Source organism: Triticum urartu, chromosome 2 (assembly GCF_003073215.2).
Source record: "Triticum urartu cultivar G1812 chromosome 2, Tu2.1, whole genome shotgun sequence".
NCBI lineage: Eukaryota > Viridiplantae > Streptophyta > Magnoliopsida > Poales > Poaceae > Triticum > Triticum urartu.
This window is the reverse complement of record NC_053023.1, coordinates 403780759-403852553: the sequence shown is the minus strand read 5'-3', so window position 1 is coordinate 403852553 and position 71795 is coordinate 403780759. Positions and strand designations below refer to the sequence as shown.

General features: G+C 46.8%; 3 protein-coding genes across 4 annotated transcripts; 1 reads left to right on the top strand and 2 right to left on the bottom strand.

The window, feature by feature from the left end:
- Positions 1-32146: 32146 nt before the first annotated feature.
- LOC125537546 (protein kish) lies at positions 32147-34949 on the top strand. The gene is made up of 4 exons (XM_048700862.1): positions 32147-32309; positions 32411-32517; positions 33542-33576; positions 34562-34949. Exons 1-4 carry the CDS (start codon positions 32307-32309, stop codon positions 34627-34629), a joined length of 213 nt encoding a protein of 70 aa, XP_048556819.1. The 5' UTR covers positions 32147-32306; the 3' UTR covers positions 34630-34949.
- A 3344-nt stretch (positions 34950-38293) lies between these two features.
- LOC125537544 (CSC1-like protein At4g02900) lies at positions 38294-43627 on the bottom strand. Of its 2 annotated transcripts, XM_048700859.1 has the most exons (13): positions 43276-43627; positions 43053-43076; positions 42482-42864; positions 42144-42296; positions 41839-41974; positions 41489-41590; positions 40895-41014; positions 40698-40778; positions 40237-40577; positions 39743-39988; positions 39324-39648; positions 38926-39159; positions 38294-38822 (listed from the first exon to the last, which is right to left on the bottom strand). In XM_048700859.1, the coding sequence occupies exons 3-13, from the start codon at positions 42793-42795 to the stop codon at positions 38568-38570; spliced, it is 2307 nt and encodes a 768-aa protein (XP_048556816.1). In that variant the 5' UTR covers positions 42796-42864; positions 43053-43076; positions 43276-43627; the 3' UTR covers positions 38294-38567. The 2 variants fall into 2 exon arrangements, with proteins under 2 accessions (XP_048556816.1, XP_048556815.1); XM_048700858.1 differs by lacking the exon at positions 43053-43076.
- A 2250-nt stretch (positions 43628-45877) lies between these two features.
- Positions 45878-49466, bottom strand: LOC125537545 (probable inactive purple acid phosphatase 2). The gene is made up of 2 exons (XM_048700860.1): positions 48716-49466; positions 45878-47472 (listed from the first exon to the last, which is right to left on the bottom strand). The coding sequence occupies exons 1-2, from the start codon at positions 49409-49411 to the stop codon at positions 46210-46212; spliced, it is 1959 nt and encodes a 652-aa protein (XP_048556817.1). The 5' UTR covers positions 49412-49466; the 3' UTR covers positions 45878-46209.
- Between the last annotated feature and the right edge of the window lie 22329 nt (positions 49467-71795).

The following is a 71795-nucleotide window of genomic DNA, read 5'->3' as shown; positions in this document are numbered from 1 at the left end:
TGTGTAGATTAATAATATGCCACTTTCATGCATGTTAAATATGTCTAAAAAGTTGTTTGTTTAATTTTGCATAAATGCCATGCTAAAATGTTTAATTTCATAACCAAACAACCGTAGCTCGGTTTTAAGTAATCTTTATATGTAAATTGGGTAGAAAATGCCTAGTTTGACATGGTGGCATCACTTTGCATGTTTAACAACTATAAAATATGGTTTAGGGAAGGACAGTACCAAACCTAATATATGCATATGAGGATTTTCCGGAATTGTTGTTCGTTGTCTCCGGCCTCATTTAAACTTGCCTAGATAGGTAGTTTTCATTTGCTTCACCCTCTTGCCATGTTTAACAACATTTAATATTGTTGGGTACATAAACAAGATCAAACTAAATAAGTCATGTGGGTGTTTCGTCAATATGCAACGGAGTTGCATGTTGAGCTCCACTTAATTTGTAGGATTGTTTGTGCATTTTGCCATGCCATGCCTCATTAAACCGGACATGCATCATACTTGTTTGCGCATCGTGCCATGCTTATGTGATGGTTGTTTACTATGTTGTGTGCTTCTTTCCGGTGTTGCTTCTTCGGGTTGGTTCCGATAACGTCGTGTTGTGAGGACCCGTTCGACTACGTCCGTTTGTCTTCTTCATGGACTCGTTCTTCTTCCTTGCGGGAATTCTCAGGCAAGATGACCATACCCTCGAAATCACTTCTATCCTTGCTTGCTAGATGCTCGCTCTTTTGCTATGCCTATGTACGATACCTACCACTTGCTTATCATGCCTCCCATATTGTTGAAGCCAAGCCTCTAACCCACCTTGTCCTAGCAAACCGTTGTTTGGCTATGTTACCGCTTTGCTCAGCCCCTCTTATAGCGTTGTTAGTTGCAGGTGAAGATGAAGTTTGTTCCATTGTTGGAACATGGATATTGTTGGGATATCACAATATCTCTTATTTTAATTAATGCATCTATATACTTGGTAAAGGGTGGAAGGCTCGGCCTTATGCCTGGTGTTTTGTTCCACTCTTGCCCCCTAGTTTCCGTCATATCGGTGTTATGTTCCCGGATTTTGCGTTCCTTACGCGGTTGGGTTATAATGGGAACCCCTTGACAGTTCGCCTTGAATAAAACTCCTCCAGCAATGCCCAACATTGGTTTTACCATTCGCCACCTACCCTTTTCCTTGGGAGTGGCACTCGAAGGGTCATCTTTATTTTAACCCCCCGGGCCAGTGCTTTCTAAGTGTTGGTCCAACTGAGCGATGTCCGGGCTACCAGGGGCAACTCTGGGCTGGCCTACCCGACGTCTTGGCTCATCCGGTGTGCCCTGAGAACGAGATATGTGCAGCTCCTATCGGGATTTGTCGGCACATTCGGTGGCTTTGCTGGTCTTGTTTTACCATTGTCGAGATGTCTTGTAACCGGGATTCCGAGTCTGATCGGTTGTCTTGGGAGAAGGAATATCCTTCGTTGACCGTGAGAGCTTGTGATGGGCTAAGTTGGGACACCCCTGCAGGTTTTGAACTTTCGAAAGTCGTGCCCGCGGTTATGGGCAGATGGGAATTTGTTAATGTCCGGTTGTAGAAAACCTGAACTTAACTTAATTAAAACATCAACCGCGTGTGTACCGTGATGGTCTCTTCTCGGCGGGGTCCGGGAAGTGAACACGTGTTGGAGTTATGCTTGACGTAGGTTGTTCTAGGATCACTTCTTGATCATAGTTCTCGACGTGCTTTGCCTTCTCTTCTCGCTCTCATTTGCGTATGTTAGCCACCATATATGCTAGTCGCTTGCTGCAGCTCCACCTCATACCTTTTACCTTACCCATAAGCTTAAATAGTCTTGATCGCGAGGGTGTGAGATTGCTGAGTCCCCGTGACTCACAGATACTTCCAAAACCAGCTTGCAGGTGCCTGATGAACCGTGCAGGTGACGCACCAAGCTCAAGGAGGAGCTCGATGAAGATCTGTTGTCTTATGTTGTTCGTTTTTTAGTTGATCAGTAGTGGAGCCCAGTTGGGACGATCGGGGATCTGTGTAGCATTTGGGGTAGTCTTCTTTTATTTTGGTTCCGTAGTCGGACCTTGATTGTATCTGGATGATGTAATGCTTTATTCATGTATTGTGTGAAGTGGCGATTGTAAGCCAACTATGTATCTCTTTCCCTTATGTATTACATGGGTTGTGTGAAGATTACCTCACTTGCGACATTGCTTACAATGCGGTTATGCCTCTAAGTCGTGCTTCGACACGTGGGAGATATAGCCGCATCGTGGCGTTACAAATGGATCCTTTCTAGAGAAGGAGTTTCTCTCGAAAGAAGTGAGTGGGAGGAAAGTAGAACTTGATGAGGTAATACCTGCTCCCTTATTGGAAAGTAGTTCATCACAGAAACCGGTTCCTGTGACACCTACACCAATTAGTGAGGAAGTTAATGATGAAGATCATGAAACTTCAGATCAAGTTGTTACTGAACCTCGTAGATCAACCAGAGTAAGATCTGCACCAGAGTGGTACGGTAATCCTGTTCTGGAGGTTATTGTTACTAGACCATGACGAACCTACGAACTATGAAGAAGCGATGGTGAGCCCAGATTCCGCAAAATGGCTTGAGGCCATGAAATCTGAGATGGGATCCATGTATGAGAACAAAGTGTGGACTTTGGTTGACTTGCCCGATGATCGGCAAGCCATTGAGAATAAATGGATCTTCAAGAAGAAGACTGACGCTGACGGTAATGTTACTGTCTATAAAGCTCGACTTGTTGCAAAAGGTTTTCGACAAGTTCAAGGGATTGACTACGATGAGACTTTCTCACCCGTAGCGATGCTTAAGTCTGTCCGAATCATGTTAGCAATTGCCGCATTTTATGATTATGAAATTTGGCAAATGGATGTCAAAACTGCATTCCTGAATGGATTTCTGGAAGAAGAGTTGTATATGATGCAACCGGAAGGTTTTGTCGATCCAAAGGGAGCTAACAAAGTGTGCAAGCTCCAGCGATCCATTTATGGACTGGTGCAAGCTCTCGGAGTTGGAATATACGCTTTGATAGTGTGATCAAAGCATTATGGTTTTATACAGACTTTTGGAGAAGCCTGTATTTACAAGAAAGTGAGTGGGAGCTCTGTAGCATTTCTATATTATATGTGGATGACATATTGTTGATTGGAAATGATATAGAATTTCTGGATAGCATAAAAGGATATTTGAATAAGAGTTTTTCAATGAAAGACCTCGGTGAAGCTGCTTATATATTGGGCATCAAGATCTATAGAGATAGATCGAGACGCTTAATTGGACTTTCACAAAGCACATACCTTGACAAAGTTTTGAAGAAGTTCAAAATGGATCAAGCAAAGAAAGGGTTCTTGCCTGTGTTACAAGGTGTGAAGTTGAGTCAGACTCAATGCCTCGACCACTGCAGAAGATAGAGAGAAAATGAAAGGTGTTCCCTATGCTTCAGCCATAGGCTCTATCATGTATGCAATGTTGTGTACCAGACCCTGATGTGTGCCTGTATTAGTTTTAGCAGGGAGGTACCAAAGTAATCCAGGAGTGGATCACTGGACAGACGGTCAAGAACCATCCGACCACTACCTCGAACCACACGCGATCCGCCAAGGCAGCATGCTGCTTCTGTTCGTACCTGGAGGTGACAAGAGAGCTCGTCGTAAACTGGTTAACGTTGATGCAAGCTTTGACACTGATCCGGACGATTCTAAATCGCAAACCGGATACGTGTTTATTTAAACGAGGTGTGAGCTGTCAGTTGGTGCAGTTCTAAACAAAGCGTCGTATGCGGGATCTACATGTGAAGCGGAGTACATAGCTGCTTCGGAAGCAGCAAATGAAGGAGTCTGGATGAAGGAGTTCATATCCGATCTAGGTGTCATACCTAGTGCATCGGGTCCAATGAAAATCTTTTGTGACAATACTGGTGCAATTGCCTTGGCAAAGGAATCCAGATTTCACAAGAGAACCAAGCACATCAAGAGACGCTTCAACTCCATCCGGGATCAAGTCCAGGTGGGAGACATAGAGATTTGCAAGATACATACGGATCTGAATGTTGCAGACCCGTTGACTAAGCCTCTTCCACGAGCAAAACATGATCAGCACCAAGGCTCCATGGGTGTTAGAATCATTACAGTGTAATCTAGATTATTGACTCTAGTGCAAGTGGGAGACTGAAGGAAATATGCCCTAGAGGCAATAATAAAGTTATTATTTATTTCCTTATATCATGATAAATGTTTATTATTCATGCTAGAATTGTATTAACCGAAAACATGATACATGTGTGAATACATAGACAAACAGAGCGTCACTAGTATGCCTCTACTTGACTAGCTCGTTAATCAAAGATGGTTATGTTTCCTAGCCATAGACAAAGAGTTGTCATTTGATTAACGGGATCACATCATTAGGAGAATGATGTGATTGACTTGACACATTCCGTTAGCTTAGCACTTGATCGTTAGTTTGTTGCTATTGCTTTCTTCATGACTTATACATGTTCCTATGACTATGAGATTATGCAACTCCCGTTTACCGGAGGAACACTTTGTGTGCTACTGAGGGAGTCCGGATTAGGGTGTTCGGATAGCCGGACTATACCTTCAGCCGGACTCCTGGACTATGAAGATACAAGATTGAAGAATGCGTCCCGTGTCCGGATGGGACTTTCCTTGGCGTGGAAGGCAAGCTTGGCGATGCGGATATTCAAGATCTCCTACCATTGTAACCGACTCTATGTAACCCTAACCCTATCCGGTGTCTATTGAAAGCACAAGTGCTCCCTAGGTGGTTTTGTAATTGATGACAACATATCTCTTGTTGGACTAATGTTTCTATCTAGCATGTTTCAGATAAGTTCAACAATGGAGTGGCATGAACTAAAGGTTGTGGGAACTCCTTCAAGATGCTAAGGACAAAGGATTGGCTAAAGCTTCAAGCTCAAGACTCTTCATTTTACATTTTAGTGATCCAAGATCACATTGAGTCCATAGGAAAAGCCAATACTATAGGAGGGAGGTGTTGCTTAATGAGCCTCTTGCTTCATGTGCTTAATGATATGCTCCAAAATCCTCAGCTACTTTCCCACTTCCACATATGACCTAAACCCTAAGCCAAACTCGGTCCTACCGATTCTTCCTATCCGGCGCCACCGAGTTTCACTTGTCATAAGCCACTGCCAAACCCTAGCAATTCGGTTCTACCGATAGGGATCTCGGTCTCACCGAGATGGGATTGCAAACTCTCTGTTTCCCTTTCGTAACTTTTCGGTCTCACCGAAAGAGCGAATCGGTCCCACCGAGATTGCAATGTAAATTCAGTGTTTCTCTTTGTAACTTTTCGGTCTCACCGAAAGAGCAAATCGGTCCCACCGAGTTTGCCTGACCAACTCTCTGGTTAGCTAATTACCAAATTCGGTCTCACTGAGTTTGTGTAATCGGTCTCACCGAGATTACGTTATGCCCAAACCCTAACCATATCGGTCCTACCGAGTTGCATGTCAGTCCCACCGAAAATCTCTAACGGTCACTAGGTTTACTTTTCGGTCCGACCGAGTTTGTTGATTCGGTCCCACCGAGATTGGAAAACTGTGTGTAACGGTTGGATTTTGTGTGGAGGCTATATATACCCCTCCACCTCCTCTTCATTCAGAGAGCCATCAGAACACATACACATTCCAACTCATATGTTCTGAGAGAGAACCACCTACTCATGTGTTGAGACCAAGATATCCATTCCTACCATATGAATCTTGATCTCTAGCCTTCCCCAAGTTGCTTTCCACTCAAATCTTCTTTCCACAAAATCCAAATCCTATGAGAGAGAGTTGAGTGTTGGGGAGACTATCATTTGAAGCACAAGAGCAAGGAGTTCATTACCTACACACCATTTGTTACTTCTTGGAGAGTGGTGTCTCCTAGATTGGCTAGGTGTTACTTGGGAGCCTCCGACAAGATTGTGGAGTTGAACCAAGGAGTTTGTAAGGGCAAGGAGATCGCCTACTTCGTGAAGATCTACCGCTAGTGAGGCAAAGTCCTTCGTGGGCGATGGCCATGGTGGGATAGACAAGGTTGCTTCTTCGTGGACCCTTCGTGGGTGGTTGCTTCTTCGTGGACCGTTCGTGGGTGGAGCCCTCCGTGGACTCGCGCAACCATTACCCTTTGTGGGTGGAGCCCTCCGTGGACTCGCGCAACCGTTACCCTTCGTGGGTTGAAGTCTCCATCAATGTGGATGTAGGATAGCACCACCTATCCGAACCACGGGAAAAACATCCGTGTCTCCAATTGCGTTTGAATTCTCCAAACCCTTCCCCTTACATTCTTGCAAGTTGCATGCTTTACATTCCGCTGCTCATATACTCTTTGCATGCTTGCTTGATATGTATTGTGTATGTTGAAATTGTGCCTAAAACTCCACTCAAACCAAAAAGGCCTAAAAATTGCAACTTTAGCAATAAGTGTCTAATCACCCCCCTGTAGACACATCTACTTCAAGGTCCTACAAGTGGTACTAGAGCTTTGGTCTCCATTGACTTGGTTTAATCACCATTGGAGGAAGATGGATATGTCTACCTTAGGGAGTCTTAGACATAGAGTGCCTATTCTTGATGGAGAGTATTTTCATGAGTGGAAAAATGAGATGCTTGTAATCTTCAATCAATATCATTTGAACAAGTATATTGCTAGTCCTTGTGCACCTCATATTGATCCTTTGCATCCTACCCTAGATGAAGATATTGACATGATTCGCAATCTTAGAACTATTGAGCTCATCATTAGAGGATTGCCCAAAAATTTGATTGCTAGTTTGCCTACTCTTAATTGTGCCTATACTATATGGAAATTTCTTGAGGAACGATTTCCCGATCATTCCTTGAAAAATTTGGATGAAATTCTCCATAAATCTATTGCCTTGAGTAAGATGAAATCTAGTGATCCTAGTTTTGGTGATTGTCTATTTGAGCTTACCAATCTCAAGCATGCTAAAGGAGATGTTGGAATCATTAGTGATATTATATTCGAAGCTATAAGAATTCATAAAAGTGACCACTTGGATGATCATTTATCTAATGAATTACCCTCTCTAGGAAATGATGAGTCACAAGATCATGATGAACATGGATACTATGATGATGATGATGATAGTGACTTCGATCTTGACGATGCAATGAGACATTTTGGTCTTACGGCAAATCTTCAGGGATATGAGTCAGGAGGAAAGGAATGGGTTCTTGATAGTGGATGTACCGATCATATGACCGGAGATGAAGAGATGTTCCGTGAACTTGCTGAAAATGATGGCCCTCGGAAATATGTCACCTTTGGTGATAATTCAAGGGGTAAAGTGGTTGGCCTTGGTAAGGTGGCCATCTCACATGATAGTTCCATTCAAAATGTCATGCTCGTTGAATCTCTTGGCTACAACTTACTTTCAGTATCTAGACTTGCTGATTTCGGTTTGAATGTCCTATTTACTGAGGTAGATTGCCAAGTATTTCGTCGAGACAATCATAAAATGGTCTTTACCGGTATGCGTAGAGGTGATCTTTACATCGTCGATTTCTCTAAAAAGGCACAACCTAAAACTTGCTTTGTTGCTAAATCCTCAAAAGGTTGGTTGTGGCATAGACGACTAGGTCACGTTGGCATGAGAAACCTTGACAAGCTTATTAAAGGAAATCATATCCTTGAAGTTAACGATGTCATATTTGATAAGGATAGACTTTGCAGTGCTTGTCAAGCAGGTAAACAGGTTGGAGGAAGGCATCCCATGAAGAACATCATGACCACAAGGAGGCCACTCGAGCTACTTCACATGGATCTTTTTGGTCCCAACGCCTACAAGAGTCTCGGTGGAAATGCTTTTGGTCTAGTTATAGTTGATGATTTTTCAAGATTTACGTGGGTGTTCTTTCTTAATGACAAGTCGCAGGTCCAGAAGATCTTCAGAAACTTCGCTAGGAAGGCCCAAAATCAGTTTGACGTGAAGATCAAGAAGGTTCGGAGTGACAACGGAACGGAGTTCAAGAACGCAAATGTGGACACCTTTCTTGACGAAGAAGGGATTTCACACGAGTTCTCGGCTACGTACACACCTCAACAAAATGGAGTTGTTGAGAGGAAGAACCGGACGCTCATCGAAATGGCAAGAACGATGCTTGATGAATACAAGACGCCGAAGCACTTTTGGGCAGAAGCGGTTGAGACAGCTTGTCACGCAACAAATCGCTTATATCTTCACAAGCTACTCGGCAAGACGGCATACGAGCTTCTCACCGGTAACAAACCCCAAGTTGGATACTTTCGAGTATTCGGCTCAAAGTGCTACATTCTTGATAAGCATCGTCGTTCAAAGTTTGCTCCTAAATCTCATGAAGGTTTTCTACTTGGTTATGGCTCAAACTCTCACACTTACCGTGTCTACAACAATTTCACCCGGAAGGTTGAAGAGACGGTAGATGTGAAGTTTGATGAATCTAATGGCTCGCAAGTAGAGCAATTGCCAATTGATGTAGGAGACAAAGACCCTTCAGAAGCAATCCAAGACTTGTCCGTTGGCAAAGTTCGTCCAACGGAGGTGAAGGAGAGTACTTCATCCGTCCAAGTGGAAGCTTCTACTTCACGACAAGGTGAACCAAGAATCAACACGGAAGCATCCACAAGTGGGACACACCAAGATGAAGAAGACAAGGAAATGCATCAAGACGAACATCAACAACCTCCTTCTCCACCACGACAAGAGAACGACGACATCAACAATGAAGAAGGCCAAGAAGAAGAACAAGATTAAGAAGATGTTCAATGAAGACCCAAGCAAAATCTCTCACGAGTTCGAGCAAGAATTGCCAAAGATCATCCCGTCGAGCAAATCCTCAATGATATACAAACCGGGAGAATCACTCGCTCAAAAACTCGTTTAGCTAACTTTTGTGAAAACTATTCATTCATATCTAGCATTGAACCTATGAAGGTTGAAGAAGCATTGGAAGATCCGGATTGGATAAACGCTATGCATGAAGAGCTACACAATTTTGAGAGAAACCAAGTTTGGACATTGGTTGAGAAGCCCGACAACAACCACAACATCATTGGTACCAAATGGGTGTTTCTCAACAAGCAAGATGAAGATGGACAAGTGGTTCGCAACAAAGCACGTCTCGTCGCCCAAGGGTACACACAAGTCGAAGGTATGGACTATGGTGAGACATATGCTCCCGTTGCTAGACTTGAGTCCATTCGCATCTTACTTGCCTATGCTAATCACCATAATATCACCTTGTACCAAATGGACATTAAAAGTGCTTTTCTAAATGGTGAAATAGAGGAGGAAGTTTATGTCAAACAACCTCCCGGCTTTGTCAATCCTAAGAAACCTAATCATGTTTACAAACTTCACAAAGCTCTTTATGGTCTTAAACAAGCTCCTAGAGCATGGTATAAATGCTTGACCAAGTTCCTTATTGCAAGTGGTTTTGAAATTGGTAAAATTGATTCTACTCTTTTTACTAAAAGGGTTAATGGAGAACTATTTGTATGCCAAATTTATGTTGATGATATCATATTTGGTTCAACTAACCCTCTCTTTAGTGAAAAGTTTGGAAAGCTAATGTCAGAGAAGTTTGAGATGTCTATGATGAGTGAACTCAAATTCTTTCTCGGTTTGCAAATCAAGCAAACTAAGGAAGGTACATTTGTCTCTCAAACGAAGTACACCAAGGACTTATTCAAGAAGTTCAATATGCAAGAATGCAAAGGTATGACTACACCCATGCCTACTAGTGGACATAATGATTTGACCAAAGATGGTGAACCGGTTGATCAAAAGGTTTATCGCTCTATGATTGGTTCATTGTTATACCTATGTGCTTCACGTCCCGATATTATGCTAAGTGTGTGCATGTGTGCATGATATCAAGCTGCTCCTAAAGAATGTCATCTTAAGGCTGTGAAAAGGATGGTGAGATATTTAATCCATACACCAAATTTTGGCATTTGGTATCCTAAGAGGTCTTCTTTTGATCTTGTTGGCTATTCCGACTCGGATTATGCCGGAGACAAGATTGATAGAAAGTCCACTTCGGGTACTTGTCAATTTCTTGGTAGATCTCTTGTGTCTTGGTCTTCCAAGAAACAAAACTCGGTATCCTTATCCACCGCCGAAGCGGAATACATTGCCGCTGGTTCATGTTGTGCTCAATTACTTTGGATGACCCAAACTCTTAAAGATTATGGGATTTATGTGAAACATGTTCCACTACTTTGTGACAATAAAAGTGCTATCAAAATTGGTCATAATCCTGTACAACATTCTCGAACTAAGCATATTGAAGTTCGTCATCATTTCATTCGAGATCATGTTGCTAAGGGTGACATTGATCTTAAGCATGTTCGCACCGATAAGCAATTAGCGAATATATTTACTAAACCTCTTGATGAGAAAGTGTTTTGCAGGTTGAGAGGAGAATTGAACATCATTGATGCTTCGAACTTGGAGTAGAAACTCCATTGGATGCATGCAAGACATGAGCTTATGACTAATCCATGATATATCTCTTATGATGACTATCTTATGTCTTGGATATATTTGTACCTTGCATGTTGTCTAACCCATGTAGGTGCTTGGTTGAATCTAATTCCATGAGATTGCGACTCACTCACATCTTGAGCAATCTCTACATCACCAAGTATCTACACAATGGTGGTTGAAGACAAGGAAGCACAAAACCATTCAAACATATCCTTTGACAAATTCTATGTTGAGCTTCATGATTGTCATTTTTGGATACACAAGTACTCTTCCTTGCAAGAACTAACCCATGTAGGTAGATGAACTCAAACTCCAAGTGCTGCTCCCAACTCTTGATGAGCTACATCAACCTTGAGCACCCACACAAGTTCAACTACATGAGCAAGAACCACATCACCACCCAAGGTATGTTATTCCATCTTAGAGAAGCTTTACTCCAAGACATGAGTCAAAGCAACTCAACAAGATGTGAATACATCAAGATGCTTAAACGAAAAATGGTAACCCCATTTTGAGCTTAAACGATGAGTATGACCTATGATCAAGTGTTCTCACTTGACTCCTAAGTCAATATACTCTAACATAGGTGACTATGTCACCGCCCAACTCTAGATGAAGTTCTCTTGTGTTCTTTTCTGTGTTATTGCATTTGTCCCATGCATGTTTATTTTATTTCTCTTTTTCAAAAAAAAACTTCATCTAGATCTTTTAGTTTCTTCTCTTTTCTTTTTTTTTTGTTCTGCATTTTCTGCATTTAATTCATTGCAAATCTTCGTGAGATCCTACATGTCTAGTGAGCTGAGGTGACAAGTGTTTTTCTCTGTGTAAACTCGGTTTCACCGACTTGCAATTTTCGGTCCAACCGAATCTTTTCGGTACCACCGAAATATGCCACTCGGTGCCACCGACTTTGCAATCAGAAAAACAGTTTGCCACTTGTTCTACATTTCTTCTGATCCAGCTCCACTCAGTGAATCTTGTCCTCTACAAGCATCACAATTTTATCCTTTGCTTTGTGCGGAGTCTCAAGGACCAAACCTATACGACGGATTCCAGAAAGCCCTTCTTGGAAATTGATGTCAAAGGGGGAGAAAGAGATCACATCAAAGCTCAAGGGGGAGAGAAAGTCTCAAGGATCCCAGATGTTGTTAAGGGAAGCTCAAGGGGGAGAGAAAGTCTCAAGGATCCCAGATGTTGTTAAGGGGGAGAGAGAGATTTCCAGGGAGAGAAAATACTCAAGGATCCCAGATGCTTGATGTTCAAGAGGAGAGATGTCACATGTCTTTTTGAGGGAAAGACATGTTCATATACGCTTATTTGCATTAAGTTCTATCCAGTTGTATCCTTCAGCTCTGATTTTCTGTTTCCTATCTTCTCCCAATATCCCATGTAAGATTCAGGGGGAGCAAGACACCTAAGGGAAAGAAATCAGTCAAATTCATTGCATATCTTTATTCTTGGGGACATGTTGAATCCAATGTGGTACCTTGTACTCACTCTCTACATGTCATCCCAGTCTTGGTATTCTTGTGGTTTCTTTTGTTTGCTCTGGCTAGTGGATGTACCTGTGTTATCTAACTTTGTTTGTGCAGGTTCATTCCATCCTAAGCCAACTCAAGACCACAAGGTAAGTATATGCATCAAAATCATGAGTACGAGGAGTTCTTGCTTATGTACATACTGTTTGCAAGAAGGACTCATGAGCATGAAGGTATTTTCCTTGATAATCTTTTGCTCTGATGCATATGGCCAAGATACATGTAACACATTGCCTACTCTGTCATGGTTATGCTCTCACATGCCTCTATATTTCATATTTACATGAGTGCATACATGTAGGGGGAGCCTATGCTTGTTACATGTCCTTCCAAAGCTTTACTTTCTGTTCTTTATATCTTTATCTAAAGCTTTGATGTATGTTGCCATCAATTACCAAAAAGGGGGAGATTGAAAGCACAAGTGCTCCCTAGGTGGTTCTGATAATTGATGACAACATATCTCTTGTTGGACTAACATTTCTATCCAGCATGTTTCAGGTAAGTTCAACAATGGAGTGGCATGGACTAAAGGTTGTGGGAACTCCTTCAAGATGCTAAGGACAAAGGATTGCTAAAGCTTCAAGCTCAAGACTCTTCATTTTACATTTTAGTGATCCAAGATCACATTGAGTCCATAGGAAAAGCCAATACTATCAAGGAGGGATGAGGTGTTGCTTAATGAGCCTCTTGCTTCATGTGCTTAATGATATGCTCCAAAATCCTCAGCTACTTTCCCACTTCCACATATGACCTAAACCCTAAGCCAAACTCGGTCCTACCGATATTCTTTCTATCCGGCGCCACCGAGTTTCACTTGTCATAAGCCACTGCCAAACCCTAGCAATTCGGTTCTACCGATAGGGATCTCGGTCTCACCGAGATGGGATTGCAAACTCTCTGTTTCCCTTTCGTAACTTTTCGGTCTCACCGAAAGAGCGAATCGGTCCCACCGAGATTGCAATGTAAATTCAGTGTTTCCTTTTTGTAACTTTTCGGTCTCACCGAAAGAGCAAATCGGTCCCACCGAGTTTGCCTGACCAACTCTCTGGTTAGCTAATTACCAAAATCGGTCTCACCGAGTTTGTGTAATCGGTCTCACCGAGATTACGTTATGCCCAAACCCTAACCATATCGGTCCTACCGAGTTGCATGTCAGTCCCACCGAAAATCTCTAACGGTCACTAGGTTTACTTTTCTGTCCGACCGAGTTTGTTGATTCGGTCCCACCGAGATTGGAAAACTGTGTGTAACGGTTGGATTTTGTGTGGAGGCTATATATACCCCTCCACCTCCTCTTCATTCATGGAGAGAGCCATCAGAACACATACACAATTCCAACTCATATGTTCTGAGAGAGAACCACCTACTCATGTGTTGAGACCAAGATATTCCATTCCTACCATATGAATCTTGATCTCTAGCCTTCCCCAAGTTGCTTTCCACTCAAATCTTCTTTCCACAAAATCCAAATCCTATGAGAGAGAGTTGAGTGTTGGGGAGACTATCATTTGAAGCACAAGAGCAAGGAGTTCATTACCTACACACCATTTGTTACTTCTTGGAGAGTGGTGTCTCCTAGATTGGCTAGGTGTTACTTGGGAGCCTCCGACAAGATTATGGAGTTGAACCAAGGAGTTTGTAAGGGCAAGGAGATCGCCTACTTCGTGAAGATCTACCGCTAGTGAGGCAAGTCCTTCGTGGGCGATGGCCATGGTGGGATAGACAAGGTTGCTTCTTCGTGGACCCTTCGTGGGTGGTTGCTTCTTCGTGGACCCTTCGTGGGTGGATCCCTCCGTGGACTCGCGCAACCATTACCCTTTGTGGGTGGAGCCCTCCGTGGACTCGCGCAACCGTTACCCTTCGTGGGTTGAAGCCTCCATCAACGTGGATGTAGGATAGCACCACCTATCCGAACCACGGGAAAAACATCCGTGTCTCCAATTGCGTTTGAATTCTCCAAACCCTTCCCCTTACATTCTTGCAAGTTGCATGCTTTACATTCCGCTGCTCATATACTCTTTGCATGCTTGCTTGATATGTATGGTGTATGTTGAAATTGTGCCTAAAACTCCACTCAAACCAAAAAGGCCTAAAAATTGCAACTTTAGCACTAAGTGTCTAATCACCCCCCCCCTCTAGACACATCTACTTCAAGGTCCTACATCTATATAAACCGGAGGGTTGTAGTCCGTAGGCAATAAACTCCATATACAACAATCATACCATAGGCTAGCTTCTAGGGTTTAGCCTCCTTGATCTCGTGGTAGATCTACTCTTGTACTACCCATATCATCAATATTAATCAAGCAGGACGTAGGGTTTTACCTCCATCAAGAGGGCCCGAACCTGGGTAAAACATCGTGTTCCCTGCCTCCTGTTACCATCCGGCCTAGACGCACAGTTCGGGACCCACTACCCGAGATCCGCCGGTTTTGACACCGACATTGGTGCTTTCATTGAGAGATCCTCTGTGTCGTCGCCTTTAGGCCCGATGGCTCCTTTGATCATCAACAACGATATGGTCCAGGGTGAGACTTTTCTCCCTGGACAGATCTTCGTCTTCGGCGGCTTCGCTTTGCGGGCCAATTCGCTTGGCCACCTGGAGCAGATCGAAAGCTACGCCCCTGGCCATCAAGTCAGGTTTGGAAGCTTAAACTACACGGCTGACATCCACGGAGACTTGATCTTCGACGGGTTCGAGCCACGGCCAAGCGTGCCGCACTATCTCGAGGGGCATGATCTAGCTCTGCCTCCGGACGGTGTCCTGGAGGCCGCACACGCATCGGTTCCGACCCCTAACTCGGAGCCTATTGCGCCGATCGAGGATGAGCGGTTGGACGTCACCTCAGGGGCTTCGATCTCAAAGGCGATCGAGCCGAACGCTAGCCCCGCACTCTGCATGATCCGTGACTCCAAGGATCCGGACTCCTTTCCGAACTCCGAACCCCCCGCGCCCCTGCCGATCGAATCCGATTGGGCGCCGATAATGGAGTTCACCGCCGCAGACATCTTTCAGCACTCACCTTTTGGCGATATCCTAAACTCTCTCAAGTCTCTCTCTTTATCAGGAGAGCCCTGGCCGAACTACGGTCAGCGAGGATGGGATACGGACGAGGAAGAAATTCAAAGCCCACCCACCACCCACTTGGTAGCCACTGTCGACAATTTAAACGACGTGCTCAACTTCGACTCCGGAGACATTGACAGCATGGATGACGATGCAGGAGATACCGACGAACCAACGCCCATAGGGCATTGGACAGCCACCTCATCTCACGATGTGTACATGGTGGATACCCCTAAAGGAAGCGACAACGAGGAAAAAGGGGATGGGATGGGAGATCGACCCCCCGAAAAGCAATCAAAACGTCGGGGTAAATGCCGACCCAAGCCCCGCCTCAACAAAAACCCAGCCATAGAGCAGGACAAGCCGGTAGATGACGAGCAGGCCTTAGAGCAACCGTCCAAACAGGGCAACACGGACAGAGAAACCGAACATCCCTCCTCCGGCGAAAACGGCGTTCCGGACGACCTCACGCCGGATAAACCTATGGAGCGGAAGAATCTCCACGAGAGGCTCGTTGCAACTGCACGTAGCCTAAAAAAGCAGAAGCGGAAGCTAAAAATAGCGGAAGATGCACTCCGGATTAGATGGAGCAAAGTAATCAATACCGCAGATAAATACGGCGACAGTCGCCGCACTAAAAGCTATCCGAAAAGAAAGCTACTGCCTGAATTCGACGAAGAGGCCCTAGAGCCCTCGCATTCAAAAAATGAGAAACCGACACGGTCGGATAGACGACCCCATAAAGCGGCAAGCGGCGCCGCACCTAAATCGGCATGCGACCCACTTAAGGATTTGCATCATGGCCCAGTCAGGTCCATTTATGGGCCAAGAAAGCAAGCTCTCGTAAGCAACGCTATGAAGCCATCATCAGAATCCGGCACACCCAAATACAGGGGCGCCGCACACCCCCTATGTTTCACCGATGAGGTCCTGGACTATGAATTTCCAGAGGGATTCAAACCCATAAACATAGAGGCATATGATGGAACAACAGACCCTGGAGTTTGGATCGAGGATTATATCCTCCACATACACATGGCTAGAGGAGATGATCTCCACGCCATAAAATATTTACCCCTTAAGCTTAAAGGGCCAGCCCGGCATTGGCTTAAAAGCCTTCCCAAAAACACAATTGGAAGCTGGGAAGAGCTCGAGGATGCTTTCCGAGCAAACTTTCAAGGGACCTATGTCCGCCCTCCCGATGCAGACGATCTTAGTCACATAACTCAACAACCCAGAGAATCAGCTCGGCAGTTCTGGAATAGATTCCTCACTAAAAAGAATCAGATAGTCGACTGTCCGGACACCGAAGCCTTAGCAGCTTTCAGGCACAACGTCCGAGACGAATGGCTCGCCAGACACCTCGGCCAAGAAAACCCAAGAACAATGGCCGCACTAACAAGCCTCATGACCCGCTTTTGTGCAGGGGAGGACAACTGGTTGGCAAGGTGCAGCCCCAGCGACCCAAGTACATCCGAAACTAGGGATGGAAATGGAAAACCGCGATGCAACAAGGACCGTCGCTGGACTAAGGACAAAAGTCCGAAGAGCACGGCAGTCAATGCTGGATTCAAAGGCTCACGACAAAATCAGGCAAAATCGCCCCCCCCAGGACAACAGGGACGATCCATCCAACCTAAATAAAATCCTGGACAGGATATGTCAGATAAACAGTACTCCCGGGAAGCCTGCTAACCACACCCACAGAGACTGTTGGGTTTTCAAACAATCCGGCAGACTCAATGCCGAACACAAGGGGCTCGACACACCAAGCGAAGATGAGGACGAACCCCAAAAGCAGAGCACCAGGAAACAAAAGAACTTCCCACAAGAAGTAAAAACAGTGAACTCACTTCACATAACAAAACGTGCGGCGCCCGTAAAGGTACGCACCACACGGCCCATCCCCAGAGGGTCCTGCCACTGGTTGTCAAAACCGATCATCTTCGATCAGCTAGATTATTCTAGAAATATCAAGAATGTAGGCTGGACTGCCTTGATACTCGATCCAATAATTGGTGGACTCCAGTTTTCAAATGTCCTTATGGACGGCGGCAGTGGACTAAACCTGATATATCAGGATACAATCCAGCACATGGGGATAAACCCAGCAAGAATCCGCCGCAGCAAAACCTCCTTTCAAGGGGTAATACCTGGTCCGGACACCCATTGTATGGGTTTCCTTCGGCTCGAAGTCATATTCGGCTCTGCCGATAACCTCCGCCGTGAAAAGCTGACCTTCCATATCGTCCCGTTCTCAAGTCGCTATCAAGCACTACTGGGACGCGAAGCTTTCGCTCGCTTTAACGCAATACCACATTATGCATCTCTTACGCTTAAGATGCCCGGTCCACGAGGCATCATCTCTTTGAATGGGAAGCACTAAAGTGTGCCTCCCCAAGCGGAGGACTGTGCGGCCGCTTTGACAGCCCCACAGCAAAATGGCCTCACCAGCCAAAAAACTTCGAAATAGGTCATTCAAGACCACGAACGCGGATAGACGAGTTCGGTGTACAATCATCATTGATGCAGGCCTAGTGGCCACATACCCCCACACTAGGGGCTCCACGCATATACAATAAGAGACAATAAAGCTCAATCTTATATATTTTACTTTTTACTTTGTTTATTTTCAACTTTTTCGGCACGACCCGTTTTCAACTCAGTTCCTCTCTTTTACAGATGAACGTTGTGCGGCGCCCGTCCAGGATACGGCACAACGGAGACACAGGCGCAGACGTGCAGTAGGGACCCGTCCTAAAGGATTCTTTTCAGATTAAGACCCTGCGTAAACCTTTTTTACTGTCTCTTGTTGCTATACATCCCCTGGTTTTTTCTGATATAACCAAGGAGGAGGCTGGCGTCTTGGCATGTGGCCACATCAGAATTTTTGCACGTACCTGGACACTAGGGGCTTTTTTAATAAAGAGTGTTGTTTCGCCCGCACTCATAAAGACCGAACACCTTAGGGAGTGTTCGGCGTCGCGAGTTTTGGCATTATATGCATCGGCTCCGAATCATGTCTTTGGTCAAATGTTGGGTTGCCCGGCTCCTGAGTTCGGATACCTTACGTTCCGCTCTATCGGCTAAGGTAGCACCAGGAGAACTACTGCGATTGTGCCCCGGTTCGGCCGGGCGAGCACCTCAGTAGAGAAATCCGAAAACTGACTGTCATGATGTAGCGTGAGACTGGTCAGCCACTCGATGACCTATCAGAATCTATCGGATTCCTCCGCTTTAACGAAGGGCCGCTTCCCGGTCAGGCACATACGCGCCCCGAACTCAGGCGAGTGCAGTCGCCACCAAGGGGCTACCTAAATAGTCTCACTGTTAAGCTCCTATGGCTAAGTGAAAGTGTTAAAGCATTATAGTCCGGTTGCCTGGCCCGCTGCGCTATCACCTCCTTTGTAGGACCAAGACGTTGGGTTAAGTGTGAAAATGCGTCTTCTGCGAGCACCCCCGCACTATGTGCGTGGGGGCTGAAGCCAACGACTGCCATCTTTCAGATTTTGTATATATATCTTAAAACGGCCGCACAGGAGGTGTTCCCAATACTTGAAGGCACAAGTATAAAAAGGCCACTACAGTTTATCAAAATATTACTTTATAATTACATATGCTATCATAACATAGCATCTTTCGAGCACTGCGTCTCTATTACACGAGCGCCTTCAAGGACTTCCTGAAAATAGTGCTCGGAGGGTACTCAGCTTTTGTCCGAATCTCGGGACGCAACAACGGTGGTCTCCATCTCTGCCCAGTATGTCTTGACACGGGCAAGAGCCATCCTTGCGCCCTCTATGCACGCTGACCTCTTCATTGCATTAATACACGGCACCGCGTCAAGGAATTGCTGCACCAAGATGAAATAACTCTTCGGCTCCGATCTCCCTGGCCACAGATGACCCATGACGTACTTCATGGCGAGTCCGGACAACCTATTCAGTTCGGCCCATTGAGCCAAACGATCATCCACTGCCAGTGGACGCTCTGGATTGTGAAACTGCGACCAGAAAAGCTTTTCCACTTCGCGATCTTTCTGATCTCGAAAGTGTTCGGTCGCATCAGCAACACTCACTGCCAAATCCAGATAGGTATCCTCCACACTCCACATCCGGTCCAACGGAGAAAACTTCGGATCGCAAAATTTCCTTCGCAGCATAAAGGGCTTTCCAGCCGCAATCTATTCGGCCTGACGCAGCTCCTCCTTCGCAGCTCTCATAGCAGAGCGCGCGTCCTTGGCATTGGCAAGGGCCTTCTCTGAGTCCGTCTGTTTTGCCTGGTCTTCTTTTTCAAGAAGTCTGCAACGGTCTGTAGCGCTTTTTAACTTTTCAGCCATCTCGGCCATCTCTTCCTTGCTTCGGCAATGAGCAGCCTGTTCGGCTCTCAGCTCTTCAAGGGCTTTCCTGGTGGCCGCATCACTTTCGCTGGCTTATTCTTTAGCTCGGGCAAGTTCTTCCCTAAGACTCTCCACGGCGGCCGCACCATCTGCGTCAAAGCACATACATCGTAACACACAGGCATAAAACTGTTCTTACCTGATGCCGCCCAAGGAATTACATACCTTGAGCCTCATCAAGCCGCTTATTAACAAGCGTGATGTCGGCATCTGCCACGTCCAGTTGCCGCTTTAGTTCGGCAAAATCTTTAGTTCGGCCCGATTCCGGACACCCTGCCGCCTACATTCAAAGGCGACATCTTAGACCTGGGATTATGATCCTCCGCGTGCCATCATTTCTTGACGACGCGCAGAGTCTCAGGGGCTACTATCTACACAGGGCGCATCTTATTCATGCGCGACTGACAAAAGTGTACATTATCTAATGTACCTCAAAACCCGTCAGTAAACTTTTGACGGCCTCATGCAATCCGCTCTCTGCGGATGAGATCCTTTCAATCACCATGCCCATCAATGCACGGTGCTCCTCCGAGATAGAAGCTCGCCCCAGCAGAATCTTTAGCTCCTCCGGCCGAGCACCAGACGGTGCCGGACTTGTCCCACGACCTCTTTCGAAGGCCGGACGCGGAGAACCTCGGGGGGCCACATAGCTATCTTCCGCCCCTGCCGGATTCGGAGAAACCCTCCGCGACGACACCTCAGGGTCGCCCGCCTCGCTAGGCGGCACGGCAGGGGGAGGCGTCCCGCTCTCCATCATCTCCGGAAGGAGATCCCCCGAAGACGAGCTCTGCTGAGAAGGGCTGAGGTCCGAGCTACAAGGTAAAAATTCGGTTAATCTTCTCAGATCTAAATCAAGGATATTCCTCATCCCTCAAAAGGAAAATCTTTCTCTACTTACGGCTCGCCGGAGGGCTGATCCCCTTGAGGGCATAGTCCGGCCGAGGAACTCCCCGGCGCCGGACCCTCTGACGAGGATTTTTTCCCCCGCTTCGAGGCCATGGTTTCTGGGTGATGAAGACCGAACCTCATGGTGAGATCTGATCTGTTGTTGCGGCCTGATCTTTCACGACACTCCACCACCAGCAGTAGCAACCTCTCGCCCGCGCACGCGATGTACACAAAGTAGAGGGTTTGAACCTTGCGGCCCAGCACGAGAAAACCAATCTCGACGAAGGTACTCACGCGCAAAACAATTTCCACGAAGAGAAATCGCAACACAGAGGTTTTCTAAAGATCCCTCCAAAACTTGATACGGGTATCTACCCTGAAAAACACATCGTGTCTATTTCATTTAAAAATAACCTCCGTACAATGCCTCGTATCATGGCTTTATATAGTAGCCGACTAAACCTTGACCTCGTACACGCACAAAAGAAAAATAAAGTAACTCCTAAACAAATCTGGACTCTCATTAAAGATACTTGGCCTAGTAATTTTGGTACAAGCGCTCCCGACTTGTGCAATTAGGAGGGCCCCACCCGACATCTCTTAGGCTTAAAAACTCCCAAATACATGTAGTCCTTTTGTTGATCTTTTCCTTGCGTGGCAGAAATAAAAACAGAAAGGATCTACTCCTAGTAGTTTTAATCCTTACGTAGCATGCAAGATTGGATAGGTGAGCTTGACCTGTAGCTTTATTGGACTCCTTCCCATACACGAACTGGTCCTGTTCCGGTGTCCATGACAATATAGATAAATATTCAAAGTGAACACCATCTGGACTCCAACCGAAAATTGGTGGCAGCTGAACTTGTTTTATATCTACTCGCACATCAACGACTGCTTGGTCATCAGTACGAATGCATGCATTGTTAGACATGTTTTGCATACCTAGTGCATGGTTCATGGTCTTTCTCACGCCTAAACATTGCAAAACAGTAACATGGTCTGTAGTACTTGGTAGTAAATCTTCTGCATCATTGTAAGTAATGGACAAATACGTTGGTGTATAAACTGCATATTTTGGCACAACCTCGACAACAATAGGATCGACAACTACACTGGTATTTGGTATAGTCATGGACCTATCACCGGGTCGTCAGAGGCGCTCTCTTCTTCCCCTTAGGAGAGGAATTGTCGGTTCCTCCCTTCGGAGCAGCCTCCTTCGAGGAGGCCATAGTTTCCTTGTCCTCCCCCTTGCTTCCCTCCAAAGGCATTATCTCCAGCATCCTGACCAGCACGGGATCCGGCCTGGTTTCGGGAAGGGGAGCCGGACACCTGATCAGCTTTGCCTTCGCTATCCACTCCTGTTTAAAAGGATGGCTCTTTTAGGGGCAAGTTTATGACAATTATACGGATAGAAGGTCCGGGCACAAGGTTGCTTACTTGAGTATCCGGGCGATTGCAGCTTAGGCCTGCGTCCTCGGTTAAATCCGGACACATCTCTCGTGATCCGAAGAACAGTTTATACATCTCCGCGTGCATTGCGCCCATGAAATTCTGTAGAGCTCGCGGTCCCTCTGGATTAAACTCCCACAGGCGAAGGGAGCGACGTTTGCCGGGAAATATTCGGCGAATCAGCATGACCTGCGTCACCTTGAACAGGCTGAGGTCTCCTTCCAAGAGATCCTTAATGCGGCCCTGTAACAAGGGTACGTCTTTGGGCAAACCCCAATCTAACCCTCTGTTAACCCATGACGCTAACCGTGGTGGGGGACCCGAGCGAAAGGCAGGAAGCGCAACCCACTTGGTGCTCCGGGGAGTGGTGATATAGAACCACTCTCGTTGCCACAAGCCTAGCTCCTCTTTAAAAGAGCCCTCGGGCCATGGAGCATCAACATTTTTGCTTATAACAGCGCCTCCGCACTCTGCGTGCCGTCCCTTGATCATCTTCGGCTCCACTTTGAAAGTCTTGAGCCATAATCCGAAGTGAGGGGTAACACGGAGGAACGCTTCGCATACAACGATAAACGAGGAGATATGGAGGATGGACTCCGGAGCTAAGTCGTGAAATTCCAGCCCGTAATAAAACAGTAGTCCCCTCACAAAGGGATCCATCGGGAAGCCTAACCCCCGAAGGAATTGAGACACGAACACTACGCTCTCACCGGGCTGGGGACTGGGGATAGCCTGCCCTTGAGCAGGCAGCCTGTGCAAAATTTCAGCGGTCAAGAACTTAGCCTCTCTCAACTTTAGCATGTCCTCCTCCGTGACGGAGGAGGGCATCCATCGGCCTTGAAGGTCGGAACCGGACATTGTCGAAGGTCTGAGGCGCCCGGAATCTGGAGCCTAGGGTGTTGGAACTCGAGGCGACGGGCGAACTCGTTTTGGGATTGGAGAAAAGGAGTAAGGCCCTGGTCTCTTTATAAGAGGTTGAATACCAGGAGCCCTCCCCGTAACCGTTTGGGACTCGCCTTTAATCGAGAAAACATGCTAATGGGCACGATTGGGTTACCCACGTCCGTATTGATGAGAATCCCGTGAAAGGGGGGGACACGATCTCTGCTTTGACAAGACGTGCCAAGGAAACTGCCTCGCAAAACACGCTGAGGTGGAAAAGTGAAATCGATTCAAGTAAAGGACTTGGCTGTAGTGTGTTGACGCACTGCGGAATACGTCAGCAGATTTGATTTGTGTTAATATTATTCTCTCTATGGCAATATGTGGAAGCTTATATTGCAGAGCCGGACACTACTCTTGGTGTTTACAATCTTCTATGAAGGACTTGGAGGAGGAACCCGCCTTGCAATGCCGAAGACAATTTGCGCGCCGGACTCGTCATCATTGAAGCCAGGTTCAGGGGCTACTGAGGGAGTCCCGGATTAGGGGGTGTTCGGATAGCCGGACTATACCTTCAGCCGGACTCCTGGACTATGAAGATACAAGATTGAAGACTTCGTCCCGTGTCCGGATGGGACTTTCCTTGGCGTGGAAGGCAAGCTTGGCGATGTGGATATTCAAGATCTCCTACCATTGTAACCGACTCTATGTAACCCTAACCCTATCCGGTGTCTATATAAACCAGAGGGTTGTAGTCCGTAGGCAATAAACTCCATATACAACAATCATACCATAGGCTAGCTTCTAGGGTTTAGCCTCCTTGATCTCGTGGTAGATCTACTCTTGTACTACCCATATCATCAATATTAATCAAGCAGGACGTAGGGTTTTACCTCCATCAAGAGGGCCCGAACCTGGGTAAAACATCGTGTTCCCTGCCTCCTGTTACCATCCGGCCTAGACGCACAGTTCGGGACCCACTACCCGAGATCCGCCGGTTTTGACACCGATAGCTACCAAACGTCACAACGTAACTGGGTGATTATAAAGGTGCTCTACAGGTGTCTTCAAAGGTACTTGTTGGGTTGGCGTATTTCGAGATTAGGATTTGTCACTCCGATTGTCGGAGAGGTATCTCTGGGCCCACTCGGTAATACACATCACTTAAGCCTTGTAAGCATTGCAACTAATGAGTTAGTTGCGGGATGATGTGTTACGGAACGAGTAAAGAGACTTGCCAGTAACAATATTGAACTAGGTATTGAGATACCGACGATCGAATCTCGGGCAAGTAACATACCGATGACAAAAGGAACAACGTATGTTGTTATGCGGTTTGACCGACAAAGATCTTCATAGAATATGTAGGAGCCAATATGAGCATCCAGGTTCCACTATTGGTTATTGACCGGAGACGTGTCTCGGTCATGTCTACATAGTTCTCGAACCCGTAGGGTCTGCACGCTTAAAGTTTGATGACAGTTATATTATGAGTTTATGGTTTTTGATGTACCAAAGGTAGTTCGGAGTCCCGGATATGATCACGGACATGACGAGGAGTCTCGAAATGTTCGAGATGTAAAGATCGATATGTTGGACGACTATATTTGGATACCGGAATGGTTCCGGATGAGATCGGGATAATACCGGAGCACCGGGAGGTTATCGGAACCCCCCCGGGAGGTATATGGGCCTTAATGGGCTTTAGTGGAAAGGAGGGGAAAGGAGCAAGGGAGGGGGCGCCCCCCCCCCCAAGCCCAATCCGAATTGGGAGGCCCCCCCTTTCCTTCCTCTTCCTTCCCTCTCCCTCTCCAAATAGGAAAAGGAGGAGTCCTACTCCCGGTGGGAGTAGGACTCCCCCCTGGGCGCGCCTCCTTCCCTTGGCCGGCCCTCTCCTCCCCTCCTTTATATACGGAGGAGAGGGGCACCCCATAGACACAACAATTGATCTCTTGGATTTTTTAGCCGTGTGCGGTGCCCCTCTTCACCATAGTCCACCTCGATAATATTGTAGCAGTGCTTAGGCGAAGCCCTGCGACAGTAGAACATCAACATCGTCACCATGCCGTCGTGCTGACGGAACTCTCCCTCAAAGCTCGGCTGGATCGGAGTTCGAGGGACGTCATCGAGTCGAACGTGTGCAGAACTCGGAGGTGTCGTGCGTTCGGTACTTGATCGGTCGGATCGTGAAGACGTACGACTACATCAACCGTGTTGTGCTAACGCTTCCGCTTTCGATCTACGAGGGTACGTGGACACACTCTCTCCTCTCGTTGCTATGCATCACCATAATCTTGCGTGTGCGTAGATTTTTTTTTTTGAAATTACTACATTCCCCAACAGCAAAATGGATGTATCAATGGACAACTTTCAAGAGATCACGCTTATGTCGGCTAGAAGAGGCAACAACATACTTGCCCATGAGTTTGCGGCGCATGCGAGGAAATATGGGAATCTGACGATGCTTGCTGACGTTTCTTTTGAAATTTGGTAATCGGTAATCGAAAAAGAATGTAGAATCCACTCCGCTAGAAATACTACAAAATCCTATTTTTCTCCATGAGAAAAGAAAACTCAAATCTCATTGTAGTTTTGTATGCCAGTGCATTGTACTTTTCTCCTACAGAAACTTTTTTTTTTTGCGGAAACTCCTACAGAAACATTGATGATAATAGATGTCACTTTTTTTTCTGTCAAACAAAAGGCTTCCATCGAAGCATCAGATGCATGATCTCAGGGTAAGTCCTTTTTTTTAGATTGATCTCAGGGTAGGTCGGTGGTACAAGGCGGGGTGGTGGTGCCAACTGGCTGATCCATCCGATAAACTGCGAAGCATTCCTCTTGCCTTTGCCTACCCGACTCAAATTTCCCCACTTCCAAACCCTCGCGTCGTCCCCGGCCCATCTAAAACCCCAGCGAGCGACGCAGGAGGAAACCCCACCCCCACGTCACCGCCATGGACGCCACCCCCGTCGCCACACGCCTGCGCCGCTCCACCCCCGAGCACGACGCCTACACCGTCCGCGTCGCCGACCGCCGCCTCGTCGCCCTCGCCACCGGCCATCCGGCCGACGGGCGCCGCTGGATCTACACCACCCGCTGGCTCCACCAGGCCCTCCTCCGCTCCGGCCGCCTCGTCGTCGGCCTCGGCGTCCAGTGGACCCCCGTCCGCGGCCGCGGGGAAGGGCCGCTGACGCCGCCACCGGCCACCCTGCAGCTCTGCGCGGGCCACCGCTGCCTCGTCTTCCACCTCGCCCAGGTCGACGCCGAAGCCGTCCCCGCCGTGCTCTACCGCTTCCTCGCCGACCCGCGCGTCGTCTTCGTGGGCTACGGCTCCTCGTACGACCGCCGGATGCTGTGGGATCACTACGGCCTGGACGTCGCGTCCGCGTGCGACCTGCGCGCGCTCACCGGCATGGGGAACGCCTCCGTCGAGCTCATGGCGCAGCGCTTCCTCGGCTACCGCGGGATCAGCAAGCCCAGGGACGTGGCCATGAGCGCGTGGCACGCTCCCAGGCTCTCCGTCGAGCAGGTGGAGTACGCCTGCGTTGACGCCTACCTCGCCTTCCGCCTCGGCCTCCTCCTCTGCCCCGGCGGCTACCAGCCCGTACAGCGCGCCCCTGCGTTTCCCCGCGCGCCTCCACCCGCCCCACGCGCTCTGGTGATCGCCCACGCACCTCCTCCCGCCCCCGCGTTCCTCGAGCTCCACCGCGCGCCGGGTCCTGCTCTGGTGCGCTCCCGCGCACCGCCTCCCGCCCCACGCGCTCCGGTGCGCCCCCGCGCACCTCCTCCCGCACCGCGCGCCCTCATGATCCCGCGCGTTCAGCCTCCCGCCCCACGCGCTCCGGTGCGCCCCCGCGCGCCCCCTCCCGCACCTCGCGCCATCATGATCCCGCGCGCTCCGCCTGCCGCTCCACGCGCTCCGGTGACCCCGTGCTTGCTGTCTCCCACCCCACGCGCAGCCGTGAACCCCCACACTCCCGAGCCGCACCTGGCGTTGGCGCCGACGGCGGTGGCTGTGGGCACGGCCGAGAGCAGCAGCAAGGTCGCGGCCCTCCCCGGATTAACTGGATCGGACACGGACACAGACACGGAGGCAGAGCTCGGCGGCCTCAGTTTGGTCCGTTCGAACTACGCTTCTGATGATGATGACGACGACGATCTCTCTTTCTCTTCAGATGGATACGAGGTCGTGGGACGTGGAGCTGTCACCGACGAGGATGAGGAAGAGGAGGATGTCTACGACTACGTCGCCAGGACCGGACTTCTCAGTGACGGTGACTACGTCGTCGGGCCAGGAATTCAGAGCGACGACGACGAGGAGGATGGCTACGAAGGCTACGTCCTCGGCACCGGAACTCTCAATGCTGAAGACGTCGGAGAGCAGGGCTACGCCTACAAGGAGTACGCCGGGATTGGAATTCTCACCGTCGAGGAGGGCCACAACGAGTACACCGGCATCCTCACCGTTGGCAACGAGGCGGCGGCTTACGAGGATGAAGTGTTCGTCAGCAACCTACATGCCACGGTTGTGGAGGTGGAGGAAAGTGGCCTGCAGCTGGATGTTTACCAAGAACCACCGGAGTGCTACGACAACAGCATCGAGGCGTTCCAGGGCGGCGATGATGGGTATGGCCAGGACGACGGCGGCGACTGGTATGATCAGGGGGACGACGGGTATGAGCAGGATGATGATAGCTATGATGCGTTCTACTAGTTGCTAGCTTTGGTTTCATGTCGATTGAACGATCATTCCGCTGTTTTTGGAAGGAACTAGTCGTAGCCCTTGTGCCTGACCGAGTTTGCTTAATTTACAATCCCGCACCGAAGCCTGATTAAGTTCCAGGCGATCTTGGTTATCGTTGTGGTTATCCATGCCTTCTGTTTAGCTCGTAGCACCGGTTGATTACCAGGCTAGCTGTTCTTGGATGAAATTCTGCTGTGAAGTTTGGATAATTATGAGCTTGGGTTAATTTTCGTTCAGCTCAGCGATGCCATTTCAGTTTGGTGGTGTCTCTTCATTTCTCATGTATACTTGATTTGCACGTTGACGTTGGCTCAGGTGTATGAGCACTTAATTTGCATGCAAGGTTCATTGATCCCTACATCTTTTGTTTTTGAGGATCATCGATCCCTACATCTTTGGGGGTTGATTGATACAGTTTGCATTTTGCCGTTCCTTTGACGCAACAGACAAGATGTTGAAGATAATCTACTACAGGGTAGTGTTTAATGACTCTTTGATTTGATTTTCTCAGTAGTTACTAGTACTAAATAACTTCATTTGCTGCCGTATGATTCAAGTTTAGTAGCAGAATTAATGAGGGTACTTGATTAGTATAGTGCTTATGCAACATTAACATAGCATTCCAAGTATATTTGAATATGCACGCCGATAACTGTGCGGCACAATGGACTCCCAAGCCAGCCTACACGATTCTGTGTGGGCGAATATTAAAACTCCCCACACGTTCTGGCGCAGCTACAACGGCCCACACAAACTTGTGTGGCAACAGCTCACCTCCATTCCGTGAGCGCGAACGAGTGTGTAATTAACTTTAGTTGCTATGTGTAGTTAACTATAGTTACCATGTCTAATTACTATAGTTGTCATGTGTGATTAACTTTACTTGACATGTATCATTAAATATAGTTGTCATGTGTAACTAATTGGAGTTGCCACGCGTGGTCAAACCATAATTGTCATGTATAGTCAACCATAGTTGTCGTGCGTGATTAACTAGTTGCCATATATGCACAACTGTAGTTGCCATCTATCATCGTGCGAGTGCCGTGTGGGCGAAGAGCAGTTTCATCCACACGTTCGGGTGAGCGTCGTGTGTCCGTTCTGGGGAGGAGCGTCCACACGTGTGGCACTAAATGATAACACCCACACGACGCTGGGTGCTTGTGTGGCTCTCAACCCAGTTGGCAATTACTGCAATATTCGTGCAAATGAATCGAACGACATCGACTGCGTTTGGGTCATGTTGATAAGTGCCACACGTGTGGACGTTATCATTTTAGATTGAATATATGCACACATCAAGGGGAAGATCCTTGTATTAGTAGAGTTGCATGGCATAATTCACTAATTATTTCTATTGTCATGCGCTAACCATATTGTCATCAATTCATCAAAAAAGGAGGAGGGGATTGAAAGTGCTTTAGTCCCTAATGGTATTTTGGTGTCATGACAATGTGATTAGTGAGACAAATGGCGGTTACTAAGTTTATCTCGGGTCATTGGTCTCTCTGTGATGATTATATGAAGATGGTTGACCCCACTTCAAGAAGAAAAAAGATGTGGTTTTCTGATGACTCAAGAGTTTTGTTTTGATTTCTTTTGAGTCATATGACAGCCACACTATTAAGAGGGAATCGGGGTGCTTGGATGAAATCATGAAAGTGTGGGTTCATGCAAATCATATACACCGACTATTCTACAATCATAAAAGAAAATAGCCTCAAAACCCTTTCTTTTTTGTGCCATGGTCTACTCCCGGGGGGTCAAGAAAATTTGTTTGGACATCCCATGCACACGGGCCTCCTGACCCGTGCACACAGGATCGAGTGGAAAATTCTCAGGACACCCTATGTGCACGGGGTCAATGACCCCATGCCCACGTGGTCTAGGGTTTGGGTGACCCCATGCGCAGGGGCCATCAGGTGGGCAATGATCACTTTGGAGGTGAGGTATATAAAGCCCCTTCTCCCTTCTCCCACCTCCCACCCCTAACCTTAATGCCTTAGCTTCTCCATCATTCTCAATCTTCCAAAAGCCCAATTACTCTCACCTTCATCCACTAAAAAATTGTCATATTTTGAGGATTGAAAGAGGAAGACCTGATCTATATTCCCACTAAATCAATTCGTGATCCCCGCTTGATTTCATAACTATTTCACCAATACCAAATAAGCATAAACATTAGCTCTCCCTCAAAAGGAGGTGATCCAGCCGTACCTTCCAGTACGGCTACCTTCTTACGACTTCACTCTAGTCGCAAGCCTAGCCTTAGACATCACCTCCTTACGGTTAAGGGTACTGACTTCATACATGGCCATCTCCTATAGTGTGACGGGCGGTGTGTACAAGGCACGGGAACAGATTCATCGCCGTATGGCTGACCGGCGGTTACTAGCGATTCCTGCTTCATGCAGGCGAGTTGTAGTCTGCAATCCGAACTAAGGACGGGTTTTTGGAGTTAGCTCACCCTCGCGAGATCGCGACCTTTTGTCCCGCCCATTGTAGCACATTTGTCGCCCAGGGCATAAGGCGCATGATGACTTGGCCTCATCCTCTTCTTCCTCCGGCGGTCTGTTCAAGGTTCCAAACTCATAGTGGCAACTAAACAAGTACAACGATAAACAAACATCACATCACCATCAAAATATTAGCAGCCATCAAGTGTATTGCAAAAATGATTCCTCATTCACACTACATACACAAAATTTGAAGAAAAATACACAAACATCACATCACATCACAAGTGCATACGGAATGTAAAATCAATGAAAACCGGATTTATTTACCTCTCGATGACTTCATCGAACATGTTGGGGACGCTAACGGTTCTGGCGACGAGTGATGTCTACTGGTCCTCATGCAGCGGTGGGAGGGGAAGAGGCCCTAAGCATTGTTGGAGGAGCAACTACTGTCGTGGAAGGGATCGACAACGATGGGGAAGTAACCGTTGTCACCGCCTTCTTCTTCGCGTGGGAAACAACCCTTTGCCGATGAATCCCGCAATAGCCTCTTCCCGACGACCTTCTTCACCCGCACTAAAACTTGTCAACGACGACTGGGTCCTTAGGTGCATCCCTGCCGTCAGCGTTGTCTATTTGGGGCAGCGCAAACCCTTGGCGGCGGACGGCCTTCAGCTTGTTGCCACCGCTGGCGGGAACCACGGGAGGGACGACTATGGGTGTGACCAATGGCGGAGCTAGCATTTGACATCAGGGTGGTCCGACCCCCCCCCTCCCCCCAAATTTTTTTACAAGAAATTTGCCATGTGGACGTTCTAACTAGTTACCAGTATCACATAGAAATAGATCAATATGGTCTTACAAACACACTAAAATTCTCAATTAAGTCTAAGTTTTGCATAAAGAAGCATACATAGTACATACTACATGGACCATAATACATACCCTGAGAAGCTCAAAAGGACTATATTTCTAGCCTACGCTTTTGCATTGCCATGAAAGTATCAATTATATCATCTTCATTCACCTCGGCAAAAGCATCACTCTCAATGAATGTGACTAGGCAATCATCCAAAAGACTATCACCCATCTTATTTCTCAACTTGCTCTTGACTATACTCTAGAAAAGAGAAACAATGTCTCCGGCCCTCTTCATTCTTCAACCTGCAATAAAAATTAGTTTCTATCAATAAAGCTAATTAAGGAAGAAATGATGTGCAAAATTATGTATGTGTTCATCAATTCATGATAGCATAGTGCGAAAAAACAAACCCTAAATCAAAAATTAGGAGTTTTCGGTACCTTAAATCGATTTTGCACACTTGATGCGGTGCTGCTGTTGAACGACTAGAGATTGGCTACTGAGCGGCACCGACGGCTGTAGGCTTTGCATGGAGGGCGGAGGGCCGGACTCCACCGGAGGGCGGAGGCAGGGGCGAGCGGGCGGCAAGGCCAGGCGGCCCGGGTCAAGGGAGCAGCCGGGCAGAGCATGGGCACGGGGGAGTGGTGGAGCCGAGGGCCAGGCGAGCGTCGGGCGGGAAGGGGAGGCAGTCTGGGCTCCGGCCGGCGACCGGCGAGGAACAACGGCGGTGAGGCGAGGGCGTCAGACGAGGGACGAAACGAGGAACGGAGGAAGCGGACGAGACGAGGGTTGTGGCCATCGGTATGGTTATTGCCTTATTGGGCCAATTTTCTTTTTATGGCCCAGTTAAAAATCCATAAGTATATAAGCGGACCCAAAATCCCAGGGTGGGTCGCGGCCCACCCTGGCCACCCTGTAGCTCCGCCACTGGGTGTGACGGGAGCAGCGGGGAGGCCATCAGCATCGGCGAGCGCGTTGAAGATGCCTTCCATGGCATATCGATGGCTGACAGGGTTATAGTAAAAGGTGATTCGGTTGGTTCTCAAAGGAGCAATTTTGATTTTGAGTCGGCTGCTAGTGATGATGCAAATTTGTATTAGTTGTAGCAATTTTTTGGGCATGACCTAAAATGTTTTGGTCACCATACATCAATAGGCTGTGGTTGGCGACAAGCATTTTTGTTGGCCCAAGTGACCGAACTGATTTTTAGGGTTTAGTGTTGGAGTTTATTTTTTGTTTTAGACATTGGAGATGTTCTAAACAAATAACTCGTGTTTTTTTTGACGCGCAAACAGCGCGTGTTGATAGAGCATTGTTGGGCTATGGCCACCCCAACCCCAACTGACTCGTTTGCAGCGCTAGCTCTACACGCACTAGGCTGCGGCCAACCCAAACCCCAACCCCAACGCCAAGCCAGTAGATCCAGACTCCTGTCTTGCAGTCGCAGCTCGGTAAGGAGGAGGCCAGCGCCATGGTAACCTCCGCCCCTTCGCCGCGTCGAACTCATCCCCTCCTCCCCCCTCCCCAATTCGACGGATCTGGCCACCTAATCGTTGTTTTTTGGCGTGATTGTAGTCGGCGCTGTTCAACTTCAACTCCTTCCTCATAGTGGTGCTGCTGGTGATCTGCACCTGCACCTACATCAAGATGCAGTTCCCTGCCATCCTCAACGATCGCACCGGGTATTTTTCTACGCTGACTTCCCATATTGAAAACTCATTAGGGATTTCTTCCTGAGCGATCTGATCTACGCGATTTGTCTTTCCTTTTTTTTCTTCCCTAAAGGCAGATAGTCGTACTGTCAAAATCAGCATGAAGCTGTACGGTACCTATACGGTGCAGTAGTATCCTTTCAACATGGATTGGATTCTCGCTGGGGCTGCGTTAATGCAACATGTAGCTGTTGGGTCTAGGGCATTTTGGTTTTGATCCGTAAACACTTTCGGATGTCCAACAGTATGCTGGTTCAGAGCTGATTGCAACCTCTGAATCCTATAATCGGATTAAGCACGATTTGGAAGAATTGTGAAACTGCCCTTTTTGTATTACTATATAAGATGAGGCTCATTTACAGACTCGATAAGGAGCAACGATTCCCTAAAAAAGTAGTAGAAAGATAAGGAACAAGATATGTAGGGCCTCTTTGATCTGTGTGGTTTGATTTCAAACAACACATAATTAGGAGAAAAAAAGACCATGATTACAGTGCTGTGTCTTCTCTAAGCATAGATAATTGAGTACTAAATGAATCTGAATCAAAGCATATTTCGTATACACCATAGGAAATACAGTGGTATCTTTGCAAGAAGTTTAGTCAACGAATGGAACCCTTAGAAATAACTCTTATGGATTACAATCCTGCGTAACCAAAAACCCTGATGGGTGAAATTCCTAAGGATAACTATCCTAAAAAAAGATCAAAAAGGGTCCTCAATGCTATTTGTCAATGATCTCTCTGCTGCCAACTACTCCCTCATCCCAAAATTCTTGTCTTAGATTTGTCTAGATATGGATGTATCTAATACTAAAACGTGACTTGATACATCCGTATTTAGAAAAATCTAAGACAAGAATTTTGGGACGGAGGGAGTATTATTTTATTCAATTAGCTCAATTTGTTAGATTTCAAGAGCACAGGGTTCTGACCCAAATTCAGGCAAACCTTTTTCATTATTCTTCATTTTCTTACATGAATTTCTTTGACAGGTTCCGTGGTTTCTTTTGGAAAGCAGCCAGAATAGGTATGCTTCTGTCTGTCTGTCCAGCTCAAATTTTATGCTAGCTTGCATTCTTCAGACATCTGCTGCATATTTCCTAGTTCCTTTGGTTTGCTCAATTTGGAGCACTTGTTATTGTCGGTGTATATGCACCTAGTTTCATCTGCCAAACTGTATTGTAGACATTAGCTGAGGAATCAAGGTGCTAATAACTTAAGTTCAGTTCTAGACTTGCTTACTTCTCGTGCTTTGTAGCAGTTTTCTTTATTGGTGAAAGACGTAATTTTTTATTTATACAAGAATGTTGTTAAGATTGTTGTGTTGTACTTATCTTATTAAGAAAATAAGAAAAATAGAACAAGGTGCAATCTCTAGTTTTGTCATCTTTCTTATTGGTGTGGATAGCTTACTGCATATTATATCGATGAATGGTTATGGATTTTGTAGCTTTCTTTTATCTTGGTAGGTTTTATTAATATTAGAAAATACCTACATGGTGAAATAGCTGAACTTGATTTGTTATGGAAAAACAGACTTCGACAATATTAAGAAGGATCAACTTAATAGCCATCTTAACCAGTGACAATCAACTACAATTTGTTACTGTAAGTTTCTATATATTAGGGGAAACTCGTGAGGTAAAGCTACGTCCTAGCTGTCATGTGGAAATTACAAAGCCAGCATTGGTTTCTGCTTTCTGATCTTTTTTTTCTATTTGAGTATCTAGTCACTAGTCATAGTTTATTCGATTGTCTGTATACCAGCAGTTTTTTTGCTCTTGTCTTTCGAATTTCCAATACCTCATCCATGCATTCATTTGTTTCATAGTGATTTTGTGTAACAGTTGCTGATTAGTAGTTGCTATTTACATAGAGATGGTGTGTCAAACTTATGCAATGAAAAACATTACTTGCATTTTTTCTTCTTCTAAAGAACACGATATTTGTTAGTAATGCATCCTTTTCATTTCAAACCTTCGAAATTCAATCTTTCTTGTGCTGCTTCGCAGGTGAGCGGTTGAGCCCTTGGGTAGCATTTGGGTGCTTCGCAATGGGGGTATCCACCATCTTCTTCTGAAGGCCTGGGCAATCATGGCCATGATTTGAATCTAGGTTGCCAGAGTTAAATATAGGAAGGATCATGTCACACTGTATTTCTGTTCATGCCTCCAGAGAAGCCTTCTGCTTCAGTTACTGTCGTGGCGAAAGCGGCATCTTAATACCGAGCATGCAGGTTAGATGAATGCACTCGGGTCGGTGCACTTGCCGATAAGACAGAGATGATACTGTGTTTGCAAATGCTAGGTGCAAGAAGTTAACAACGAAACGATGGAGGATTATGTATGTTGTGTAGAATGTTGTTTGGATCCTGCAAAACCAAATGTGGATTTCTCGTTATATCCTATTTCGTCTCTCAGTTCCAGTACTTTGATGACGCCAAAAAGAGCACCTCTATTTTATCTACATTCTTGTGAACTCGAATGGGATGAAATAAAGTTTCCCAGTGAACCTCTGACACAGTTCAGTTTGGAGTGCGTAGCATTCAGTTTTCAGGTCAGAGCGTGCTAGACTTAGGTACGGAATGCGATCTTCAATTGAGTCCAAACTTGGACCATCTACGATTGGACGCCTCAAATTCCTCTTTCTGGCACGGGCGGACGGCTTGGTCAGTGCTCAAATCCCACTTATACGTCCGGGCTCGGGCGGACAGCTTTTGGTAAGTGACTAATCGCGAAAATATGACCCACCCCTCGAATCCAAAACATATCTGGGAAGACCTGACGTGTTGGTCATGTCGGATCTGGCAGATTGGACCCACGCCAAATTGACTTAGTCCACCAAAATCGATTGTCTTCTCATGTCTGTCCTCCAGTTCTCGTGTTCGAGCCGTCACCGTCATCAACCCGTGCTGCCTGTTTGCATCGCTGCTTGCATCCGAGCCATTGTAGATGTTGTCGCCGAGTACCCCGTCCCCCACCACTGGCATGAATGATGCCTCGACGTCGTCCGTAGGAGCCAGTTGCAAGGCAAAGAACGTTGCCCGAAGGGAGCGGCGAAGGAACCAGGGTGAGCGACAAGAAGGTGGTCAACGCTGACATGAACGCTTCCTCTCCAGTCGCAACTGACGTCGTGCCCGTCCTGCCGCCTAGAAGGAAGGTGCTAGTCACCCCAAACGCGACCTAGTTCATTCGCCGGACGATTGGCGGGGGATTCCGAATGGCTGGAAGCAATAGGAAGTGCCGAAGATGGTGTATGACTTGCCACAACTCCAATGGGCGAGGACAGCTTCGAGAACCGTTGGCTCCGGGTCTGCCCAGGTCTGCTCGACGAAATGGCTGAGCAGGACATGGTACAATCTTTTGCCCCTCCTTTTGTTGATTTGTCTATTTGTTCCATATGCCACTGAATCAATTTATGGATACATATGACATTAGGAATGCATATGCCAATGACCCTTTTGTTGCATACATGATCAATGACGGTCAAGAGCCTATGCATTAGGACTCGGGAGATATCAACTCTCGTACATATGGTATAGGGCAAACATCGGCCACTCGTAACAAAAAATGAAGATACCCAAGGTAATAGGTCCGACATTCTCAATCAAGGAGGATGTCTTCATCGTATGAAGTTGGCTACAAACATTGACCCTATATATGGAACCGAGCAAAAGGGCAACAAGTATTTGCAAAAGATCCACATACATTACCATGCATACAAGGGATATCCTGATGAATTTGTTGGGCATCCGGCGATCGTCTCGACCCGGTGAGGTACTCTGGCCAAAATCGAGATCAATGCCTTCTAGGTGTTCGTCAGAATTCCACTAAGTTTTTTCCTCTTTTGTTATTTGTTGTGAGCTAAGGCTTGTTCATGATGGAATATGTCCAATGTGTAGATGAGTTGGTGTGATTCCTCCTCCGAAGAGAAATATGAGTTTGATGGAGATGATGACATTGCCATGATCATGTTGATCGACATGGAGAAGAACAAGCAGCCGAAACATGGAGGTTCCATTACCGATTGTGAGGTGATTCGTAGGAGCCGGCTACACAGACACAATAAGCTCATACTTGATTACTTCTGTGCAAATCTAGTGTATCTAGACCGCTACTTCTGGTGTAGGTTCAGAATGGCTCCTGATTTGTTTCTCCACATTGCCTACTCTGTCAAAGAGCATGATCAATTCTTCGTGCATAGGAGAAATTGTACCAGAGATCTTGGACACATTAGTATCTTTATGGTGACTATGGCACTGCATGATGCCATATGGTATTCTTGCAGATTTGACTGATGATCATCTGGAAATAGGAGAGAGCACTTTCATCAAGTGTGTGAAGCAATTTGTGAAGGCGGTGGTTGAAGTCTTTGGGCCACAGTATTTGAGATCACCCAATGCTCAGGACACTTACAGGATTTTGTAGATGAACAAAGCACAAGGGTTTTCAGGGGGATGATCAACTCAGTTGATTGCATGCACTAGAGGTGGATGAACTGCTCTCTGGCATGACATGGACAGTTATCGACCATGTGAAGGATCCCAACATCATTCTTGAAGCCATTGCAGATCATGAGACATGGTTTTGGCATGCCTATTTTGGAATGCCTGGAGCTTGCAATGACGTCAATGTACTCCACCGATCATCACTCTTTGCACGGTTAGCCAATGGGGAATCAGCACAGGTGGAGTTTTAAGCAAATGGCTGCACATACAACATGAGCTACTATCTAGCGGATGAGATGTACCCAAAGGGGGCAATCTTTTTGAAATCAATTCCCAGCCACCCCAAGGAATAAACAACTTGGTTTCCATAATGCTCAACCATCTGCTGGGAAGGATGTGGAGAGAGCATTTGAGATTTTGCAAGTCCAGTTTACTATTGTGCGAGGACCGGCTCGGTTTTGGGACCAAGAAATCCTTTGGTAAATCATGACTGCCGGCGTGATCTTGCACAATATGATCAACGAGCATGAACGTAGCCAAAATTTGGATTGCTTCTACTATGAATTCGTGCGATGGATGGTGCATCAAAGTAGGAGAGAAGAACACATCTCCAACGTTCTTCAAGTTCACCATGTAATTCGAGATACGGATATTAAAGTTTTCAACAAGTCAAGGAGCGGTGGACATGGAATGGACAACAAGACCACTTGTTCTATTCGTATGTTTCATGTTATGTTCGATGCACTTTGTGTTGTGTTTGATGAACATTTGTGTTGCATTTGGAGTTGCGGATTGAATAACTATGTCATAATTAAGTAATATTTGGATTTTATTTGTTTCAGATATATTTGACATGAGTATGATATTATTTGGAACATTACATATCTACAAATATGTGTGCTAGAAGTAGAAGCTGAAATCTAGATACCCAGTTTTTAGGTCGAAAATACTCTTTAGAGCTCGGGTTCCATGGAGGCCGAGTTTGACTTGATCAAAATTCAAATTTTCACGTTTCAATTTTTTTTTAAAATACACACGTACTTAGAGACATAAAGCATATGTGTGTAAATTTTCAGGACAAAACACCTTAAAATGAGTGCTACACAAAAAGAACAAATCTAAGGCTTTTTAGTAGATGCATTATTCATTCTAAAAGTCCATGAATTTATCTTTTTTTGCACAGATCGCATTTTAGGGTATTTCATCCTCAAATTTTACATACATACACATAACATCCTTGTTTACTTGTATGATTTTTTTTCAGATTTTTTTGAAACCGAAAAGTGTGAATTTTGAATTTTTCAAAAAATCCGGCCTCCATGGAGGCCGAGCTCCAAAACGCCCTACTCTTTTTAGGTCCGCTATAAAAAACAGAAAAAAAATTGCTACCTAAATCTTCTCTCTCCACTCCTAAAACTGGATTTAGGTAGTCATTCTTTTTGTGTGCCGTTGGAGATGCTCTAACATCTCCAAATGTACAATTCCATCGACGTCGTCCACACATGGTAATGCACTGGTGCAGTGCAGATGCCGATCAAGTTTACTCGACAGCGCCTGCTCCCATTTCATTGTCAGCTAGGACGCGGCCGGCTGAACTCTCCTTCGTTGGTGCCAGAGCTGGAATTGAACTTGCTGTCCACCGGCGTGGTCATCCGAGACCGCCGCTTGGTCGCGACAAGGTGGGGGTTCTCCTCTTCATCCATGGCCAAGAGCTCATAGATGTCACCGCTGCGGAAGACCGGGTGCACGTATGCGTCCTTGAGGTACTCTCTCAGGTTCAGCATCGGGTCGTTTGCCCGTTGCAGCGTGTCCTTCACCATGGCCTCCTGCAAACATCAAACGGAGCTCTCGCTTAACATTGGAGACGATGTGAATATCATCTGCAGTTATGTATGGAGAAGAGATCAAGAGAATGCGTTTTGATCCTGCCTGCAAGGGGAATTTTATGTATGCCGGCTCGAACCGGCCCTTGCAGACGTAGTGGAACCATATGGTCAGGACAGGAAGAGGAAGAAGGGCGACAGTGGACTGGTCTGCTTCCTGTGTGCTCAGCAGTCCTATCAGCAGGATCTGCGATATGACTAATGCGGTGACGATTCGTCCGTGTACGTCTGGCCAGAATTGCGCGCCGCTCTCGTATTGCTGGTTATAGACATTGATGATCTTGCAACAAAAGAAACATACCAAGGATTAGTATTTTGGTGCATTATACTGTGATGAAGCAGAAATTTGTGATCTATGCCAATGTGGATGTGATATCCACAAGAAAAATTTGAAGCTGAAAGAACACAAAGATAGATCACTTGAACTGGAGGACAGATGTGTACCTGGTGTCTGAAAACAAGATAGGCCAGGCCGAAGAAGACTATGATGAAAGGAAGAATGATGGGTGTCACAACAGCATATACAAGCCCTAGGAGGAAGTAGAGCTGTATTCGCGGTTCGGTGCTGCCAAACTCCAAGCTCCCAGGGTCCATGGCCTGCTCGCGATCTTGCTCGGTTCTGACCAAGAATGTGTTCTTTATGTGGAACATGATCAACGGCTTCAACCTAAGAACCTCAGCGGCAATGCCTGCCCATCCATCCACCATAATGTAGGTGATGAAAAAAGTTGCTTTCATGGGAATGGATTCTCCAATGGTCTCTGGAATTCTTTTTCAAAACAAAAGTAAAAGAGTTTTTTTATGTGGTAGTATAAATATAATTGAACCCTTGTTATTATATCCAAGTGCAAAATTTGGCTTACTTGTTAGTGGATTGATGGATAAAACTGTTCAGCTGCTGGAACGCTGTTCCAGCTACTACACTTCCCAAGAATACGTTGACGAAAATAAACAGGAAGTATTTTGATGCTGTCTTCCTCTCCAATCCAGAGAGTGATACGTGGCCTTCAATCTTGCTCATGGCCATGAGAATTGTTGGCAGAAATATAAGGAAGATTTTCAATGCGATTCCTGGCAAGAAACCTTGTATGACTGACCTTGGACCATTTCTGCAGGAAATTGCATTGACCATGAAAATTACATCCAGCAATGCAGTACCTTGTAAACAAATCAGTATAATGTGGCTGACTTTTTATGTAATTCAAGGTCTATTAAATTCAACAGATTTTTTTTTCTGCTCTTGATTATTTAGCAAGGAGAATCGTTAATCAAAATATGGGGAAAAGTGATCTCACAAATGCCTTTCCCTTTTTGTTTTTCACAATTGAACCGTGAAACAAGGAGCGGTTACACTCACCTCTCTATTATAGGTTTCAAGAAAGGAAGCACCCGCTCAATATCGTCGAGATTGGCCACGGATTGGACGAGCGCAATTGGGACCATGAAGAAAAATGTCAGGAAAAAGAGCGCAACAGCCATGATAAGCCTCCTGATCGAGAGCTCGACAAAAGGGATGGCGAGATTAGGCCAGTAAACATCCCGAGGTTCCGGAGCCCACTCAGTTAACCACACCGTTGGGTTACTTGTCTGCTGTGTTTGTGCACAAACAGCAGCCCCCCACTGACTATTGAAAGACACAAATGCTGCTGGCATTATAGCCTTAGGATCACTAATCACCTTCTGCCTCTCCTCATCCTCCTGCAATTAACAGGTTACATATTGTTAATACTGCTGCTCAGCGTTTAGGAGGAACTATGCAGTACAATGAAAGAAGACATTGGTGCTGCTTGATGACACTATCAAGACGATGACCGGCACCTGTTTACATAGCTCCTCGATTGTTGTCTTGTAGTGTTGTAATGCATCCACCTTTTCCCCCCAAAGACCCCACAGTCCTGTCTACAAGACAAGTACGTAAATGAGCCATACCACTTGCAGATTAGAGCACATATTGAAATAGCTTTGTGACGAACCGATCTTAGGTGCATGATTTGCAAAGGAGGGAAGATTATTACCTTAATAGTCAGCTCCTTTTCAGGGTTCTTAGCGTGCTGGTTTTCGTAGTAGACCAGCCAGTTTTGCAAGCCTTTCTTCTTCTTAACCAAACTGGCAAGGGCGTTTGCGTTGTATGCAACCTATTGATCAGTTACGTACCCCGAATGAGAAACAGATTTGAACCATAACAGGGTAATGAGGCGAGTTCGACGACGGCGGAGCCGGCTAGTCGTTGAGTGGGCGGCGGGGAACAGGGCGACAGCACAACCAGGGCCAACAGACCGATTGCTGATGAGCTAGCGTTATTCTAGAAAACGGAAAACTGACGAGACTACCCTCACGAAATCAGCGGCGGATGATTGTATACTGCTCACTTCCATCTATAGCAGTATAGGGTACCATAAAAATCCTCAAAGATAAAGGCATATGGGCCTACAGGTGCTTCGGTTGGAAAGCAAACAAATAATTAGAAAGCTTGCATTTCAGTTGAAAAGTAAATAACAACTGGAAAACAAAGTAACTTGATGCTCGGTTGAATTTCATGGTTTAAATTCGTATCAGTAGTATTCACCATAACGATACCACGGTGCACACAAGATAGAAAAGAGTAAAACCTGGTGGCTGAGATAATGCTCGCGATGATTCACAGCAAAGAAGTGCTCAACATGCTCACCAACTGTTTCGTCTGGGTCAGCTGGTATATTTCTCACAAGTACCTGAAAATAAGGAGGAAAATGAGTTATGAGCCAAGGAAACTACTCTACACACTGCATTCAATCTGAGAAATTCTACACACATGTACACTGCTTGTTTTACTATCACAAAGATAGTCCCTACTAATTGTTATGCTTGTTTTACTGAAACGGTTCGAGAAAAAAAATCAAAGCAACAAGATGAAAAATTCACATTCAGATCCAGCGAGGTCCATAACACCAATTAAACTTGCATGGTTAAGATATCTTACCGTGAATTGGTCGGGCCGACGATTTTGATTGGCAAGAAAGTGCAATCTCATAGTTGTTATAACCTTATATTCATGATATAACACGTAGAATGTCCAAAAGGTAAACACATAGGCCATTCCAATGTGTACCCAAAACCTATGAAAACATACAGCAGTTTCAGTAGAATAAATATGAGCCAAGTGAAGTGACATGAGGAGATTAGAAGGACAGCATCTCTGCATCTATAGCTATATAATCAGGCAGGTGCTTGAGGAACGATAAATTCTGAAATTGCCAGGATATCAGGAGTAAACAGAAGTAATACCTTTTTGAACCTGGACCAAGATTCGATATTGAAAGCTTGTCAATTTGATCATAACTTAGACCCTCTTCATCATCCCCTAAAGTTGCACTAGTCCAATTGACAGGAACTAGGACAGCAAATGCCAGCACAGTAATTGGCACAAATATTTTTAAACTGCAAAGCAAAACAACAATGCACCATCATTAGGCATAATGTTTTTTTGGTTACAAACACAGTGATCCACATATCCATCTGTTTACATCACAAAATAGGCATTTTGGAACTTGGAAGACATGAAGTGTAAGCAACTAGTATAATGCTGTGGTGTGAGAATTCAGATACACAGATATCATGCTCACCCGAGAAGATAGATGCGGACATATACTGCAGAGTCTAGTCCTGCATGCTCAATTAACTCAGGTTCTGGCATTTTCAGCGCGGCGGGCATCCAGTTGAGAAACCGAAGATATGTTGACACATCAGCATTCACAAATTTTGACAAGACATTTCCGATGTGCCTTGGGCTGCTTCTTGTCCCTTTAAGGTACCATTTTGGAAAGTATACCCGATCATTAATAGGTTGTATCCTAACAACTGCGAACACGAGAAGAAAGCCCACTGCGGATAATATGTTTATTCCTGCGGCAACACCAATGTCGTTTAGGGAGCCCATGTCTCTCTAGAGAGACTCACTCCAGAACAAGCGTCACCAAGAAGTAGCCCAAAGGTTTAGGCAAAATATCTACATAGAAAGAAAAGAAAAAATGGTAAGAAAATTGTCAACTAGAATCAAAATAATACTAGATTGGTAAGAATGAAAGTAGCTAGGTATGATCATTAGCATTAGAAACTGAGCTTTCCCAGCAGATTATGCGTGGAAAATTGAAGTGGCCAGAAAACAAATGTTGGACAGCAGCTTAGATGGCTTACTCCGATGATGTATTCCTGCAAATTCTGACGACCAATGTAGCAAAAATCTGTGTTAATCTTGCATTCTTGCAATCTAAACCTCTGGAGTTCTATTGCAATAAAGTCAACATCCACAATTTCCCATATAACCTATCGTCTTGGTCTCAACTAAAGCTAGCGGATACGCTCAGGTGACCTCGATCGTACAGGCAGGAAACAGGAGCAGTAAATTAACATAACGTACCGCGCGCGGTTATCGCCGACGTCGCCGCCACTTAGCAGGCAGTGGCCGAGCGCCGCCGCTTGAACGGTCACTGCCGTGCCGCCATTGATGTCGTTGCCGTCGAGGAAACGCAGGAGTACGGTGCACGAGAGGGAGGCGGCGGCGGGTGCACGGCCGGCCGCCTTGAGAGGAGCTCTGGTAAAGTGAAAACAATAGCAAGAGAGATTACAAGGCCAACGCCTTTGCCGGTTTTGTTGCTAGTCTATCTATCAGAACGGGGACGATCAGAACGAGGAGGAGGACTAGGACGGCGACGGGCCGGCACGACGCGTTCGCCTTGGTCTCGGCGGAAATAACGACGTGGGGAGGGATGACCGTTCTCCAACGGCCTGCCACTGGTGTTTCTTTTTTCAAAAAATAAATCTTTGCTAGTATATGGACACAGCTGTTAGAATATAATAACTAGCTAAATATACTAAGAGTGACCATTTGTGGACCAGGGAGCGCCGATTTTTTTGGCATGGAACCACACTTTTTTTTATTTGAGTTGGAATCGTTGCATTTTATTCAAATGCAGCAAACTCCGAGGCTACCACCGAAACAATACTTACCGGCAGGGGCGAATCTACAGGGCTTTAACAGGCTTGAGCCCCCCCTCCAGCACTGTAAAAAAGTTTTTTACTACTAGTTTCAAGGCTTAACTCAGCCACTTGCAAACCCAACCCAACAGATATTTGCATGATACAGGCTTTGAACCCACCCTTCAATTTCTGTCTAGATTCGCCACTGCTTACGGATGACACCTGAAACCAAGTTTTACATGATGCCAAAAATGTGTGCTACGTAATTAGCCTTACGTCGCACCCAGCTCATTTTAAACTCGTCAAAAGTTTGAAGCACTGTCTTGATCTCCTGCACCACGTCACCCAAAGCTAAGAGGTCCTTGTTCTGTTCCGAGATCTTTCGCGTTGCCGCTTGGGAGTCTGATTCAAGGAAAACATTATGCACATTCATCTCTTTAGCCGGCCAAAGGCTCGATGACTCGAATAATGCCTTTTTGCAGGATTAGAATAATGTTTTTGTCGTATGCTTCTTCTTCGCAATTTGCATTTAGATATAGCATCTTCGCATCTGTAAGCCACTAACGATAAGGGCATTCTACAAGAGCTACACCCATTGCCTCTGCCGACGGTATATTGTCAATTATATCGAACGAGCGCCTCTCGTTAAAAGATCTAGACACCCATAATGTGATCACGTGGCAGAGGCGGTGAGATTTTTCAGTTTTCCATAGTTTATATTGCCTAAGTTTTTCAATGTCTATCATCCACAAGAAAGCGAAAAAGGATAGACCATAACATCCAAACTAGTTTGATCCGTTGCAGTATATCTGTCCAGCGCATTACGTCATTGCTGGTCATCAATAATACTATCAAGAGCTACAAATTGGTGTTATTCATTGCAGTTTTCAAGGGGGTGGCGAGGCTATGATGGCTAAGATTTGTTTGGTGATTAAATCGAATTCCAGACCATTGTAGATTAAAAAGAGTATGATATTATCATACATTTATTCCGTCTTACTTTGTTTTGCCATGAAAATTTGGGCAGCTTTATTGCTTTAACAAGGTCCTGTTACAATCAGCTCTAAGGCTGCTAACAAGAAAAGTCAGGCATTTCTCTAGCTAGCATTCAGAAACCGACAAGGAACACACATGCTTGGCAGTTGGCACATAGGTTCGCCAAACTATTAACATCCCACAGGACATGTCTAACAGAAAAGGAAATAAAACTTGACAATTTCTCCGGATAGGTGCTACAATAGAACGAGAATTGTTGTGCGAAAACCAGAGGTTAACAACCTATAAGCAGTCCACTTTCATCACCATATGTGAGAAGCCCCGGAGTTGCGCAAAAATAACAGTCTCCGATAGGGCCATCGCTTCAACAATCAGCAGATCAGTGACCCCAATGAAGGGTTTACTCCAAGCTCCCATGAAGGCCAGGTGAGATTGAACCACACCACCACCACCTCCCATGTGAGCTTCATTGTTGCTGGCTCATCAGTGTTGATTTTTACCCATCCAACGTCACACACCTCCAACATTGATCATCAGGGATGTTGTGTTTATGTGTAGGCATATCAAGCAGTAGCAGATCATCCATGACCTTCTTCACCAAATGAATAGGAACAAACGGAACCTGATCGTGTGTCCATTGGTTGCGGGCTGACCATATGGCATGCATGACCGTAATCAACTACTCCCTCCGTTCCTAAATATTTGTCTTTCTAGACATTTCAAATGACTACTACATACAAAATGCCTAGAAAGACAAGTATTTAGGAACGGAGGGAGTAAATCCGTGACACAATCTGTTCCGAACAGCAGGGGTTGTCAAACTGCATGTTGTCCGTATCTTCTTTGATGGCGGGAGTTGCAATAATTTGGCAGTATCTTGTTAGTGGAGAAGCTTGCTCTCACCAGCAGGCCACACCCACATCCACACTGCATCCAATAGTTTAACAATTGTTTGCAGTGTATGCACACATGCATTTTTTCATTGATGCCTATTTTGATTTTGTTTAATATAGTATGATGTTGTGCCATAGATGAACCAGCTGGCATAAAAGAGCAACAATGATCACAATAGTGACAAATGGATCGTGTTACATTATGATACAGGTCAACCATTCTCACTAACCAACACTACCATAATGTGAAGATCGTACGTGTTGCTTATTTCGGATGACTATTGTACACTGGAGGGAGAAAGCTGTGTTGCCCAGGCCTGGCATATACAAACGCAGCCACACCACACCTAAACACTGTATCTGCTAGGAAACACAGCGCTACGTACAGAACCTAAAAAATGTTGAGAAGTGACATTACTGTGTTGATGCGCGGTCTGATTCGTCTCAGACGGTATCTGAAGGCGAAGGGAGAATATCTATGATCCTTAGGATTCCTCGTTCTTCACCGGAGTCCATTGTGCGGCTTCTCTCTTCTTCCTGAGGAGAAATCCCAAGGCAAAACCAAGCAGCAATGCCAACATCACACTACCTCCAATTTCCAAGTATAATGGGGAAATCTTCAGCTTGGTGCTGGTTCCCGAGCTGAGCTTTGTTTGATTGACCGCCTCAGTAGCGCTAGCTTCAGTAGATGTTTGTCCAGAGAACATCTCCACCATGTCATGGACTTGTCCGTCGTGGTTCCCGACATACATCAGTGTTAGCTTCTCCCTGGTAGCTACCAGTTTTGTGTACCCGAACTCACCACCACGGTACATGGAGATCCCAGGCTGCGGAAAGATGGGAACATCTGGATGATCACGCCTTGGTTGCCAGATCGGTTGCCAGTCTTGTCCGGCCATCCCGATCACAACATGAACAGGGGCACCAGGGTATACGAAGCTTGATGATGTGTTCAGACACTGTGAATTCTTCATGGGGCAGAACCTCTCATACCTATGGACATGTCCCCACAGGGCAAGGGTCACATTGTACATCACCAAGAGCGGTTCAAGATGCTGGATCATCTGCTGTCTCATGGCAGAATCCCTGGCTTCGTTGCTCGAGGTATACATGGGCCGGTGGCCCTGAAACACAACAAATGGGGTTCTACTTCGGTTCACCTTCTCCAGGTCAGCTTTTAGGAAATTGTGTTGGTCGCTGCCCTGAACGAAATTAGTTTCAGTCGACATGTATACAAAATGCACGACACCTGAATCAAAAGAGTAATAGAGATTCCGTGTGTCCGGAGCTCCATTGCCAGTAGGTAAAACAGAATTCCCAGGCATCCTGAACTTGACACTGTATGGTATTCCACATTCACCTCCACCATCCTTTCCATATGTAGACCACGAAGGTTTCCAAGGTTGTGAAGGCCAGTCATACTCATGATTTCCTATGCAGACATGGTATGGAGTATTGGCTGCAATAGGCTCAATCTGGCTGAAGAAATGGTCCCACACCCAAGCATAGCCTCTGGCATAACTGATGTCCCCAATGTGCGAAATAAATGCAGGCTTATCTCCAAGGGCTTCAATATCACGGAGGATCCACTTCACCGTTGACAAGCTCTCATCTTGTGTGCGGATGTAGGTGTTATATGGTACATAAGTGCCCATATCACCGAAGAGAAAAGCAATGGTTTCATTGGCCTCACTGTCACGTGAAATAAAGCTGTATGTCTTGCTCCATCCTCCCGGGTCACTACCGACCTACCAAAAATAGCTCAGTTAGCTAAAGAGAAAATACATGCTGAACATGTAGATAACAATTGTTTGCTGCTGTTGGGCTAGCTTAGCTTGCCCCACAGGCCAGCTTGTTAGGCTTATGGCCTAGACTATGTCTTCGACGGCCTTAATTTTTATGAGAGGACTGAGCATAGACGGTAAGCCAGAGAGATACAACCGCTTATAATTTGTTTTCACATCTTGTTTAATACTCCCTCCGTTCCAAATTACTCGTCGTGGTTTTAGTTACGACGAGTAATTTGGAACGGAGGGAGTAGTTAATACTACATCATGTTCTGGAGATTTGTTGATCAAATGCGTAGGAAATGTTGAGAATTTTGTTTCATAAGATGGTATTGTTTGAATGAATTGTATGTAGTTCTTTCCATCACAACTCAAAAGGATGACATTTTTATATACTAGCTATTGCTCCTAAAGATTGTGATCACACTGATACAGAACTTCACGTCATTAATTTTATCGTATTATATAATATATTAACAATCCTGATTTAATGATCCCACCCTATATTGTGTTTGGAAACTTTAAGCATTATTTGGGTGTGCTCCCTTTTGGTGCCGATGAAAACTGATGTGTTGGGCCGTTTTTTCTGAAAGTTTTGATACATCCCTAGAACTCAGTATGCAATTCTGTAATGTGGTATGTTCTGAATATGTGTACTTAAGGTATGTTGATTGGAGGTTGTATGGCATTAATTTGTCAACGATTACATTGATTTTTGACTTCGACGCCAATTCAGATGATCTACGAGTGTGGCCTAGGCTGTCCTTATACTCCCTCTGTATCAAAATATAAGACCTTTAAAGCATATATTTTGGTACGGAGGGAGTACTTGTTTAAAGCATATATTTCACCTTTTTGGCGAATATTTTCTATTATGAGTAGTACTGATGTAGAATTATATTTGAAGGGTCTAACTGTGGTTCACAGGTTCAGGACCACCTTAGCTTCAAGGGCGGTTAAAATGGTGGAGCTGCTTTGCAATTACCTGTAGGTCTACATAGGTTGAACTATCTTCTGAAACGAGAAATATTCTCTAGCTCACACCCAGACTCGAATCCTATGCACACGAACATCAATCTCTAAATGCATCTGAGCTTCTAAGCCAGATTGATGGAGCAAAATTGCTATCACGATTGATAAAATTAGTTTTTTGCAGGTTCAATCTCTGGGTATTTTCTTGTGGGGAATTCAATCTCTGGTTTACCTTGTAAAAGTACCTCCTTCCGGGCTCCAACCCATTCATGAGGCCATCGAAGACGAAGCCCGGATCCCTCCACCCTACGCTGTCGTTCGCCGGCGCGTCGCACATGTGCTTCTGCTCGTACGTCCTCACCTCCGTGCCCACCTCCGCCCAGCCCTTCTCCTCCTCCTTCTCAAGCCCGTACCTGACAGCCCTCTTTCCGGCGTCCGCGCACACGAACATCACCCGCATCTCGTCGGCCCTATCGGCGAACGCGAGGTGCACCTGCTCGGGCCGCGCGGCCGAGCCCGCGAAAGCGACCTCGCCGGAGAGGGCGACGCGGTGGCGGCCGTGGGGGAGCGGGTTGCCGTCGTGGTCGACGTGGTGGTAGGAGTACTCTTTGGCAGGCCAGCGGAAGAGGCGGAACTGGTAGGGCGCCCGCAGGTTGGGCAGCCGTGGGATGGTGAGCTCTCCTCGGCCGCTGCGCCAGGAGGTGGAGCCATTGAGGAAGATGTAGCCGAGAAAGTCGCGGTCGCTGGAGGACGGCGGGGAGTAGATCGCCACGTGGTCGAGGCCATCCGGGGACGGGAGGTCGGACCACCGGATCTTGATTTCTTGGTCGGATTGGGTGAGCTTCGCCGGGGTGGCCGTGAGGGTGGTCCCCGCGGCCTCGCCGGCGGCGAAGAAGAGGAGGAGGAGAAGCGGGGTTTTGGGGTGCATTTTGCCGGGGACGCCGAGCGAAGCGCGGGGTGGACGTGGAGAAAAAAGGTTACCCTTACGACCAGCTGGAAGGTGTGTGCGAGTCACTGGCGATGTGGGACCCACCTTGGATTTTGTGAAGCAGAAGTCCAACTTGTGAAGCACCGCTCGATGGAATATTCCGTGCAAGACGTGTAGCCTATCGATCAACCCTCAAAAAAAAAGATTAGCACAAACTGTCCCTAGAAAAACACAAACTAGTACCAGTCGAGTGCTTTTTTTTGACAAGGAAAAACCTTTATTTCTTAAATAACAGCGAGATCGTTTACAATAAAATGAGAAATAAAGTCCGGGATACCATATTCCGTGCTTTGCTGCGCCGAGGTTATTTTGTGTTGATCAGACATTTACAAAATATGCATGGCCATTGGTTAAAAAAAATGATCATGTGATATTACAATTCCAAGCCTTCCCATTCAAAAATTGAGCAACCAAAGCTAAACCAACAAATGTCAATATCTGAATTTGGTGAAATATGTGGTAAACAAATCGAACAAGTTAGAGACGTGCCTCACATGTAGGAGGGAAGCATTTAAATTCAGACATGCCATGCAAAAATTTAGGAACATTTACATCTATGCCCCTAACTGGATCCTACTACTCAGATATACCCCTAATTTTGAAGGGTGCTTAAATTTGCCTTTCTTTCGTCAGTTTCACTTATAGAAACTAGATAATTTCCCCGTGCGTTGCAGCGGGAATTAGTGCACAAAATTTCTTGATAATGTAGTTAAGAACATACGGGAATGTTAAAGAAATCTATCATCGCTATGAACAAACAATGACTCCTTATCGTTTTTATTTTGTCAAAAAGGAAAAGGTAAGGAAAAATAGTGACTCCATCGTTGCATGTATAGCTGTGAAGTGAGCACGAGGTTTGAGAGTAGAATCCACATCATGAAAATGATTAAAAAACTATTCATACTAAACATTTTGTCAAATTTTTCAAGAATAACACATCTCAAATATTTTGTACAACAGAACTTGCACAACATTTACCAGAGGGCTAAAATAATTCAGTAAGAAAATAGCATTAGGCAGATCCATGGCTCCGCGCGGCAGGGGCGATGGGATGAGAGTGCTTTGCAACGTGTGACAGTTCGGGTAGACGAAGTTCTTCTGCCCTTGTTTGCCTCCAGCGTCTCACTGCACCCCACACAGCACATCTCCAATACTTGGGCGAGATCCTCGGCCGCCGCCATGGCTAACGGTGGTGGCGTCATGGCCTTCGAGCTAAGGGGTTATGCCATAATGCAGCATCTTGAATCAAGCGCTTTTATCCACAACTGCTTGGTGATACTATTATTTTATTATTAAGATCAAAGAGGACAAATGAGATGTTGATGGAAAAGTTCAGCAAGTGACAAGCAGTGAGGGACGTCGTCTCACCTAATGATCTGCACCGCTGCACAAATTCGTGAATTATTTTTCATCTCGATTCCTTCACCATCAGGTCTCGATCTCCCTCCAGCCACCAATGCATTTTTTGGATCTTCTTGGATATTGAGGCTGCTAGCGTTGAAGCTCCCTCGTGGTATAGAAGCAGCTTGCGGTGGGCTAGCAACGATGGGAGGGTGCATTTTTGTATTTCTTCCCAGGGAGTAGAGCCAGCAGATCAAATTCTGCTAGATCCTCATCTCAGTTTTATGGAGTCAAGAACGATGAAGTGGGGAAGACGACGTGCTAGGCAATAAATGTTGCACCCATCGGTAACTGACGAATGACGATACATTTTACGTACTTATTATGTCAGGTGGTAACTGACAAATGACCATACATTTTACAGACTTATTATGCCAGCTGGTAACTGACAACAGATGGGTCCGCTGTGACTTGCGAGAAGGCTGAAGCGGCTTTTCTTTTCTGGTTTCGAGGAGGGGCGTGAAACGGATCGTGGCCACCGCGCGAGACGATGGGTCCGCTTGAATTAAGGTAGAGAGACCTCCGAGTCAAATTGTGATGGGTCCCTCGTGTGAGTTGATAAGAAAACGGTGACGTGGCTGGTTGATGATGTGGATAGCCTGCATGTTGAGATAAATACTTTAGTGAAGATGAATCTCTTAGATATATAGGATGCCCCTCCATGCCGTTTCCGTCCAGTCAAGCCTATTTGACCGCTAATTGGCCGCCGGTTTGACAATTTTGCCCCTGCATGGCCCAAACTCACCTGTTCGCTCCACTTTCTCTCGTTCTCTCGCTCGACCCACTCACTCTTCCCCCAAATCGCGACATAACCCTAACCCTAGAGCTTTCGATCTCCGGCAAGCAAAGCCCCAGACCAATGGCGGCCGCGGTGGAGATTCCATTGTTCTGACTCCGTGTGCTGCTGTGCTGCGGATAGGACACAACTGCTACAGATGGAGGGTGACGGTAGTTGCGCGGTGGCCATCAAAGGAGCACAACGCCAGCGATGGATGCTTCGGTTGGGTAAGTGCCTAACTTTCAAATCTGAAGAATGTTCATTGTTCTGTTTAGTTCTTGTAGTTGGGTTTGTTGGTTACTGCGTTCATAGTGCTCATTTGGTTCAATTTTTTCTCTATTTTCCATGGTTATCCCTAGGGTGGAACATATTTGTCTGGATTGTATAATGCAAACGACACTTCTAGTTCCTGATGGTACAAAAGCACGGGAAACAGGGTTCTCATTTCCTTTGGTTGTGGAGAGCACACTAAAGTTTGACCAGTTTAGATCTCTAATTTGTGATAAATACCCCTGGGGAATACATGATGTTGTAGAATTCAAGTACTAGGACATTGATAGTGCAGTTTGGGTCCCAGTCCAATGTGATGATGAGCTAGGAAGAATGTTTACAACACATGTTTTTGTCCTGGACAAATTAGAAATCAATGTTATACAGAGAAGAAGAGGAGAAACAGAGGGCAGTGAAAGAAGATCACAATCTACTAGTTCTAGAGGTAGAAGTCAATCTAGGGGGAGAAAAAGAACTATTAATAGTTCACAGCCTGAGTCCAGTAAGAACAGAGCTGCAGATGCAGGAGAGAGCTCTATGCAGGTACCAGGAACACCAACAGTAGAAGTTCCTAGTCATGCAGCTCCTACTAGTAGCAGAGATTCTGCTGGTCCAAATATTGAAGAGGGACTTCCTGATGATTGGCCTACAGATGATGAGGATGAAAGGCTTTTCCCATAGTTTGTTACAAGACAGAAGCCCACAAAAAGACGAGGAGGGGGAAGAAGATTATATTCCACCACCAGAAGGCATGTTTGATGAGCCAGGTGAAGATGAGTTGGAGGAGGACATGGACATGGGATACAATGAGGATTCAGATGATGCAAGGCCAGATGTGCAGTACAACAGAGATGATCCTTCTCTAAAAGAAGGAACTATATTTTCCAGTGCTTTAGACTGTATGAATGCACTTGCCACTTTCTCAATAAAGACTCAAAGTGAATTTGTAGTAGACAAAAGTGATCCTACTAGGTTGACTGTTCATTGTGCTTATAAGAGGTGTAGGTGGAGGATGCATGCCTCTTTAGTGAGGCATAACACACTATTTCAGGTATTAATTTGATTTTGTAACACTAGATGCATACATAGTTACATTGTAATTTTATTCAGTTATCAGTTCCAGCACATATGTCCTGACATGCATTTTAACTTTCATATTTGCAGGTCAAAGTGAACAAGAATGCTCATACTTGTCCAAGTGCCAACAGAAGGAAGAGATTGAAGTCGGCTAAGAGCAGATGGGTTGTTGATGATGTGAAGAACTGGGTTCTAGAGGATCCAAAGATTGGATTTACACAGTTGAAAAAGAACCTTAAGAAGAAGTATGACCTGGAGCTCCCATACATGAGAGTGTTCTGTGGGAAGCAAATGGCACTTGACAACATCTATGGTAAGTGGATTGACTCATTTCAACTGTTGTATACTTTCAAGGCAGAAGTTGAGAAAGCATCTCCTGGCAGTGTCGTACACATTGATAAGCACACTGTATAGTACAAAAAAAATGAAAAAACTAGAGAGAAAGAGTGCTTTAGGAGAGTGTTTGTTTATTTCAAAGCATGCTAGCAGGGTTTTCTGGATGGATGTAGGCCTTACCTTGCGGTAGATGGCACAACATTAAAGGTTAGATATAGAGGGAAACTTGTCAATGCATGTGCAGTGGATGCTTGCAACTGGATCTTCCCAGTAGCATTTGGAGTTTTTGAGTCTGAAAACATAGAAAGCGGGACATTGTTTTTCTAGAATAAAAAAAACCTAATAGGGCATCCACCAGGTCTTGTTATCCATAGAGATGCATGCAAGGGACTAGAGACTACTGTGGAAGATGTATTATCAAGAGTGGAGCACAGAGAATGCATGAGGCATTTGTCAGCCAATTTTTCAAAAAAAACATTAGAGGTAAAAAAAATGATGAAAATTTATGGCCCTGTTCATTGACATATAGCATGAAAAACACAACTACCATCTTAGACAATTGTACAACAAACCTGGTGTGAAAGAGTACCTAGAGGAGCATCTGTTGGGGAACGCAGTATTTCAAAAAAATTCCTATGATCACGCAAGATCTATCTAGGGATGCATAGCAACAAGAGGGGAGAGTGTGTCTACGTACCCTCGTAGACCGAAAGCGGAAGCGTTGAGTAAAGCGGTTGATGTAGTCGAATGTCTTCGCGATCCAATCGATCCAAGTACCGAACTCACGGCACCTCCGCGATCTGCACACGTTCAGCTCGGTGACGTCCCTCGAACTCTTGATCCAGTTGAGGCCGAGGGAGAGATTCGTCAGCACGATGGCGTGGTGATGGTGATGATGGAGTTACCGATGCAGGGCTTCGCCTAAGCACTACAACAATATGACCGAGGTGGAAAACCGTGAAGGGGGGCACCACACACGACTAAGACAAATCTTGGAGTGCCTTTGGGGTGCCCCCTGCCCACGTATATAAAGGAGGGGGAAGAGGAGGCCGACCTAGGAGGGGCGCGCCTATAGGGGGATTCCAACTAGGATTCCCAATCCTAGTTGGAGTCCCCTTCCTTTTCCAAGAGGGGAGAGAGGGAAGGAGTAGGAGAGGGAGAAGGAAAGAGAGGGGGGCACCACCACCTCCCTAGTCCAATCCAAACTTGCCATGGGAGGGCGCGCGGCCAACCCTTGATGCCCTTCTCTCCTTTCCCATATGGCCCATTAAGGCCCACTATTTCCCCCGGCGAATTCCTGTAACTCTCCGGTACTCCGAAAAATACCCGAATCACTCAGAACCTTCCCGATATCCGAATATAGCCTTCCAATATATTGATCTTTACGTCTCGACCATTTCGAGACTCCTCATCATGTTCGTGATCTCATCCGGGACTCCAAACAACCTTCGGTACATCAAATCACATAACTCATAATACAAATCGTAATCGAACGTTAAGTGTGCAGACCCTACGGGTTCGAGAACTATGTAGACATGACCGAGACACATCTCCGGTCAATAACCAATGGCAGAACCTAGATGCTCATATTGTCTCCCACATATTCTACGAAGATCTTTATCGGTCAAACCGCATAACAACATACGTTGTTCCCTTTGTCATCGGTATGTTACTTGCCCGAGATTCGATCGTCGGTATCCTTGTACTTAGTTCAATCTCATTATCGGCAAGTCTCTTTACTTGTTCCGTAATGCATCATCCCGTAACTAACTCTTTAGTCACATTGCTTGCAAGGCTTATAGTGATGTGCATTACCGAGAGGGCCCAGAGATACCTCTCCGACAATCAGAGTGACAAATCCTAATCTCGATCTATGCCAACTCAACAAACACCATCAGAGACACCTGTAGAGCATCTTTATAATCACCCAGTTACGTTGTGATGTTTGATAGCACACTAAGTGTTCCTCCGGTATTCGGGAGTTGCATAATCTTATAGTCATAGGAACATGTATAAGTCATGAAGAAAGCAATAACAACAAACTAAACGATCATAGTGCTAAGCTAAAGGATGGGTCTTGTCCATCACATCATTCTATAATGATGTGATCCCGTTCATCAAATGACAACACATGTCTATGGCTAGGAAACTTAACCATCTTTGATTAACGAGCTAGTCAAGTAGAGGCATACTAGGGACACTCTGTTTGTCTATGTATTCACACATGTATCAAGTTTCCAGTTAATACAATTCTAGCATGAATAATAAACATTTATCATGATATAAGGAAATATAAATAACAACTTTATTATTACCTCTAGGGCATATTTCCTTCAGCATCACACCAAGCTATGGCCAGGGACCTCTTCAATGAAATTTGCAAAGTTGATTATGTGAACAACAACCTAGCTAGGTCATTCAATTCCAAAATTAGGAAGTGGAAGGGGATACACATTGTGGACTTGTTTGGCAAAATAAGGCAGTTCATAATGGAGAAGTTTGATTTGAGACAACAAATTGCAGCTACCACATACATTGGGCACATTATAATCCCCAAAATTATGATAAGGCTTCATGCTAAATCTAAAGACCTTGACATGACCATAGTCAAACGAAGCACATTTGAGGCAGAAATTACTGCAATTGACGAGGAAAAAAGAGAGTGGAGATATCCTGCTAATTTGCAAACAAGGAGTTGTAATTGTAGAAAGTGGCAAATAACAGGACAACCATGCATACATGCTCTATACTTTATCACATCAATGAGAGGTCCAGTTAGTGAGATTGATCAGTATGTACATGACTATTTCTCTTTAGCAAAATTAAATGCAACTTATGTTGACAATTTACCACTCTTGGAGGGCAAGCAATAGTGGGAATTGGTAGATCCAGGATTTAAATTGTGTGCTCCAGTGCAAAATAGGCCCCCTGGTAGACCTAGGAAGACAAGAATTAGAGCAAAGTCATAGGGGAAAGGACTTGGAGAAAGGACCATGGCAGCCATTGCAAAGAGTCCATTGACCCTACATTTGGAGAAGAGGAACACTGGGGTGTTGATAATGCAACTGATGAACCTCTAGATGTTGAAACTGATGAAGCTACAGATGTTGAAAATGCAACAGATGTTGAAAATGCAACATATGTTGCATATGCAATAGAAGCTGAGCATGCACCACAAGATGGAGATGCGCCATCTCCTGTGGAAGTTCCTACAGTTGCTGCTACAGATGTTGCCGCAGCACCTCCAACAATTGAGCATGCGGCCAGTCAGGATGCAACAACAGTTGGTAGTGCAGTGAGGTATTTTTTGTACTTTATTTCTTACATTGCTTCTTAAAGTTTTTGAGTGTTTGCTAACTGACTTCTATCATTTATTTATAACTTTGCAGCCTAAGAAAAAACTACAAAATACTAGCCGAGAGAGGACAATCACCACTAAAGAAGAATATGCAAACTGCAGAAGAGGAGACTGTAGGTTCTGTCACTAGAAGCAACAATCTCAGCAGGTCTTCTACTCCAGTTCTGAGCAAGAATGTGAACATCCGAAGGAGTTCTAGGCTCTCTTCAGACCCAACTTGCAACACTAGGAGCAAGAATAAGTAGTTGTGAAGTGTTATCTTGGTTTTGTGAGCTGTTAGCTTGTCTTTTTCAATTCAAAATTGTATGGTGATGTACCAGATTTGTGGTAGTATGCTATGAACTATTTGTTGCTTTTCTGAACTCTAAGCTAATCTTCCAAATGTATAATTTGCAACTAATGTAAAACTTCTATCTCATGTGCTATGTGCTATCTCAAGTGTCATTTGCTATGTGCTATCTCATGTGGTAAATCTGCTCAAAATAAATAGAACATTTCCTGATGAAACATGTCACATTACATTACCAGTACAACCTTGGTCAAAACACAACTAATTGAGATAGTTCACAACTCACAACACTATCTTACATTACATACCATCATCCAATTAGTATGGATTCTTAGACCACTCACAAAACAATGCTGATAAAATTCTAATGAAAAGAACTATGAGAAACCCCCATGTTTGCATAAGCTCGTTTCTCTTCTTCATCTTCAACTTTAGCTTCTTGTTCTTCTCTGTTGTATACATCACCCTGCGCTCGAAAGCATGAGCTTTTAGCCAGCTTTTCTCCAATCCTGCATGAAGTTCCTCAAATACACGAGCAACAAGATCTGCCAGAGGCAAGTCAATCCAAACAACCCAGTCACATTCAGGGAGCTGCAAAATTATAACTTCGATAAAAGAATTGTATTATTTGCAACTAATCAAATCCAATGACACAAAAAATAGAAATTACATCATGAGGCACCCCAGGAACCTTTGTCCCGTGCTTGCTCCTCCCCGGGCGACATGACAAGCAGGAACAAGCCCATGCCGCGGGCACTGATGACCCACAAGTATAAGGGATCAATTGTAGCTCTTTTCGATAAGTAAGAGTGTCGAACCCAACAAGGAGCAGAAGGAAATGAAAAATGGTTTTCAATAAGGTAATGTCTGCAAGTGCTAAAATTGTCAGTAGCGGGGTAGTTTGATAGCAAGATAGTTTGTAATGAGCAAGTAACGATAATAGTAACAAAATTGCAGCAAGGTAGCCCAATCCTTTTGAGGCAAAGGACAGGACAAAACGGTCTCTTATGATAAGCAAAGCGTTCTTGAGGGTACACGGGAATTTTATCTAGTCACTTTCATCATGTTGGTTTAATTCATGTTCGCTACTTTGATAATTTGATATGTGGGTGGACCGGTGCTTAGGTGTTGTTCTTACTTGAACAAACCTCCTACTTATGATTAACCCTCACGCAAGCATCCGCAAGTACGAGAGAAGTATTAAGAATAAATTCTAACCATAGCATTAAATTTTTGAATCCAATCGGTCCCTTACGGAATAGCGCATAAACTGGGGTTTAAGCTTCTGTCACTCTCGCAACCCATCATCTAATTGCTACTCCATAATGCATTCCCTTAGGCCCAAATATGGTGAAGTGTCATGTAGTCGACGTTCACATGACACCAATAAGGGAATCACAACATACATACTATCAAAATATCAAACACATATCAAATTCACATGATTACTTACAACATGATTTCTCCCGTGACCTCAAGAACAAAGGTAACTAATCACAAATAATAATGATGCTCAAGATCAGAGGGGTATTAAATAGCATAATGGATCTGAACATATAATCTTCCATCAAATAAACCATATAGCAATCAACTACAAGATGTAATCAACACTACTAGTCACCCACAAGTACCAATCTATAGTTCCGGTAACAAGATTGTAACATCCCAAATTTTCAATTTGGAATGTTATATATAGGTCATCCATGCATATCATATTTTATTGCATTTCGTTTTTGCGATCCTCGAAATTCTAAGCAACTCAAGGACCCATGGAGAGAGTTGGGTGACGAAGCTATGTACCTAGGGTAGGGTCATGGATCTGTCCAAGATACCCTCCCCAAGGACATCTCTAAAAGAACCAGAAGCAGTCAAAGAGAAATCATCATCCACTCGACCCAAAAGCTATGTTCCACTCAACAGTCTTGAAGACACTCGGCCATACGAACAACCACTCGACCACCAGAAGATGTGAAGCCTCTCACTCCGCAATGGTCGGGATTTAAGTCATAGCTTTAATAATCATTTATAGCACTTTACTTCGGACGTTACCAGTAACGCTCCTCCTTTATGAACATTGAACCATGTGTAACGGAGGGGAGCTGGGGTCCTGGCGCACTCTATATAAGCCACCCCCTCCTCTAGGACAAGGGTTCACACCCCTTGTAACTCACACGCATATATCCAGTCGACCGCCTCTGGGCTCCGAGACGTAGGGTTGTTACTTCCTCCGAGAAGGGCCTGAACTCGTAAAACTCGCGTGTACAACTCCTCCATAGCTAGGATCTTGCCTCTACATTCCTACCCCCCATTCTACTGTCAGACTTAGAACCACGATAGTTGGCGCCCACCTTGGGGCCGGTGTCTTAGCGACTTTTTGGAGAAGTTGCAATTTTTTCGATCCCCTTCATCACGGTTTCAGGCGGAGGTTTTGGCTGAGGGCGCCGAGATCCGTCTCGGCGCGCTCGTGTTTGTCGCCGACGACTCCGCTTGGCTTCAGGAGGCTCCACTCGACGTCGACACACTCCCCGTCCGCGGGGCGACGCACTTTCGCGCGTGCGTCCGCGGCGTCCTCCTACAGCAGCCGTCGACCCAGTATCGATCAGCTCCTATGGCTTCCCCCCTCCCTGCGGCCCGCCGGAGCAAACGTTCCGGTCGGTCAAGGCTTCAGCGGTGGGTGAAGCATGCGGTGGCTCGTCAATCGGCCACCCCTCAAGTCACGGCAATCGAGCCCGACGAAACCCTCTATGGCTTGTTCGATCTGTCGACTGGCTCCGTAGAGACCACATCCGAGTGCGATAGCAGCGACCCCACAGCAGAAGTTTTGATGGTCAATGGACCACGCAGTCCTCCTGGCTTCACCCGTGAAGACGAAGGCGATGGGAACGGCGATCCGTCACGCGTTCATGAAGAGTACCGCCCCGAACCCCTCTCCTCGCAGCGGAGAGAAGAACTTCGCCGCCGGAAGATGGATGCACTTCACACTCCTATCGTTGGAGAAACCCCTAAGGCCCAGGCCTTGGAGGAGGCGCGCCTGGCCAACTTGGCTGAGCGCACTCGACTGGAGAATCTCCAGCGCGCACTCGACGAGCGTGCTCGACAGCGTGCTCCTGAATCCTGTCGACGTCAACTCTTTCCGCCCCCGACTCAGGTATACCGAACTCCGATCCAGAATCTCGCAGCTGCAGCCCGGATAGCGGAGTCGATCCAACCTTCCCAATCAGAAGCTGGTCGAGGCCTGGTGCAGATCCGAGTTTTGCTCCGTGCAGCAGGAGAGCAGAATACAACAGTATCTCAGTCGCAGAATAGGATCCATAGCAGGTCCGTGGTTGCAGACACAGTTCAGTCGGCTCATAACCCAAGATCGCCCCCGAGGCGTGAGGGACGTGGAGACCGACGAGATCAGTATAGAAACCGTGAGCAGTATGATCACCGACTCGATCGCGATGATCATCGTCGAGTGCCCACACCTCCCCCAAGGAGTGGGTCGTACGTGCCTCGGCAACATGATGACAGACGCCCTCACAGTATGGGGCGAGGGGTTCCAGTCGACCCCAGAGAGCTGGGCTTTGATGCAAGATCTATTCTCATTCAGGGCTTGGTCGACAGAAACAGAGCTCACCGAGAGGGTCGTGACAGAGATGTACCAACCAGCAGCAGGGTGCATGTCTCAGGTCTGGAGTGCTTCAGCAGGGCCATCAGGGCTGCAGTGATTCCTCCCAACTTCAGGTTGGCGACTGGAGTCAGTAAGTTCACTGGCGAGTCCAAGCCTGATACTTGGCTTGAAGACTACCGAGTGGCTGTCCAGATTGGTGGCGGCAATGATGAAGTGGCCATGAAACACCTTCCTCTGATGCTGGAGGGCTCGGCTAGAGCATGGCTGAATCAGTTAGCACCAAGCAGTATTTATACTTGGGAAGATCTTGTCCGAGTATTTGTCAGAACGTTCGAAGGGACTTGCAAACGGCCGACAGGGCTGACCGAATTACAGTGTTGTGTGCAGAAACCGAATGAGTCTTTGAGGGATTATATCCAGAGATGGATCACATTGCATCACACGGTGGAGAATGTGTCTGATCACCAGGCAATTTGTGCCTTTAAAGAAGGTGTCAAGTATCGGGAATTGAATATGAGGTTCGGTCGGACAGGAGATATGACTCTGACTCGGATGATGGAAATTGCCACCAAGTATGCCAATGGTGAAGAAGAAGACCGGCTCCGGAGTGGCAAGCACAAAACAGTCGCCCATGAAACCGGAGGAGGTAACTCCAGTCGGAAACAGAAGCACAAGGCCGAGCCAGCCGCCCCTGGTGAAGCTTTAGCTGTGACTCAAGGAAAGTTCAAGGGGAAGCCCAAGGGCCGTGGAACCCCAAGAAAGTAAAAGATCAAGATGGAAATGATGTGCTGGATTTGCCATGCCACATCCACACTAAAAAAGATGAAGAGGGTAATTTCATTTACCCGAAGCATACCACTCGACAGTGTCGACTCCTAATCCAACAGTTCCGAGAGAAACAACCCAAGGAAAAGGAGAAGGAAGCAGACAAGGTTGAGGATGAGGAAGAGGATGATGATGGTTATCCCCACGTGAATTCCACCTTGATGATTTTCGCTGATGTTGAGAGTAAAAGTCGATTGAAAGTCATCAACAGAGAAGTGAACATGGTCGCTCCGGTGACACCCAGTTATTTGAAGTGGTCCCAGAATGCCATTACATTCGACCAGTCCGATCACCCAGCGCACATAGCCACCCCTGGGAGGCAAGCGTTGGTGGTCGACCCAGTAGTCGAAGGCACCCGACTGACAAAGGTTCTGATGGATGGTGGTAGTGGCCTGAATATACTATATGCAGATACATTGAAAGGAATGGGAATTCTGATGTCTAGACTCAGTGAGAGTAATATGAGTTTCCATGGGGTCATTCCAGGCAAGAAGACTGCATCACTCGGCCAGATTGCTCTCGACGTGGTTTTCGGTGATTCCAAGAATTACCGCAAAGAAAAGTTGACATTTGAAGTTGTGGATTTTCAGAGTGCCTATCATGCTATTCTAGGCAGGCCAGCTTACGCACGTTTTATGGCTCGACCATGTTACGTGTACCTCAAATTGAAGATGCCTGGTCCCAAAGGGGTGATCACTATCACTGGTAATCGGAAGAAGTCAGAAGAGTGCTTCCAGAAGGGTTCAAAGATCGCCGATGCACAGATGGCCGTGGTAGAATTGCAAGAATATCAGAAAAATGCAGATCCGAGTGATTTGTTGCGAGCCAAGAAGCCCGCGACAGATTCATCATTCCAGTCGTCTGGCGAAACAAAGTCGATTCACATTCACCCGACAGACCCCAATGCTGCTCCGACTCACATTTCAACCACACTCGACTCCAAATAGGAAGAAGCGCTCATCCAGTTCCTCCGTGAGAACTGGGACATCTTTGCATGGAAACCTTCGGACATGCCAGGTGTTCCCAGGGGACTGGCTGAGCATCGTTTGCGAGTCGACCCAAAAGTGGAACCAGTCAAAGAACATCTTCGACGGTCCGCCGTACAGAAGAGGAAGGCAATCGGTGAAGAGGTGGCTCGGCTTTTGGCAGCTGAGTTTATCCGTGAGTTTTACCACTCCGAGTGGTTAGCTAATGTTGTCATGGTCCCAAATAAGGACGACTCACTTCGCATGTGCATTGACTTCAAGCATATCAATCGGGCCTGCCCGAAAGATCACTTTCCTCTCCCTCGCATCGACTGGATAGTCGACTCGACTGCAGGGTGCGAGCGTTTGTCCTTTTTGGACGCCTACTTCGGGTACCACTAGATCCGTCTGTACGGACCCGACGAGATAAAAAAAGCTTTCATCACCCCATTTGGGTGCTTTTGTTATGTCACTATGCCATTCGGTTTGAAAAACGTTGGAGCCACATTCATGCGGATGATTCAGAAGTTCCTGCTCACTCAGATCAGTCGGAATGTGGAAGCATACATGGATGACATTGTGGTCAAGTCACGTAAAGGTTCTGACCTATTGACTGATCTTGCTGAAACCGTTGCCAACCTCAGAAGGTATGATATCAAGCTTAATCCATCAAAGTGCACGTTTGGAGTTCCGGGCGGAAAATTACTCGGTTTTCTCGTTTCCGAACGAGGGATCGATGCTAACCCAGAGAAAGTGGGTGCTATACTCCGGATGAAACGCCCTGTGCGTGTGCATGATGTCCAGAAGCTTACTGGTTGCTTGGCCGCCCTAAGTCGATTCATTTCTCGCCTTGGTGAAAAGGCACTGCCTCTTTACCAACCGATGAAGAAATCAGATAAGTTCGAGTGGACTCCTGAAGCTGATGCAGCATTTGCAGAGCTAAAAGCCCTGCTTTCCACCCAGCCGGTGCTTGCTGCCCCAATCAGCAAAGAGCCTTTACTGCTTTACATAGCAGCCACTGGACAAGTCGTCAGTACAATACTTACGGTCGAGCGGGAAGAAGAGGGAAAAGCCTATAAAGTTCAGCGCCCAGTTTATTATATTTCTGAAGTTCTGACTCTGTCAAAGCAGAGATATCCGCACTATCAGAAGCTCGTTTATGGGATTTACATGACCACGAAGAAGGTTGCACACTATTTCTCTGATCACTTTGTTACAGTCGTTAGCGACGCTCCATTGTCAGAGATTCTGCACAACAGAGATGCAACTGGTCGAGTGGCAAAATGGGTGATTGAACTCCTTCCCTTAGATATCAAGTTTGAGGCAAAGAAGGCTATTAAGTCCCTAGCAATAGCAGATTTCCTCGCCGAGTGGATTGAACAACAACTGCCGACTCAAGTTCATTCGGAGCACTGGACCATGTTCTTTGACGGATCCAAAATGCTGAATGGTTCCGGTGCTGGGGTGGTTTTGGTATCCCCCCGAGGAGACAAGCTCAGATATGTCCTCCAGATTCACTTTGATTCCTCCAATAATGAAGCTGAATATGAAGCACTCCTATATGGGTTGCGTATGGCCATCTCACTCGGCGTCCATCACCCCATGGTCTATGGCGACTCAGATCTGGTAGTCAATCAAGTGATGAAGGAGTGGGACGTCAGAAGCCCAGCCATGATTGGTTACTGCAACGCGGTGAGGAAGCTGGAAAAGAAGTTTGAGGGGTTAGAGATCCATCACATACCCCGACTGAAAAATCAAGCAGCCGATGACTTAGCAAAGATAGGTTCCAAGAGAGAAGCCATTCCCAGCAATGTGTTTTTGGAGCATATTCACACACCGACAGTTCAGGAAGATCCTTTTACTGAAGAGCCCCCGCAGCCTAGGAGTGCCACAAATCCGTTTGAAGTCGAGGTCCCAGCCGTGGTCGACCTGATCATGGAGGTTCCGGCCATTACTCCCGACTGGACAGTGTCATACATTGCGTACATCCTTAGGAAAGAACTCCTAGAGGATGAGGAAGAGGCTCGACAGATCGTCCGTCAATCCAAGGCCTTTACTGTGATAAGAGGACAACTGTTCAGGGAAAGCGTGACTGGAGTCGGACAGAAATGCATAACGCCAGAAGAAGGTCGAATGATCCTCAACGACATCCACTCGGGGACTTGTGGTCACCATGCATCCTCTCAGGCCATCGTGGCTAAAGCATACCGAGCCGGATTCTATTGGCCACGAGCAAATGAAATGGCGAAAGATATAGTCAACAGATGTGAAGGCTGCCAGTTTTACTCTGACATGTCTCACAAGCCAGCGCCAGCCCTGAAGACCATTCCCCTCGTCTGGCCCTTTGCTGTTTGGGGATTGGATATGGTTGGACCACTGAGAACTGGTAGGAGCGGATTCACTCATGTGCTCGTAGCAGTCGACAAGTTTACCAAATGGATCGAAGCTAAACCTATCAAGAACCTTGAAGCCGGCACCGCTGTTAGTTTTATCAGAGAATTGACATTCAGATATGGAGTTCCACACAGCATCATCACGGACAATGGGTCGAACTTTGATTCTGATGAGTTTAGAGCTTTCTGCGCTTCTCAAGGCACATAGGTCGACTATGCTTCAGTCGCTCACCCGCAGTCGAACGGACAAGCAGAAAGAGCCAATGGCCTAATTCTCAAGGGATTGAAACCCTGACTGATGCGTAATCTCAAACACGCAGTAGGCGCTTGGGTCGATGAACTTCCGTCAGTTTCTGTGGGGATTCAGGACAACTCCCAATCAGTCGACTGGACGAACTCCTTTCTTCTTGGTCTATGGAGCCGAAGCTGTTCTGCCAAGTGACCTGCTCCACAATGCACCCCGAGTCGAGCTCTTCTCCGAAGAAGAAGCAGAGCAGGCCCGTCAGGATTCAGTCGATCTCTTAGAGGAGGAAAGAGAGATGGCCTTGATCCGGTCGACCATTTATCAGCAAGACTTGCGTCGATTCCACGCTAGGAACGTGAGGAGCCAAACCTTTCAAGAGGGAGACCTGGTTCTTCGAGTGGATCAACAGAAACCACACAAGCTTGCCCCGGCTTGGAAAGGCCCCTTCATCATCACCAAAGTTCTCCACAATGGAGCATACGATCTTTACAGTGTTGAGCATTAGAAAGACAAGCCACGGGCTTGGAACGCGGAGCTGCTCCGCCCCTTTTATACTTAAGCACTCATTCGAATAAAATGTAATAAGAAGTACCTTTGTAATTTGTTCGTCAAAGACAAGAGCTTTTCAGTCTTCTCGCATGATGGTTGTTGCTTTTATTTACCTCTGAAATCCCCCAGTGGGTGGGCTTAGCCGCGAATCCGTTCCGCCTAAGTTCGAAAGAAAATCCTACCGAGTGATGGGTAAGCCTCTCACTCGGGAGGCTTAGCCGCGAATCCGTTTCGCCTAAGTTTGTAAAATCCTACCGAGTGGAGAGCAATCCCCCCACTCAGGGGCTTAGCCGCAGTCTAGTACTCGCCTATGTTCTCCCACTTGGAGGGTTAGCTGTAGTCCAGTACTCGCCTAAGTTGTAAAATCCTACCGGGTGGAGAGCAATCCTCCCACTCAGGGGCTTAGCTGCAGTCTAGTACTCGCCTAAGTTCTCCCACTCGGAGGCTTAGCTGCAGTCCAGTACTCACCTAAGTTTGTAAAATCCTACTGAGTGGAGAGCAATCCTCCCACTCGGGGGCTTAGCTGCAGTCTAGTACTCGCCTAAGTTCTCCCACTCGGAGGCTTAGCTGCAGTCCAGTACTCGCCTAAGTTTGTAAAATCCTACCGAGTGGAGAGCAATCCTCCCACTCGGGGGCTTAGCTGCAGTCTAGTACTCGCCTAAGTTCTCCCACTCGGAGGCTTAGCTGCAGTCCAGTACTCGCCTAAGTTTTTAAAATCCTACCGAGTGGAGAGCAATCCTCTCACTCGGGGGCTTAGCTGCAGTCTAGTTCTCGCCTAAGTTCTCCCACTCGGAGGCTTAGCTGCAGTCCAGTACTCGCCTAAGTTTGTAAAATCCTACCGAGTGGAGAGCAATCCTCCCACTTGGGGGCTTAGCTGCAGTCTAGTACTCGCCTAAGTTCTCCCACTCGGAGGCTTAGCTGCAGTCCAGTACTCGCCTAAGTTTGTAAAATCCTACCGAGTGGAGAGCAACCCTCCCACTCAGGGGCTTAGCTGCAGTCTAGTACTCGCCTAAGTTCTCCCACTCGGAGGCTTAGCTGCAGTCCAGTACTCGCCTAAGTTTGTAAAATCCTACCGAGTGGAGAGCAACCCTCCCACTCGGGGGCTTAGCTGCAGTCCAGTACTCGCCTAAGTTTAAAAAATCCTACCGAGTGGAGAGCAACCCTCCCACTCGGAGGCTTAGCTGCAGTTATTACTCGCCTAAGTTCGAAGCTACGCCACAAGTACAATGTGCGCTCCATCCCTATCCGCAAGGACGACGAGGTGCGGGTCGACTGCAACCTTCTCCTTTGGAGCTACGCCACAAGTACAATGTGCGCTCCATCCCTATCCGCAAGGATGACGAGGTGCAGGTCGACTGCAACCTTCTCCTTCGGAGCTACGCCACGAGTACAATGTGCGTTCCATCCCTATCTACAAGGACGACGAGGTGCAGGTCGACTGCAACCTTCTCCTTCGGGACTACGCCACAAGTACAATGTGCTCTCCATCCCTATCCGCAAGGACGACGAAGCGCAGGTCGACTGGAGTCGCCACCTCAGAGCTGCATCTCCAGCGCAAAGACTATTCCGAGCAGAGAACAAAGTCCACTTGAAGGCAAAACGCATGCATATTCGGAAATGAACCAAATTCGGATAAATGCTAAGGTTCCAAGAAGCAAACCAAAAGTATTTGAGCATCAAGCCCGAAGGAGTTTAACAGTTACAGCAATCACTCGGCATTCCGAGGCAAATTTAAGGCAGATTCAAGTCTCATAAGTTTGTTCACTCGGCAGGAGGAGGGCTGGCAGGCTCGACGAATTCGTCCAAGTCGATCCCATCCGCGATCCGGGTGGCAGCAGCGATGAAAGTCTCCATGAAGGACTAGAAGTCATGCTTTTTGGTGTTAGCGACCTTGATCGCCGCCAGCTTGTCTTCACGAGCTTCCTTGCAGTGGACTCGCACCAAGGACAGCGCCACGTCAGCACCACACCGGGCGGAGGACTTCTTCCATTCTTGCACTCGGTCAGGGATCTCGTTGAGTCGAGCCATCAGGGATTCCAGGTCATTTTGAAGCGTCGCCCTTGGCCAGAGCAATGAGTCGACTCGTGAGACTGCTTCCTTCAGACGCACGAGGTAGCTTGTGATGCTGGCAACACGAGACTCCAGTCGGAGCACGTTCATTGCAGTTTCGTCGCAAACTGGAGAATCGATAGGGTCCAGACCCGTCTCGACCTTTCCAGTTTCCTCGTCAAAGTCTTGGCAGAATTCTGCAGTCAAAAAAATTAGTGAGTCGACTGGACAGGGTTCGTTTGCAAGCATCAACACAATCGGGGTGAAAGGAGTACCTTCCAACATCAGATAGAGCTTCTTGGCGAGAGTTCTCAGATAAGCTTCCGTGTCATTCCTCTTGTGGACCGCAGACTCCAGCTTTTCATCCAGGACAATTTTATCCTTCTTCAGATGACTCACTTCTCGGTTGGGCTCATTGAGGCGGGACTTCAGTTTGTTCACCTCCCCTTCCAACGCTCCGACTGAAGCCAGCTTCTGGTCTGCAAGGGCAGTTTTATCTTGGGCTTCTTTCTGTGCGGCGGCGAGGTCCGAGTCCTTCTTCTCCAAAGCCAACTTCATTTTCTCTGCAAAAGAAGCAATCGAATCAAACAAGAGATCGAAGAAATATATTGAAAGACAGTCGACAGGCAGTTACCTTCCATACCAGCAGCTTCATGTTGAGCTTTCTTCAGATTCTGCTGGGCCAATTCCAAGTCGAGGTTGATTTGCCTCTGCTTCTCCTCAAGTTCAGAAAACTTGGAAATGAGAGTACAAGACTTCTGTAGAAGGCAAAAGACGTGTCAATCGACAAGATCAAAGGTTGTTTACTTCCGAGTGGATAAAACCTAAAGAGGTCACTTAAGACCCCAGCCGACTGCACGCAGTCGACTATGGTCTCGGGGACTACACCCAGCGGGTGCACTTGGCGTGCCCCCGCTGATCCAGACCCCACTCGACCGGTCCGCCCAGGTTGAGTAAAAAAAACTATTCAGACCCTGGCCGACTGCCAGCAGTCGACCGCGGTCTCGTGGACTACACCCAGTGGGTGCACTTGACGTGCCCCCACTGGTTCAGATCCCATTCGACCGGTCCGCCTGGGTCGAGTGGAAGAAAAGAAAGGAAAAAGAACTCAGACCCCAGTCGACTGCCAGTCGACTGTAGTCTCGGGGACTACACCCAGTGGGTGCACTTAGCATTCCCCCACCGGTTCAGATCCTACTCGCCCAGACCGAGTGGAAGAGCGCAAACACCAAAGACAACAAAACACCCAGCAGGTGTACAGATTCGACACAAACAACAGGAGATTGTATAGAAGAAAATTTTTCGGGTAGCATATCCTGATAGAACAAGATCAGTTGAAAGTTTACTTACCTGGACATTGGCCCGGAGAGCAGCGCTGGCGTCGTAAGCAGCCTGGCTATTCTCGTGCACCGTCGTCATCCGCTCCATCCTCACGTTAGCCTGATGGATGGCTTCTGCAGCCGCATCCGACTGGTTTTCCGGGACAGGGTAGCTGGTGAAGAAGAGGGTAGACAACCCAGGTGCAGCAGCTCGGACCTCCGAGGCGTAAGATGGGACGACTGAAGGAATCACCGGTACAGTCGACGATGTGGGGCGCTCACTCAACAAGGGTACAATGAAGGTTACAGAGGCCCCGCCCGCGTCTTCAGATTGATGGACGTTTGGTGTTGTCGTTGGTCCCTGCTGAGACGCCTTACCAACCGCCACCTTTTTATTCTTCCTGGGCCTAGGAGCCACATCTTCATCGTCATCTAGGAGATCGATGATGTTGGGTGGAGCTGCGGAGAAGATCAGTCGACCCCAAATTGAACCGCTAGAATTCAATCGACCGAGTAGTCAAGAGTAAGATCATAAGAGTTTTTACCTGGGTTGGAGGTGACCGCATCTTCCATCTCCTCGTCTCGGTACTGGTAAGAAGAGGTTCCTGATGTAGCAGCACTGCAAAGGCCCGCACCCAGTCGGTTATGTTCTGTTGCTCGAGTCGACGAAAAGAACAAGTCAGATGATTACCCGGAGATGGTAGGGACGGTCACTTTGATCCTGGGCAAAGCCTTTGGCAGTTTGGAGGAGGTGGCTTTCTATGCTTTTGGCGCTGGAGGCGGCACAACCTTGGGCTGCTTCGGAGCCTTCTCAATCGGCGCTGGGGAAGACGTCCGGGGGTGCTTCAAAGACTGCCCAGTCGGCACGGTCGCCAGGTCCGGTTGCTCGTCGGGTCGTGAGTGTGCTTGGATCTCCTCTCTCTGCGAGGAGGCGAGTCGACCTCTTCGTCATCAGTCAAGTCGTCGCTCTCCTCGTCCTCCTCGGCATCCGAGTGCCACTCACCGCTCTCGCCCCCGCTCGCTCCTTCCTCGACGTCTTGCCCCTGCACTCCATTGGGCATCGAGTACATGTCAACGAGGGCCTGAAAGGACAACGATCGAAAGAAATTCAGTCGACCATCAACAAGGTGTCACACAAAGAATCAAGAAGATACTCGACAAAGCAGTGTCATACCTGTTCCGGTTGGCGCGAGTGGTCGAATGGAATCACCCTCCTAGACCCCCGGGGATTGTCTTTGTTGCTGGTGATTCCCTTCAGCCACTTCTCCAAGGTGTCTTCGCTGACGTCCTCCGGGTGGATCCGAGTGGAGTCCTCAAGCCCCAAGTACATCCACATCAGATGGTCACGGGCCTGAAGCGCCTGGATGCGTCGACTGAGAAAGACCTCCAGCAGGTCCATCCCAGTCACCCCGTCGCGGACAAGTTGGACGACCCGCTCGACCAACACCTTGACCTGCGCCTTCTCTTCTGGGACCACCTTCAAGGAGGAGGGCTTCTCCACTCGGTCTAGGGAAAAGGGAGGAAGTCCAGTCGACTGGCCCGGAGTCGGTTGGTCCTTACAGTAAAACCAAGTCGACTGCCAGCCCTGGACCGAGTTGGGAAGGATCATCGCTGGGAAGGTGCTCTTGTTCCTCATCTGGATCCCTAGACCCCCGCACATCTGAACCACGTGCGTCCTCTTGGCCTTTTTGACCGACTGGGAGCGGCAGGTGAAGATGTGTTTGAAGAGACCCCAGTGCGGTCGACAGCCCAAGAAATTTTCACGCATTGACACAAAGGCAGCCAGATAAACTATGGTGTTTGGAGTGAAGTGGTGAAGTTGAGCCCCGAAGAAGTTCAGAAAGCCACGAAAGAAAGGATGGGGAGGCAGAGAAAACCCGCGATCGACGTGGGTGGCGAGGAGAACGCACTCACCCTCCCGCGGCTGCGGCTTGGTCTCATTCCCCGGGAGCTGCGCCGATTTGTGGGGGATCAGTCCCCCCTCCACCAGGTCGTCGAGGTCGTCCTGGCTGATCGTCGAGTGGATCCAATCACCCTGGATCCATCCTAGCGGCAGGTCGGATCTTGATGAGGATCCCCCCGACTGGTCCTCTTGCCCTTCGCCTTCGCGGTCGCCTTCTTCGCACGCTCCAGCGCCACCGTCTTCTCTTTTCCCATGGCGGCGGATCGAGTTCGAGCGGGGTTTCGATGCAGAGAGCGGAAGCGTGCGCGGCGGAGAGGTCTGAGGAAGAAGAAAGAGAATGGGAGCGCGCTGTGCGAAGACCCGGTCCGGTACCTTTTATAAGGTCATTCCCCGAGTGACTGACTGGTAGGCCCAGACGATCTAAAAAAATCCCGCAACAGTCGCGCATGCAATACGTGGCGAAAAAGGTGGCACAGAGATCGAGGCGACCTGCCTAATCCGTCCCGATTACCATGGCCTCACCCGTCCGGCACGCTTCCCAAAATTTGAATCCTGTGAAATCCGTGCAGAGCAGAGCAGCTTGTCAGACTGAAAACGTCCTCCGCATTATCATTCGGAATTCTACCGTGAAAATTCACTCGACAAAAACTAAGAATGGACCAAGGCGACTGAAAAAGAAGTTGACGTTGTGTCCTCAGTTCATGGCCCCAAAACAAGTTATACTCACAACACGAACAACGAGTCGGAAGTGTTCTCAACTCCTTCCCCACTTAAACCCTGATCCACTCAGGGGCTAATGACGAAGCTATGTACCTAGGGTAGGGTCTTGGATCTGTCCAAGATACCCTCCCCAAGGACATCTCTAAAAGAACCAGAAGCAGTCGAAGAGAAATCATCATCCACTCAACCCAAAAGCTATGTTCCACTCGACAGTCTTGAAGACACTCGACCATAC

Bases quoted from the DNA above. Each gene is read 5' to 3' on its own strand.
- LOC125537546 (XM_048700862.1), top strand. The intron at 32,518-33,541 runs GTATTTTTCTAC...TTTCTTTGACAG, and splicing joins ATCCTCAACGATCGCACCGG to GTTCCGTGGTTTCTTTTGGA. The intron at 33,577-34,561 runs GTATGCTTCTGT...GCTGCTTCGCAG, and splicing joins TTGGAAAGCAGCCAGAATAG to GTGAGCGGTTGAGCCCTTGG.
- LOC125537544 (XM_048700859.1), bottom strand. From the start codon at position 42,795: ATGGGCTCCCTAAACGACATTGGTGTTGCCGCAGGAATAAACATATTA. The intron at 41,015-41,488 runs GTTTTACTCTTT...ACTGATCAATAG, and splicing joins AGCATTATCTCAGCCACCAG to GTTGCATACAACGCAAACGC. The intron at 39,649-39,742 runs GTAAGCCAAATT...GTTTTGAAAAAG, and splicing joins ATCCATCAATCCACTAACAA to AATTCCAGAGACCATTGGAG.
- LOC125537545 (XM_048700860.1), bottom strand. From the start codon at position 49,411: ATGCACCCCAAAACCCCGCTTCTCCTCCTCCTCTTCTTCGCCGCCGGC. The intron at 47,473-48,715 runs GTAAACCAGAGA...TATTTTTGGTAG, and splicing joins GAAGGAGGTACTTTTACAAG to GTCGGTAGTGACCCGGGAGG.